Raw genomic sequence first — 72,089 nt, forward strand, 5'->3', positions numbered from 1 at the left:
TCGTTAAACAGTTTAACTGTTCGTTGGACGTCCCCCATTGTGGTGGTATGGTCACCTAGTATCACAGAGGGGGAGAGAGTTTCCACGGAATAAATTAGCAATCTGCGCTGAGACACTGCATAGGCAATTCCACTCATCTAATAATATTACTTGAACGCCGCTATATCGCGGAGCCGGCCAGTGTGGCCGAGCGGTTCTAGGCGCTTCAGTCTGGAACCGCGCTACCGCTACGCATTTATTGGCGCTCTTGTTTAACTTGTAACTGACCGTAAACAGCTCTATTTGCTATGACATGATTAGTCTTTGAAAGTTCTTGCGCTACAGGGTGGGCGATTTATCGATAGCCGTAAATACACTCCTGGAAATGGAAAAAAGAACACATTGACACCGGTGTGTCAGACCCACCATACTTGCTCCGGACACTGCGAGAGGGCTGTACAAGCAATGATCACACGCACGGCACAGCGGACACACCAGGAACCGCGGTGTTGGCCGTCGAATGGCGCTAGCTGCGCAGCATTTGTGCACCGCCGCCGTCAGTGTCAGCCAGTTTGCCGTGGCATACGGAGCTCCATCGCAGTCTTTAACACTGGTAGCATGCCGCGACAGCGTGGACGTGAACCGTATGTGCAGTTGACGGACTTTGAGCGAGGGCGTATAGTGGGCATGCGGGAGGCCGGGTGGACGTACCGCCGAATTGCTCAACACGTGGGGCGTGAGGTCTCCACAGTACATCGATGTTGTCGCCAGTGGTCGGCGGAAGGTGCACGTGCCCGTCGACCTGGGACCGGACCGCAGCGACGCACGGATGCACGCCAAGACCGTAGGATCCTACGCAGTGCCGTAGGGGACCGCACCGCCACTTCCCAGCAAATTAGGGACACTGTTGCTCCTGGGGTATCGGCGAGGACCATTCGCAACCGTCTCCATGAAGCTGGGCTACGGTCCCGCACACCGTTAGGCCGTCTTCCGCTCACGCCCCAACATCGTGCAGCCCGCCTCCAGTGGTGTCGCGACAGGCGTGAATGGAGGGACGAATGGAGACGTGTCGTCTTCAGCGACGAGAGTCGCTTCTGCCTTGGTGCCAAAGATGGTCGTATGCGTGTTTGGCGCCGTGCAGGTGAGCGCCACAATCAGGACTGCATACGACCGAGGCACACAGGGCCAACACCCGGCATCATGGTGTGGGGAGCGATTTCCTACACTGGCCGTACACCACTGGTGATCGTCGAGGGGACACTGAATAGTGCACGGTACATCCAAACCGTCATCGAACCCATCGTTCTACCATTCCTAGACCGGCAAGGGAACTTGCTGTTCCAACAGGACAATGCACGTCCGCATGTATCCCGTGCCACCCAACTTGCTCTAGAAGGTGAAAGTCAACTACCCTGGCCAGCAAGATCTCCGGATCTGTCCCCCATTGAGCATGTTTGGAACTGGACGAAGCGTCGTCTCACGCGGTCTGCACGTCCAGCACGAACGCTTGTCCAACTGAGGCGCCAGGTGGAAATGGCATGGCAAGCCGTTCCACAGGACTACATCCAGCATCTCTACGATCGTCTCCATGGGAGAATAGCAGCCTGCATTGCTGCGAAAGGTGGATATACACTGTACTGGTGCCGACATTGTGCATGCTCTGTTGCCTGTGTCTACGTGCCTGTGGTTCTGTCAGTGTGATCATGTGATGTATCTGACCCCAGGAATGTGTCAATAAAGTTTCCCCTTCCTGGGACAATGAATTCACGGTGTTCTTATTTCAATTTCCAGGAGTGTATATTATAGTGGGAAATTATGGCTTTACTATTATTATTATCTTCTTCTTCTTGTTATTAATGCAAAATAATTTTGTTTCTCGCCACTGAGGTGCTGTGATCTCAGCTTCGGCGAGCGCTAGCTGGTGCTCAACGCACGCGCACTCGTCTAATATATGAATGTATGTCTAAAGGTATATAGAGAGCGGAAAGTTGTCAGCATGAGATACAGCAATACAGGAACGTGTTTATTAATCAGTGATGAAGAGAATACAATAAAGAAACACAGATTTCGATTTACATAAGCGTAGTTTAATATTCAGAAGTAAAGACAGGCAGTTTAGTATGAAAAATAAGCAGTCACCCGTAATACTGAATTTAGAATGTTATGGTCAGTGCTTACTAGACTTCCTTTCCTTTTCAAAATTCCTTGCATTGCCACTGGTCATAGATTTCACCAGTGTGATGTCTGCATTGCAGTTTTACGTCACTCCTCTAAAAGCATTCCTTAGATAATTTGTATTGGCTATCTGATGATTCGTCATATTTTTCATCGAGTAAATTCCACAAATTCTCTATTGGCTTAATGTCTTGATATTGTAATGGTGTTAGCATCCAGCGGAGAGTGTTATACAGCAGCTACAGCCTTGGATCTAGAGCTCTATGTTTTGAATCATTATCTTAAGTGAAAATATAACGCTTAGAAATACCGATATTATTCAGATTTCCGGATGTCTGCTTTTTAGGATCTTTCTGTAAACTTTGCGGTTCATAATTTCATTAATAAAATAAAAAACCCACACCATTTGCAATTATGCAGTCCCAGACGAGTACTGAACTCCCTCCATGTTTGCCCGAGGGTGTTATATTTCTCTATTCAAGTTAAATTTATTTTTTTCCTTCATACTGTTACTCTCTCAAATTTACATTAGGTACAACCTTGTTACAGGAATCAGACACATTGGATTTATGTTCTCTTGCAAATGCAACCCACTTCCTTTTGCTGATTTTACTGATGTCTGTTTTTCTACGGGCTTCTTGACGTCTCTAAGTAGTCGTCGTTTTTTACCTCTCAGATAAAACTGCAGTAGCACTGCTTTGTGACTGGTTTTCGTATGGTTTGGTCTGATTAAACCTGTATGTAATTGTCTCACTTTACTGTTAGGTCTGCGATTTCGTGTAAAGATTCTCCTTTTCGAAACGTGATGCAAATTTTCTGTCTTTTGTTTCGTAGTTTCGGGACGTTTTCGGTCTATACTCCTTAAATATCGCGCAGCGGCTTTGAAAATCAGACAGAGAACTATCCAATGCATTGGATGAAACACAACTGCATGAGGAAGGGGAGAGGGGTGTGTGTCAATGGGAAAGTATACCTGGGGTCTTGTTTGACATCAACATATGAACTCAAGCAGCCTTTTATTTCTAAATGTGGATATTACAGGATGTACGGGAAATGATTATTAATCATTTATTAGTTATACTGTTATGACTGTGCTTGCTATATTTATGCATTAAGGCTGGATGAATAATTTCTGGAGTTACATCTCGTTTCGACCAGCGTTGTTTAGTATACAGATATGCATGTAATTATGTTGGAAATGTGTCTGAATATACACCATCTGTGGATGTTTTTACGTACTTCATAGACAATCTTTTAGTACAATACATCTCTGGACTAGTGGAACATATGAGGAGGTTCTAAGACGAATATTTACTTTATTGTATGGGTACCAAGCATTTACAGAAACCTCCTCCCAGACTTCTACATTCATCAGCAGAGAGCCAGGTCGAGTGGTTCTAGGCGCTTCAATCCGGATCCTCGCTGCTGCTCCGGTCGCAGATTCGAATCCTGTCTCGGGCGTGGATGTGTGTGATATCCTTAGGTTAGTTAGGTTTAAGTAGTTCTAAGTCTAGGGGACTGATGACCTCAGGTGTTACGTCCTATAGTGCTTAGAGCCATCTGAACCATCAGAGCCAGGTGGGAAGCGGTAATGAGGATCCAGCTGTACTCAAGAGGCCAAGAAAAAAAAATGGTTCAAAACGCTCTGAGCACTATGGGACTTAACATATGACGTCATCAGTCTTCTAGAACCTAGAACGACTTAAACGTAACCAACCTAAGGACATCACACACATCCATGCCCGAGGCAGGATTCGAACCTGCGACCGTAGCAGTCGCGCAGTTCCAGACTGAAGCGCCTAGAACCGCTCGGCCACTCCGGCCGGCAGCCCAAGAAAACATAATTGTCAATAACAAATTTGTTAAGCAACAATACAGGGTTGTCTTCCAAAGTGATGCACAACAGCTGGGCCAGCAAAGCGGCGGCCTCACGAGTAGAAGAAGGCCTGTGTACACCCGACATGTTGTTGTATCAGCCCAACGGAGCATCGGGTGGCACTGGTGACGTCATGGGGCAGCCGTCAACTTGTGAACGCCAGCAGCCTCCAGCTCTACGTGAGTATTGGGACACGGCCGGCACCATTCCAAAATACCGAATGTATCCGGTACGTGTTGCCTCTCTAGTCGTTATTACCGTAGCGGGTTGCGACATAGAGAGAGTCCCTTTCTAAGCATCGTTAGTAGACAGCAGCAAGGTCGCACGCAGTGTATCCGGCAAGTGTTGACTCTCTAGTCGTTATTACCGGCGCGGGGTTGTGACATAGAGAGAGAAACCCTTTCTGGAACCCGAACCCTGCTCCTCCTGGGTGGAAAGGCCAAGTGCTCCCACCTAACACAATTAAACCACCAGACACACATGGAATTGATGGGAAATTAAAAATGCCGGAGCCCTTTCTGGGACTCGAACCCTGGTGGTCCTGGACGGAATGCTCAAGTGCACCCCCAACACATGAAACCTGTCTAGATGCGGGAGAGGAAGGTTAGGTTAGTGTACTTTATTTATTTTGGTCGAGAAACTGACGCAAAGATCGATCCTAATTGCGTAATTAATCACAAAGATAGGTCCTAATTACACAACTATATGCAAAGCACTACAGAAGGACGGCATAAAATCGCAATACGCCGCGGAAACTGACGATACCATACAACTGGTGTTATCCTGCCAAGAAAAAAATTCGCAGAACCACTCGAAACCAGCGACAGAAACATCGAAACTCTACCCTACACCTACAAGCTGCCAGAGTCGATATTAGCTAACTTTGAGACGGGTGTATTTCCTGCTTTTCATGTATGCGTGTTTCTACTGCATTACAGAGAAGTTATTATCAGAGTTTTTTTTTTCTTTGTATACGTCTACGGCATTGCATGTTTCGAATTCTTTAAGTTCAATGGGCCCCATGTACAATTAATCTTAAATAGAGTGATGGTAGAACTGCTGTCTGGACGCTTCCATATGAGGTCTACTTTTTTCGTATTTGGTCTTCGTGGTCCTTATGCGCAATTAATGTTAGCTGCAGTAGAGTCGTTTGGTAGTTACCTTGAAATGAGGGTCTCTAAATTTAGTGTTTACAGTTCCTAGGAAAGAACACCGTCCTCCAAGGACTTCTGTTTGAGTTCTGAAAGCAGCTCCATGGCACTTACAGGTAACAAATCTAGAAGCCATTCGCCGAAATTCTTCAACATGACCTGGAACGGATCAATTCCACCAGTGAAGTAAGCAGGACGATAGTAATACTTCACCTGAAAGTTACTGGTTTATTATTCCTACTCATCAGCATTAACTTGCATTTTTTCCGCATTTAAGGCTAGCGACCATTCATCACACCAAATGGAAATTTTGTCTAAATCGTCTTGTGTCCTCCTACAGTCACTCAGCTTTGATGACTTATCGTAGACCGCTGCATCGTCGGCAGACTATTGACCCGCCAAATCATTTAAGTATAAAGAGAACAGCAGCTATCCAATATGCAGCCCAGTGCAATTGGATAGCTGCTGTTCTCTTTATACTTAAATGATTTGGCGGGTCAATAGTCTGCCGACGATGCAGCGGTCTACGATAAGTCATCAAAGCTGAGTGACTGTAGGAGGACACAAGACGATTTAGACAAAATTTCCATTTGGTGTGATGAATGGTCGCTAGCCTTAAATGCGGAAAAAATGCAAGTTAATGCTGATGAGTAGGAATAATAAACCAGTAACTTTCAGGTGAAGTATTACTATCGTCCTGCTTACTTCACTGGTGGAATTGATCCGTTCCAGGTCATGTTGAAGAATTTCGGCGAATGGCTTCTAGATTTGTTACCTGTAAGTGCCATGGAGCTGCTTTCAGAACTCAAACAGAAGTCCTTGGAGGACGGTGTTCTTTCCTAGGAACTGTAAACACTAAATTTAGAGACCCTCATTTCAAGGTAACTACCAAACGACTCTACTGCAGCTAACATTAATTGCGCATAAGGACCACGAAGACCAAATACGAAAAAAGTAGACCTCATATGGAAGCGTCCAGACAGCAGTTCTACCATCACTCTATTTAAGATTAATTGTACATGGGGCCCATTGAACTTAAAGAATTCGAAACATGCAATGCCGTAGACGTATACAAAGAAAAAAAAAACTCTGATAATAACTTCTCTGTAATGCAGTAGAAACACGCATACATGAAAAGCAGGAAATACACCCGTCTCAAAGTTAGCTAATATCGACTCTGGCAGCTTGTAGGTGTAGGGTAGAGTTTCGATGTTTCTGTCGCTGGTTTCGAGTGGTTCTGCGAATTTTTTTCTTGGCAGGATAACACCAGTTGTATGGTATCGTCAGTTTCCGCGGCGTATTGCGATTTTATGCCGTCCTTCTGTAGTGCTTTGCATATAGTTGTGTAATTAGGACCTATCTTTGTGATTAATTACGCAATTAGGATCGATCTTTGCGTCAGTTTCTCGACCAAAATAAATAAAGTACACTAACCTAACCTTCCTCTCCCGCATCTAGACAGGTTTCATGTGTTGGGGGTGCACTTGAGCATTCCGTCCAGGACCACCAGGGTTCGAGTCCCAGAAAGGGCTCCGGCATTTTTAATTTCCCATCAATTCCATGTGTGTCTGGTGGTTTAATTGTGTTAGGTGGGAGCACTTGGCCTTTCCACCCAGGAGGAGCAGGGTTCGAGTTCCAGAAAGGGTTTCTCTCTCTATGTCACAACCCCGCGCCGGTAATAACGACTAGAGAGTCAACACTTGCCGGATACACTGCGTGCGACCTTGCTGCTGTCTACTAACGATGCTTAGGAAGGGACTCTCTCTATGTCGCAACCCGCTACGGTAATAACGACTAGAGAGGCAACACGTACCGGATACATTCGGTATTTTGGAATGGTGCCGGCCGTGTCCCAATACTTACGTGTCGACCTCCAAAGTACTCTCTTGACGACGAAGATTTTCACTCAGATGTCACAGCCACAGGTCCACTCGGAGGTCTCGCTGACTCGCAGGAGTCGGCTCTCAGCCCCAGTTTTGGAGGCAGGTGCCAGCAGCATCAGGAACTGGGTAGCAGCAACAGCAGCTGCGACGGATGACGGACGGCGTCCAGATCATGCGGGTCAAGCCTCCAGTTTGCCTTCTGGGTGATGGCCATCCATGCCCCATCAGCGTTGCCAGGGAAACTGGCAGTGCAGCTGGCAGCAGCAGTGGCAGGAAGTCCGCTCACGATTCCATAGGTGATCGAAGACGTTAGGCATGTTGAAGGCCGACCTCCATAGCCTCTCCTACCACTGGATACCTGCAACTGACACAAGGGTTGACCTACACAATGGGTAGTCAGCAATCTGCACTCAGCAATCAGACATTTGTGAGCAAAGGTGGGGTAGTAAAAATTTCATTTATTTCACGCCTGTGGTTACAAACGTGTAAGTCCTCAGACTATCGGTTTCGGTCAGCAATGATCATCTTCAGATCTGTAGCAAAACATCGTGATAAAACGCAAATACGATTAGTAGAATGTCCACAGCTTAAAACAATAAAATAGGCCATGATGAAAAGTATTACTGACATGCATGTATGACGCGGCATACTTGGAATATTTATGTTGGCGCTTTCTATGCGTTCTACGGAGGTGGGGATGGTAATTACATCATGTGTCCTGGTTTTCTCTGGATGTCAGCTGTCCTATCGACTTTGGACTTCCACAACTTCACTTTTCGGAGGCTGTTTTTGCTGGTTTGGCACCTTAACACTTACTGTTGCGTTGTACATAGGCCTCCTTACGACAATCTGCTTTGTCACTGGAATGACATTATCTCTCGGCTTCCATGACGTCATTGTGCATCGCTTGCAGACTTGGGTGCTCAGTCGTTCTTCAGTGCTGTAATAGTATCAATGTCTGTCACAACTCGCAACTCGCTTAGCATTTCCTCTTAGCTGGCAGGCTACTGGTCATTGACAAAGGCAATTCCGATTCCTGGAGCAATTTTTAGTGTCCGCTGGGGCGCAATATTTTATAGGGATGATGTTTGGCGATATAATATGGAATCAAAACATGATTTGACGCAACATTTCGTGAATTCCAGGCAATATAGTAAAATACACGCAAATTTAGTGTGTAATTATACATCTCGATTATAAGATTAAGAGTTTCAATATTTGTCTCTCCGCTTACGACGGCTGTAAGACGGCACGAGCCAGCAGCGTCTTCAACGTACAAAGCCACTGATGCAGACGCCAAAGACATCGTTTCTATGTGTTTGCAAAAATCGCTCGACATCGGCAGTGCGATCGCAAAATCGCGCAATAATGGGGCGTAGAATAAATGCGACGTCGATATCCGAATAGCGAAACGTCCCTGCGATCGACTGAATACTTTTTAAATAATAATTTTTGTACAAAAATTGATCAAAGGGTCCTCTCGTGTCAGAGCACGGAACTCGGGTGATTCTTATTAGATGCGAGCAATATGGGGTGGGGGGAGTTCGATTATCAATGGACGACCTCCCCCTACTCCACTGTGAACACAGAAAAAAGATGGAACAGCCAGGATTCAGAAGACCTGATTTCCCCATGTCCAGGTCGCAGCAGTGTTATGAGTTGGGCTGAAGAAACCGGTATAGTAGTTTAACAAGCACAAGTCAGTCCTATATAAATATTGCTCATTTTTCAGTGGATATATCTTAGTCTGCAGCTGATGAACCTGGAGGAGGGTCTACTCATCCAGCGTCTAAAAGCCTCTATGGGACAGCAAGACCCTCGCTTGAGGCTTGGATGCTGTTACTCACCGCGTCACGAACTATGACCAATGCGATGGGAATGACTTAGGCCCCTTCGATCATGAGGCCACTTGGTCGCCTACCCTACGGGTCCAGTCGTGCAGGCGCTCTATGGTCATGGTGTGTATTACTCGCTGCGCACTTGCTGCTCTTGTGGGCAGACTCCACTGCTGCTGACTGCTCTGCTGTCTGGATTCCGTCGTGACGCTCAGCACTACTCCACGCAGTTTACGCAGGGCTTCCGGCTGCCGTTCACAGCAAAGCTGACCTCCAGACTCTTCTCGCCAACTCACTGCAGAGACCGCGCGGACCGTGCAGTGGCGTCGGTAGCTTCCTAGCGGGACATACGCCTCTTCCGTCCTACAGCTCCGAGCACCATGGAATGTCATCGCAACATCCGTGTACTGTGAAACGATAAATATTTGGTTCTTTAATACTGTTTTCCTAACGCCCAACAGGCGTACGACAGGGACCAGTCGCGAAGCCGCTATTCACCCACATCCTGGCTTGGCAGTCCTCTTTTGTGACAAGAATATTTTACTTATTATGACAAACAGAAAAAGAGGCTTCATAGTCAAGCCAGCCCACGTACATGACCAGACGGAAGATAACGCATTCACACTCAGCTGGCAACTAGTTGTCTCTTGGAGGTCTGTCAGTGCGCCATTATGGGATAACACTTGTCACCTCGAGAAAGAAGTCGAGGGTCGAGGTCAAATTCGTAATAGGAAAGAGCAAGAGATTCGTGACTGGAAAGATTCAGTGCTAGATTTCGAATGTTAAACGAAAATTAAGGCGATGACGTATAGATGGAATGTTCCAGAAAGTTGAACAATCTGTGGCAGTGTGGCATCTTGTGACTAACAAACTGGTCGCTTACGGAACGTCTTGAACACACAAGCTGACGGCAAAATATTGCGCGTCGTTCGGACCGTGGTAGTAGCAGATTCGCCCAGTATTGTTAATTCGCGAAGAAATCACTATCCACTGCATTGCAAAACACACTAACAGTTTTTTAAGGTCCGGGGATCCAACATCGAATAAAAGTTCGTAAGCGACATTTACCTTTTTCACAAATTCAATTTTTATTCTTGATCATCGCGATTACATGTTGACCTCTGCACTTCACATTACTTCTATACGCAAACTTATCTCCAACAAAAAAACACAACGTCCAATCGGCATTACTTATTTCCAACAATTACAAAAAAACATAGATGGTGCTCTTTCTTTATTCAGCAAAGAGTGTTGTCGTCAAAGCAAACCGCGTTGTCGTATCAAATTCGGAGCGCATCATCGCTGATACTCGCAGCCGTAATATTACAATCATATTAGATTACGTAGGGGCATTATAGCCATTGGTCGTAGTACTATCACCGTCAGAGGGTGGCGCCACACCTCCAAAGTGAATTGCAGTGACAAAGTCCATTAAAAAAAAAAAAAAAAAAAAAAAACGCCATTGGTCATATTAAACACCACGCCTTACCGGATGCACGATACGCAATTCCCGTGCAGGGGAAGACGCTTTAATTGTAACTTCCACGTATCGGCGTTAAATACGGTATTTCAGCCATTGGTCATATTAAACACCACGCCTTACCGGATGCACGATACGCAATTCCCGTGCAGGGGAAGACGCTTTAATTGTAACTTCCACGTATCGGCGTTAAATACGGTATTTCAGTGTCTGTGTAGCTAAAAAGAACGACGCGGTGGTCGTTGGAACATTCATTCCTGGCAGGAGAAACAGACACTATGGCGACCGATCATTAAGAACCACTTGAAATTCAACTTAACAAGAAAATCGTCGTATCCACCAATACCAGGCAACGGCTTTCAACAAGGGCATATGCAAGTTTGAGTGTGGTCATGAGTCTAGCAAGAATAGCCAAAGCGATTAGGGCGACTGCTCGCAAGCGTGAAAACCTAGTTCGAGTCCAGGTCCGGTACAAATTTTCAAAATCGTCGGCTTATACTGCTGATGGTTGTTCGCAATCGCAACTGAGAACACATCTCAGGCAACAGTAATAATAACACTGATGGCAATAATATTGACAATAATAACAGTAATGATAGTGGCAGATACAAAAAGAATTTATAAGAGTACAGAATAGATGTTTTCTGATACAGCGGTTTCCAAGGGAAGGAAATTTAAGGAGACAGCACTAGCTGAGAAACGAGGGGAGCTCTGGTTGGAAAAAAGGGCCTACTGCGATACGTGTAGGTACAGTGGTAGTTCTTGTTGTTGCTTCAGTAGACACATCATTAACAGTTTTCTGAATCTGGAGATGTTATTCAGTTCTCTTATATAATGGGGGAGGTTATTCTGGAGTCGGATTTCTGCTACTGAGAAGCACTTCGAGAAAGTGTCTGAATGATGGAGTGGAAGAGAGACAAATTTACTCTTATGCGAACGGGAGTTCCTACCATATTGTTCAGACAAGCAGGTTAAAGTCGAGGAGCGGAATGGAGGGGATGAACATCATAAGATAGTAGAGAAGACAAGGCACTGAAAGAACGATTTCTGGTAAGCTTGAGTCTCTCTAGTTTTACCTCCGTGGACTTTTCGCGAGATGTACGATGGAGGAAGCAATTCACCGGTTTTTGAATATTTCTTGGGTGCATCAGCAACGCTTGAAGATGGCAAGAAGGGAGCTTGTCGAAATATTGCGCCTTTAGGTCGACGCCACCCGGCTGAATACCCTTAAAATGTTCAACATTTTCCTACGCCGGGAAAATCTAAAATGTGTTTGTTGACTCTTCTAGAAACGCATGCTCTCCGAAATTTAGCCACAAACAAGACCGCGATGCAGAACGCCTCTCTTTCAGCGTCTGCCGCTGGATTTGGCGGAGAATCCCAGTGACGCTTTTGCGCTCACTAAATGAACGAGTAACGAAACGAGCTGCTCTTCTTTGGATGTTCTCCATTCCGCTGTCAATTCTATCTGGCACAGACCCCAAACTGACGAACATATTCAAAGAGGATTGTGTGAGCTACGTCCTTCGTGGAAGGACTGCATTTTCTTTTTCCAATTAATCACAGTCTTCCATCTACCGTACATACAAGTTTTAAGTTGTCGTTCCACTTCAAATCCCTCCGTACGCACACTCCTAGATCTATTATGGATATAACACTTCCAATGATTTTTCTACAATCGTGTAGATATATAATAATAGGTCTTTGCACATATGCGCAAAACGTTATATTTTTTTATGCTGAGGATCAGTTGCCACTCCCTGCATCACTCGTATGTCCTGTGCTGCTCTTCCTGCATTTCGCTACAATTTTTTAGCCTTGCCACTCTTTTGTGTACAGCAGCATCATCCGCGAGAAGCTTCATGGAACTTCCTACGTTATCTAATAGATCATTTATATAGGTTGTGAAAAGCAATGATCCCATAACACTCCCTTGGGAAATGCCCGAAGTTACGTTTAGGTCTGAACATTTCTCTCCGTTGAGAATGACATGTGTCTTGTGTTTAGCTAGAAAACCTGCGATTCAGTTACATAGCTGGCCAGATATTCCGTACGCTCGCATTTTGTATAGAACGCCTTCCTTAAATCAACGATCACGGCAACAAAATTGGTGACAGTACCTACTGCTTTCTGTGGGTCATAGACGAACAGAGCGAGCTAGGTTTCACACGACCGTTGTTTATTCGAAATCCATGTTGCTTCCTACAGAGGAAGTTTTCCGTCCATTGAAATGTCATAATACGCAAGCAAAAAAAGTTTCGAAATTTTACGACAGATTGACGTCAGAGATGTAGGCCTATAGTTTTGTGTGTCTGTTCGACGACCTTTAGTTGGAAAAGTTAATAACTTGCGCTTTTTTTCAATCATGAGGAACGCTTCGCTTCTACAGCGACCTGTAGTACACTGCTGCTGGAAGAGAAGTAAGTTTGTTCGTATACTCCATGTAGAATCGCACTGGTATCCCATGAGGTCCAATGGCGTTTCCTCTCTTGAGCGATTTCAGTTGCTTTTCCATCTCACTGTCAGCTGTAGCCGGCCCCTCACAGGGACACTACATCGACTAGCATTACTCGTACGACTTGCGGGTTGCCTTATGGCTGAACCGTAGGCGCTTCCTCACCAAAGCGTCGGTTTCCCCCTAAACTGCGCGCGGATCGCCTATAGCGGCGTCGTGATCGCCGAATTTCTTCCTTTGTCCGCTCATATGAACCCGCCTGCCTTTATAGGCTGTGAAAAGAACACCAGAAGGCTCTGCCTCATCGAAGTTTTATAAGTATCTCCAAATCCTCGAACACCATGCAGTCCGTCTCGCCTTCCATTACCCTTCCTCACATTACCATCTCTGCCAATTCCAAGACCTACTCACCCACTTCGAACACCTCTGCATCTCCTTCACTCTCCAAAAACTAGATTGCAATAATTACATTGTCTCTTCCCTGATAGACTCTCGCGCCTTTACAAACACGTCCCACCATCCCTGCACCTCCACACACTCCATATCTACTCCCTACATAACTTCAACCAACTCCCTCACCTAGACAGAGATCCGCCTGGATATTAATCCCTCCTGCCGAACATAACTCTACTCCACCATCCCCGTCCAAATCAGGGCTCCTCTCACCCTTTCCCTCTCCATCCAGCCCCATCCTTTTCCCCTTGTTACCACTACCATACCCATACCCATACGCCTCATCCTGCGTCTTTTCCTCTACGTTTTCTACCTATACCCATCAGGCCTATGGAACAGTTTTTCTCCTCCTGAAATAGTACCCTCCCAGTGCAGATCTTTCATTTTCTAAGTGAAAGTGCCGTGCTTCAGTGCTTTTTCTTTGAAGAAATTCGCCATGCTATGGTGTGTTCTTAAAATTCTTTTATGCGTCATAATCTCCTTCTCTGCACTCTCTCTGTCCATCTCCCTTTGTACATTCCTTTGTCAGTTTCCTCCTCCCTCCCCCAGTGCTTCCCAGTATCTAACCTCATACCTATCTTCATCTCCACAGTTTTGCTACCTAACAGACCTCTACGTTTTCTACCTATACCCATCAGGCCTATGGAACAGTTTTTCTCCTCCTGAAATAGTACCCTCCCAGTGCAGATCTTTCATTTTCTAAGTGAAAGTGCTGTGCTTCAGTGCTTTTTCTTTGAAGAAATTCACCATGCTATGGTGTGTTCTTAAAATGCTTTTATGCGTCATAATCTCCTTCTCTGCCCTGTCTATGTCCATCTCCCTTTGTCCATTACTTTGTCAGTTTCCTCCTCCCTCCCCCTCTCTTTGCCCATTGTCTCCTCCCCCATGTGCCTCTATTTCCTCCTGGCCCCTCTTTGCGTCCGTCTCCTTCCACCCTACCTCTCTCTGACCATGAGCCTTGTTTATTGTTACTGCGTCTGTAGTAGCATTCGAATCGTAAACCAATAAGCCATAACTACAACTTTCCTGTTTGATAAAAAATGTTTCACTATTTTATGCTTTATATACTGGGTGGTCAAAAAGTCAGTATAAATTTGAAAATTGAATAAACCACGGAATAATGTAGATATGGAGGTACAAATTGACACACATGCTTGGAATGACATGGGGTTTTATTAGAACCAAAAAAATACAAAAGCTCCAAAAAATGTCCGACAGATGGCGCTTCATCTGATCAGAATAGCAATAATTAGCATAACAAAGTAAGACAAAGCAAAGATGATGTTCTTTACAGGAAATGCTCAATACGTCCACCATCATTTCTCAACAATAGCTGTAGTCGAGGAATAGTGTTGTGAACAGCACAGTAAAGCATGTCCGGAGTCATGGTGAGCCATTGGCGTCGGATGTTGTCTTTCAGCATCGCTAGAGATGTCGGTCGATCACGGTACACTTGCGACTTCAGGTAACCCCAAAGCCAATAAACGCACGGACTGAGGTATGGGGACCTGGGAGGCCAAGCATGACGAAAGTGGCGGCTGAGCACACGATCATCACCAAACGACGCGCGCAAGAGATCTTTCACGCGTCTAGCAATATGGGGTGGAGCGCCATCCTGCAAAACATCGTACGTTCCAGCAGGTGTTTATCATCCAGGCTGGGGATGATGAGATTCTGTAACATATCGGCGTACCTCTCACCCGTCACGGTAGCAGTTACAAAACGTTTTGCGGTCCAGCGCCATCTGTCGGACATTTTGTGAACTTTGTGTTTTTTTTTTTCTTTGGTTATAATAAAACTCCAGGTCATTCCAAGCATGTGTGTCAATTTTTACCTCTCTATCTACATTATTCCGTGGTTTATTAAGTTTTCAAATTTATACCGACTTTTTGATCACCCGGTACTTGTAAAACTTAGAAGTACATTGGAAAGGTACATTTCATATAAAAGGACGTCCATATCAGAATTCAGCTTTGTGCCAATATTTCAAGTCATTCAGTCTAGAATATTTGAAGATTAACGGTTTTGAACAAACCAGCATTTACATTTTTACAACGTTTTCCCTTTTGTTACATGTATATAACATGTATACCAGATAGCGTTCCAGTAAGTATATGAAAACGGTTCAGTATTCGAATGTAACGTTGTGTCAAAATTTGAAAGTAAATCATGAAGAACATCAACGTTGGTGCTCACATCTGTAAAGTAGACGTTCCTAACCGCAAATCTCCGAACGTTTTGGACCGACAACTTTGAAATTTTAAGAGAAAGTTCCACTGGCATACCTGCGTGTTTTTATCTAACTATTTTTAAATATACGTAGTATCTAGATTCATATAAATTTAATAATGAGGAAACATTATTACAAAAAAGTCTTAAAGTTATATATATATATATATATATATATATATATATATATATATATATATATATATATATAGCAAGGAATTAGGTACCTAAAAACACACCCCTATTACAGTTCAACATTGTGTAAAAATTTCAAAGCAATCGGCCAAGAACTATCAGAGATACACGATTTTGAACAAACGACCAGTTGCATGTTTACTTATACAGATTTAAAAAAGAAAACCTTCCTAATGTGCTTGTTTTCTTATTTTTGTTATGTTTCTAAAACTGCTCTCGCCTGAAGAACGAAATATTGTGCCGCTGACAACCCACTAGGGGGAAGAGCGATGAAATAACAAGAAAGGGAAAAAAAGGACCAGCAGGGAGTTGGTTCTTAGCTGCGGCAATCAAACCGGCCGCTTGCGACCATCAGCCAGAGCATCGCCGGCCGCCGTTGGCCGAGTCCTCGCTTCCATCGGTCCCCGTACTTATGTCATCGACTCTGCACGAGTGCACTCCATCGGCATCGCTGTGTCCCGGGCGGCCTGGCTGGGCGAACGCCTTCGTCGCAGCTGCCTCCTGTAGGTATAGCGGTTATCACTGAAACAACCGGTTTTCGATTACACCGGTTTTTTACTCTCCAGTTTTAATCTGCCTCTTAAAACCGTCTGAAATAACCGATTTTCGGTTTCTTATTCCTGGTACTTCCTTTAGTAGACGCAGAAATCGAACGAACAGTGAACATTTTGACTCTATCAGTTTTAAGACACACAGAATCAAAATACTGTATTAAGAGGCAAATAAAAGAAAACTTAGTCCGTTCATCATTCGCTTCTATTCTCAAAAAGTGATGAGGGGTTGAATAGAAAAAAAATCATCGGTATTCTCGTATTGATTTTTGTTTTCTGAAACTGTGCTCAAAAATCATGTTGTAATCGGGGATGTTACATGTTTGATTTGCTGTTGCTGCGTCTTGATAGATGCCATGTGATAGCAATGGTCAGGAAATTGGGATTAGCTATTTCAGAATCAACTACACTTATTTTTAACCGTCCTGTTAAATATAGTCTATCCAGCCTGCGCGTTGACGTATTCGGTAGAGATGCATTTGTTGATTTCCACCCGTCAGAGAAGCCAAGGCTTTCAATGAACGTTTTTAGTTCTGCAAAAATGTTGAAGTGTAGATGTTGAACAATAGCATTTCATACGCAGTTGAAATAACCGCCTAATATAAAATTTTGTGGTTGTTTACGCAATGAGTGTACTACTTCAGCCTTAAAAAAATTCTCTCTCTTTTATATTACCTGACCCAGAAGGGGCATGTAAATTCGTTATTAGCGTGTCGAAAAGAAGTCCAGATATTCCACGTTCTGTATATGTTTGTGCTACTTCCGGAAAAGGTATTCCTTACCTCACTAGTATACCTGTCCCGCAACAACTAATCGTGGTGATATTCAAATAATAATCATAGTCTTTCGCCTGTATTTCCTCTGTACAAACTTCTTGTAAGAGAGCTACTTCCACTGCGTAGCAATAGATAAATTCAGCAAGTAATGCTACTTTCAATTTACTCATTAGTGTTGGCTCAAATGGCTCTGAGCACTATGGGACTTAACATCTGAGGTCATCAGTCCCCTAGACTTAGAACTACCGTAGCGGTCGCGCGGTTCCAGACTGAAGCGCCTAGAACCGCTCGGCCACCGCGGCCGGCTACTCATTAGTGTATTGACACTTATTGTGGCAATTGTGAGGGCCTGCTTCATTAAATCCCGTCGAGTTTGGGTATAGATTTAGAAAGAGGATTTATAAATCTCCCGGTAATTCTGGAGGTTCATCTGCCCAGGATCCGTATTTGTGAAAGCCATTTCCTTTTCATGCGTCCTCATACTGCGGTGCGCAGACAGGTTTGACTGACACCTCTACTTGACTTTGTTTTTGAAGCGTACGTTTCTTTTTGCTAACGCTATGGCGTCAGTATGCTTCCTCACAGTCCTTCCTTGTCCTGTGATGGCGCTATTTGTTGCCTATTTTCGAGTCTTCCCTGGTAGCGACTGTCGAGGCGGACTTTTTGGCTGTATCACGACGTTGTTTACTGTCACAATAGCCACAGGAAGCTGCATTTCATATCCTGAGACTGATTTGCAGAAGCACTTGCGTTTGCTCCAGTTTCTTCGCAACTTGTTCGTCCGTTAACCAGTTGCTCCACACTCGTAGAGTCCATAGTTTCCTCCTCCTTTTCCATAGCCGTTGACGATCTAACTGATGACGATCCACTCATTTCTTGATCAAGGTTACATGTCATGTCCACTTCATGGACTCCTTCCCGAGTTTCTTCAGTGTTTCCAAGCTACTTGCTTTCGTTTTTGTTTCTGTCTGCTGATTCGAATTTCCGTAACACTGTTGGACCACGTTAAGTTTGTCTCTTTCTTATAGAGCTGATGTGCTTGTTTTTCCCACTTTGCTTATTTTCACTGCATTATTCGTTTCTTCTACTCGCTACACTTCATTTTCTCGAATGGACTGCGAAGCAATAACTTCATTTCCGCTTGCCAAAATGATTCTGTACTTACTTATCCACTGATAACCCTTGTCACTGGGAAGTTGTACAGGACTTTTTGGATCACAAGAATCCTTCACATGCTCCGTTGAGTGCGGACTGAACAAGTACGAGGCTAATTTTCATATGTTACATATGGTCTGTGGTCGCAAATACACGGATTTAACGAGACATGCTATCGCAAAGCCACTCTAGCCATAATGATTCCATTTAGTTTACCATTTAGGCGTCTCTCTGACCATGTATCCTCGCTGATATGGAAGACCAGGAGCGGCCAAGAATTCGGCTCGCAAGCCGTGCCGTGGCCTCAGTGGCATAGCTGCACATTGCCCACATCACCAAGGCACGCTGTCTGAGCATGAGGAGGGGGAAGACGGTGAAACTGAGAATGTGCCACATTTAAATGGCAATGCAGTCGCACTGCATACGACTTACTTTAATGTTTCACATTTGTCAACAACAACGGTCACAAACAATACAAATTCTCAATGTTATTTAATTAGTTTTGGCGAGCAGAAGACATAATATAATTTTTATCTGGTACAAACTGTCAGTATACGGAGAGTCGGAGACCATTTTACATATTTTCATACTGATGCTGTCACACAATCGTATCTTTCACACGCAGATGTTGATCGAAGTATTCTCGCTCTTTTGCAGCCTCATTATGGAGGAGAGCAGTGTAGATGTCTTTTACAGTTTGGGCGTAAAACGATTGGTCTTTAAGGCGGGAATTATTTTGCAGATCAAAGAATTGCATCTACACATACACTGCGGAGCTTTCAGCTGAACTGTCAACGAAAATATTTTGAAAACGGATGTCAGATTGGCAGTATCCTCAGAACGTTCGGAAAAATATCATTTTATTTTTTTTAAGGCCACAAACCTCACGTTTTCTATAACGCCACTGAGCTTAGGGAACAGAACTGTTTATCAGAACTTGTCTCTTCTACAATGCGATCTTCTATTAAATCCACTCTCATCAAATCAGAAATAACTTGTTTTACACCTTGCAATGTGTTACTGTCGCTACGCCGGCCACATGCGTTAATTTTCAAGTGGTGCACATATATAGGACTGCAGCAGTCCATCGTTATTATTGTAAAAAAAAGTTAAGACGCAAAATGCAGTATTATCGTGTTAAAAGTTTTCTTTTTTCAATCTTTACAGAGAAATACTTATTTTCATCAATAATGTGCTTTGTTAGAAGAAAAAAAATACATATTTATTACATTAGTAAAACTTCAAAGTGTGGTATCTTTCGAAATAAAAATTCAAACACAAACATGTATTACATTTTATACAAATGTTTCTAGTATCACTTCGTTTGTCATGTTTCGCACATACAGTATACCTTCTCTGGATGGTCTTCTTTGATGTTACTAGGATTAGCGAGATAAAATGGCGCTCGGTTAGGCGTAAGGCATTATCACCATCAGCCGATCTCCTTCCAAACCAGTGGTGACTCTATAGGATCTCCGTGATGAGTTTCTGCTGAAAATCAGATATTGAAATATTTCTTCCCCGTTTGAGGTTTATTTCACGCAAGGGCGTTTTGCACAGGCAGATCAGCCAAATGAAAAAAAAAATTCTGCAGTTTCGTACACGTTCTACTGAAGTTAACATCATGTCGCTCCTGCCGACGAGCCCCATATTTTTAGTGTAGCTTACGACGCAAGCTGGTTTTCTTTTTGCTTCATTCGAGCTTCTGTCAGTTTTTTTCAGTCCCTGTAATTTTATTTTTATGAAGAGTTGAAAGCATCCTCACTTCCCGCTTGTCCTGCCGCTTAAGAGCAAGAAGTTTATCCGTTGATATAAACTCGATCTCATCTGTTTTAAATTTTCCCGATAAAGCAGGAATGCCTTTGTGGTTTTCCCTTATAGTTACACGAGCATTAGTTACTCCCTCATGCAGATAACAAAATAACGGCAGGCTAGTGCACCAGTTGTCAACATGTAGTCTTTGACCTTTACCAAGGAGTCCTAGTAAAGTAAGAGTAATGCTTTTACGTATTCCAACATTTACACGAAAATCAGTTTCTTTCTTTACGTCCTTTGCTGCATCCACATAAATAAAGTCAAATACATATCCCGTTTCACAATCACACGATCGAAAAAACTTTACGCAAAAATCTATGGCATTTGATTGGAATGTTTGAAAAAGACACGACCTATGTGGAGAACAGAAAGCATCTGCAAATACTTTTCTTAGATGATCCACAATTCGCCAAATTTTCCAGACTTTGACATCTCCAGGATCCTCATCGTTACTAACAAAGTGCAACATTCTTAGTAACAGAAGGTATCTGTCTATTGGAATGATTTGCTCAGACATTGGAATAGAGAGTAACGGATCGTCGATCCAATAACTGTTTATTTCCTTTTTTCTCATTTGAGCCATCAGAAATTTACGGAAAGGAAAAGTCCATTGGTGAATCTTCTAAACTGACTATGACTGTAATCGAAGTTATATAGTTTGGGGTCGAAATCAGAGTCTCTCTATCTAAAACCATCTGTTGTGGGTCTTTTACCAGATTTGTCGAGCATATGCTCAGGTTCTTCTTCGGAACCGGAGGAAGAAGCATGGTAACATCAAAATCTGGATCTGAATTTACTGGTTCAGCGTTTGCTGGTTCATTAATACTTTGAAACACTTCAAAAATTTATTTTTGTGGGGACCACAGCGTCAACGTGTTCCAGGAATGAAAATAATGGTCCAAGTGCGCTGTATTATTTTTATTTTCGTGCAACTGGCCAGTGTCAACCATGGGTCATTTTCAAGCACCTGTAATACGTACAAATACGGTGACATTGGTTTATATCTCAATTATTTACAAGCTCTCGCATATACATATACTTCATACCACAAGTTATGCCAGTCAAAAACTAGACAAATATTATAGATTTGATAGAGCTATGTAGTACTTGCATAAATTTTAGAAGCATTCGTCCTTTAAAAGAATTTCCTAAGAGTCATCCAGGTGGTTTCAGTCTACCTGTCTTTTCATTGTCAATGATTTAGCAACTAACCTCCCACATACAGGGTGTAAATTTTAAGTTGACCAACCAGAATAACTCGAAAAATAAGCTTCACACGAAAAAATGTGTAGACTCCGAAGTTGATTATTTTCGAGGGGGACATCTGCTGGTGCTAAAATTAGCCCGCCACCCCAGCCCCCTGGAGGTGGGGCGGGAGGCAACTTTAAAATTTCAAATGGGGACCCCCATTTTTTATTGCAGAATCAGATTCTACATAAAAAAACCACGTACATTTTGTCTTAAACATCTGTTTTGATTCTTAGTAGTTGGAACTGTAATTCAAGAAAATCCATGTTCGGGGACTGATGACCCCAAAGGTCAAGTCCCATGAACCATATGAATCCATGTTCTCATTTTTGCATGGAAAATGGTTACGGATAAATAAAAAATACTTATTTACTTCGTAAGTTTTGATTCACTAAAACTAAAACTCTCCCTCTTTCCCCATAGGGTGGGGCTTGAGAGAGAAATTAGAGTTTTAAAAATGTTGACCCAAATATTAATTTTTTCCGCAGATTCGGATAAGTTTTGTTTGTTTCGTGTTCATGAGGCCACACAACTTTTAATTATCAAACAAATCGTCTGACTAGCTAACTAACTACCCAAACATCCTTCTTACTAACGAGTGAGCTCATTAACTAAAAAAACTGACTCACAAACCTAATTTTTTATTAGATTCGGAGTAATAACTCTTGTTTGTCGAGAAGTCTCACAACAGGGGTGGTTGCTTAATTTGAGTCTTTTAGTTTCGGTTGGAAAAACGTAGAAAACGACATTCATAAATTTATTGATTTAAATCACATTGGCCGGCCGAAGTGGCCGTGCGGTTAAAGGCGCTGCAGTCTGGAACCGCAAGACCGCTACGGTCGCAGATTCGAATCCTGCCTCGGCATGGATGTTTGTGATGTCCTTAGGTTGGTTAGGTTTAACTAGTTCTAAGTTCTAGGGGACTAATGACCTCAGCAGTTGAGTCCCATAGTGCTCAGAGCCATTTGAACCATTAAATCACATTGTTCACACCTTTATTTTATTTCGGAATATCGCGGCTGTTACGTCGTTAACATTTTTAAAATTAGATACGATAGTCGATATCCCATAGCCCTGATCGATAATCGATGCTCTTATCCAGCCCTTGCTGATGAGCGGCGTAATGTTTCGGAGTGACACCGATTGGTAGGGCAGGGACGAGAAATTTGCCGTTTCTCGTAATAAGACTGGGCTTTAGAAATTATAAGTATTAATGTAATAAACGTACTATATCTTTTACCCGTCTGAGCATTCAGACAGCAATACATCGTTTATAACGATTGCATTTTGGGCGACATATGTTTGATTGCCTTGTGTGACTGCGTTCGCGGCTTTTGCTCGCTACCAGTCGCGTTTGACGCGGAGTTAGTATTGCTAGGCGGAATTACGCCGAGCGGGCCGCCTCTCGCTCATAGAAATTCTAACCCTGCCTTTCTCGACGCCCTTTATCTTTCCTCTCTTGAGATTAACAGGTGGCATATGTCATTATGAATTATCTTTCTATGGAAGAAAAAACTGAGATGGTGTTCGTTTATGGAGAAGATGGGAGAAACTTTGACGATGCAGTCGCGCTTTATGCGCAGCGTTTTCCTGGCCAAGTACAATCACTGTCCTATTTTGTTCGAGTTATTAAACAATTTATTGCGGAAAGTAGTGCGAACCGGAAAAAAAGAACTCTAGCAGCTACTGTTTGTGGAGAAAATAATCAAGTGGCAGTCCTAGCTGCTGTGGCACATAATCCACATGCGAGCACAAGAGAAATATCAAGGCAATCAGGATATATATATATATATATATATATATATATATATATATATATATATATCCTGATTGCCTGATATATATATATATATATATATATATATATATATATATATATATATATATATATATATATTTCCAACGGAAATGTCGTCTCTGAACGTCCCGTACAACAAACTCTTAGTGAAGTTGAGAACATTCTTCAAGTAGTGGAACGTAACTCTCCTACTAGCTCTAGAACAATTGCGGCCCAACTTGGTATTCCACAAACACGAGTGATAAGCAAGCACAGTACACGAGCTCTGTCTGTAACCCTTTCGTCGGCAGAGTGTACAACATATGCATGAAGGAGATGCTACCGCCCGGCAAGAATTCTGTCTGATGTGTCGACAGAAGTGCCGACACAGTGTGATTTGAGGGGACGGCAATGCACGCTATAAACACACGAAGGATGGCGTGAGGTCTGAAACAGGATACGTAATGAATGCTATAAAGAAAAGTACGTAGCTTTTGGAATACTTAACTTTAATCCATCCTTGTTGTATACATCGTTCTTGATGAGACATGCTTTATACGATAAGTATCAATTGCTATGTAAGGCTAATGGCGCCTTGCTAGGTCGTAGCCATGGACTTAGCTGAAGGCTATTCTAACTATCTGCTCGGCAAAGAAGCGAGGCTTCGTCAGTGTAGTCGCTAGCAAAGTCGTCCGTACAACTGGGGCGAGTGCTAGTCTCTCTCTCGAGACCTGCCGTGTGGTGGCGCTCGGTCTGCGATCACTAACAGTGGCGACACGCGGGTCCGACATGTACTAATGGACCGCGGCCGATTTAAAACTACCACCTAGCAAGTGTGGTGTCTGGCGGTGACATCACACTGTCAATGGATCTTTGCAAATGAGCGATTAATTCCACATATTCTGTTCACTGATGAGTCAACATTTACCCGCAACGGAATCAACAACACGCGCAACTCTCGTGTATGGGCAAATGACAAATGTGCCCACTACTGTGGAAACGAATTTTCAGCGACGTTACTCAGTCAACGTGTGGTGCGGTATTGTTGATGAACGGTTAATCGGTCCAGTTGCTTTATACCCGTCTTATCGGGACACGGTATCTTGAGTTTCTTCAAAATATGTTACCAGAATGCCGGCCCCTTTGTGACCGAGCGGTTCTAGGCACTTCAGTCCGGAACCACGCGGCTGCTACGGTCGTAGGTTCGAATCTTGCCTCGGGCATAGATGTGTGTGATGTCCTTAGGTCAGTTAGGTTGAAGTAGTTCTAAGCATAGGGGACTGATGACCTCTGATGTTAAGTCCTATAGTGCTTAGAGACATTTGAACCATTTGTTGCCAGAATACGTGGAGGGTATCCCTTTGGTAACACGGTCTCGTATGTACAGGGCTATTACAAATGATTGAAGCGATTTCATAAATTCACTGTAGCTCCATGCATTGACATATGGTCACGACACACTACAGATACGTAGAAAAACTCATAAAGTCTTGTTCGGCTGAAGCCGCACTTCAGGTTTCTGCTGCCAGAGCGCTCGAGAGCGCAGTGAGACAAAATGGCGACAGGAGCCGAGAAAGCGTATGTCGTGTTTGAAATGCACTCACATCAGTCAGTCATAACAGTGCAACGACACTTCAGGACGAAGTTAAACAAAGATCCATCAACTGCTAACTCCATTCGGCGATGGTATGTGCAATTTAAAGCTTCTGGATGCCTCTGTAAGGGGAAATCAACGGGTCGGCCTGCAGTGAGCGAAGAAACGGTTGAACGCGTGCGGGCAAGTTTCACGCGTAGCCCGCGGAAGTCGACGAGTAAAGCAAGCAGGGAGCTAAACGTACCACAGCCGACGGTTTGGAAAATCTTACGGAAAAGGCTAAAGCAGAAGCCTTACCGTTTACAATTGCTACAAGCCCCGACACCCGATGACAAAGTCAAACGCTTTGAATTTTCGGCGCGGTTGCAACAGCTCATGGAAGAGGATGCGTTCGGTGCGAAAGGTGTTTTCAGTGATGAAGCAACATTTTTTCTTAATGGTGAAGTGAACAGACACAATGTGCGAATCTGGGCGGTAGAGAATCCTCACGCATTCGTGCAGCAAATTCTTCTGCGAAAAAAACGTTACAGGACACGTGTATCTGGACATGATGGAAAATTGGCTCATGCCACAACTGGAGACCGACAGCGCCGACTTCATCTTTCAACAGGATGGTGCTCCACCGCACTTCCATCATGATGTTCGGCATTTCTTAAACAGGAGATTCGAAAACCGATGGATCGGTCGTGGTGGAGATCATGATCAGCAATTCATGTCATGGCCTCCACGCTCTCCCGACTTAACCCCATGCGATTTCTATCTGTAGGGTTATGTGAAAGATTCAGTGTTTAAACCTCCTCTACCAAGAAACGTGCCAGAACTGCGAGCTCGCATCAACGATGCTTTCGAACTCATTGATGGGTACATATTGGGCCGAGTGTGGGAGGAACTTGATTATCGGCTTGATGTCTGCCGAATCACTAAAGGGGCACATATCGAACATTTGTCAATGCCTAAAAAAACTTTTTGAGTTTTTGTACGTGTGTGCAAAGCATTGTGAAACTATCTCAAATAATAAAGTTATTGTAGAGCTGTGAAATCGCTTCAATCATTTGTAATAACCCTGTACTTTATGCATGACGTAGCTCCTACAGATTCCGTACGCCAGTGTCACAGTATCTCAACAGAACGTATCCTGGTTGTTGGAACGGTCGCCGTGGAGTCATTGCATGGCCACCGAGGTCACCCGATCTTATCTTCTTGGATTACTGTTTGCGGGGGTGGTTGAAGAGCGACGTCTACAAGCGCAGAGTGGACACAAGAGAGGAACGTCTCGCTCGTATTTTACATGCTTGTGCCCAGGTAAAGGAGTGCAGAACTGAGCTCCGATCGGAGAAACAATACCTGTCTACAAGAGGAGCGACATGCATTGAAATTGACTGTGGACTGTTTGAACATCTTCTGTGAGGAAACGTACACAATTAAACAAACCATAACATAATCAATGTAGACAAGTGTAATGTGCTGCGAATACATAGAAAGAAAGATCCTTTATCATTTAGCTACAATATAGCAGGTCAGCAACTGGAAGCAGTTAATTCCATAAATTATCTGGGAATAGACATTAGGAGTGATTTAAAATGGAATAATGACCGTATAAAATTAATCGTCAGTAAAGCAGATGCCAGAGTGAGATTCATTGGAAGAATCCTAAGTAAATGCAATCCAAGAACAAAAGGATGTAGTTTACAGTACACTTGTTCACCCACTGCTTGAATACTGCTCACCGGTGTGGGATCCGTACCAGATAGGGTTGATAGAAGAGATAGAGAAGATCCAATGGAGAGCAGCGCGCTTCGTTGCAGGATCATTTAGTAATCGCGAAAGCGTTGCGGAGATGACAGATAAACTCCAGTGGAAGACTATGCAAGAGAGACGCCCAGTAGCTCGGTACGGGCTTTTGTTGAAGTTTCGAGAACATACCTTCACCGAGGAGTCAAGCAGTATATTGCTCCCTCCTACGTTTATCTCGCAAAGAGACTATGAGGATAAAATCAGAGAGATTAGAGCCCACACAGAGGCATACCGACAATCTTTCTTTCCACGAACAATAGAAGTGAGAACCGATAGAGGTACTCAAAGTACCCTCCGCCACACGCTATCAGGTGGCTCGCGGAGTATGGATGTAGATGTAGAACAGTGTCTTAATTTACCGTCATCTGCTCCTTTCCCGATACTAGCTGTTTGTTTGCCCGGAGACGGTTAAGAAAAGGACATATGCTTTTTAGAAGTTTTTTTGTTCAGAATCTCCACTAGTATCACGCGTGAAAGCATGTACCTTTCCTCCGGTATAACCCGCCCTGTAAAATCCGTTACTGGTTCTAATGTACCACATGACGTGTTTGTTACTACATCAATCTTCTTTTATTCTATATTTATTTTATAGACTTACTGGCACTCTTCATTAATAGGTCCCACATAATATATTGTAGTTGGACTTTGTACTGTAATTCCTAATATTACATCTGGCATGACATATGATGTATGAGTTTCGGTCCTCTACTTTTAATACGATATCACATGTCAGAATATCGAATATAATATGCTAGTGGATATTGCATCAGTAGCTTACTTAATGTCATCGACCATCCTCAGGTAGCATTCTAAACATCTTTGGTCATACGATAACAGCGGTGCCTGTGCTATGATATGGCAGCTTTATGTTTGTGTAGACTAATTTACGCGATCATGTTGTTGTTGTTGTTGTGGTCTTCAGTCCTGAGACTGGTTTGATGCAGCTCTCCATGCTACTCTATCCTGTGCAAGCTTTTTCATCTCCCAGTACCTACTGCAACCTACATCCTTCTGAATCTGCTTAGTATATTCATCTCTTGGTCTCCCTCTACGATTTTTACCCTCCACGCTGCCCTCCAATACTAAATTGGTGATCCCTTGATGCCTCAGTACATGTCCTACCAACCGATCCCTTCTTCTGGTCAAGTTGCGCCACAAACTTCTCTTCTCCCCAATCCTATTCAATACTTCCTCATTAGTTATGTGATCTACCCATCTAATCTTCAGCATTCTTCTGTAGCAACACATTTCGAAAGCTTCTATTCTCTTCTTGTCCAAACTATTTATCGTCTATGTTTCACTTCCATACTTGGCTACACTCCATACAAATACTTTCAGAAATGACTTCCTGACACTTAAATCAATACTGGATGTTAACAAATTTCTCTTCTTCAGAAACGCTTTCCTTGCCATTGCCAGCCTACATTTTATATCCTCTCTACTTCGACCATCATCAGTTATTTTGCTCCCCAAATAGCAAAACTCCTTTACTACTTTAAGTGCCTCATTTCCTAATCTAATTCCCTCAGCATCACCCGACTTAATTAGACTACATTCCATTATCCTCGTTTTGCTTTTGTTGATGTTCATCTTATATCCTCCTTTCAAGACACTGTCCATTCCATTCAACTGCTCTTCCAAGTCCTTTGCTGTCTCTGACAGAATTACAATGTCATCAGCGAACCTCAAAGTTTTTATTTCTTCTCCATGAATTTTAATACCTACTCCGAATTTTTCTTTTGTTTCCTTTACTGCTTGCTCAATATACAGATTGAACAACATCGGGGAGAGGCTACAACCCTGTCTTACTCCCTTCCCAACCACTGCTTCTCTTTCATGTCCCTCGACTGTTATAACTGCCATCTGGTTTCTGTACAAATTGTAAATAGCCTTTCGCTCCCTGTATTTTACCCCTGCCACCTTTAGAATTTGAAAGAGAGTATTCCAGTCAACATTGTCAAAAGCTTTCTCTAAGTCTACAAATGCTAGAAACGTAGGTTTGCCTTTCCTTAATCTTTCTTCTAAGATAAGTCGTAAGGTCAGTATTGCCTCACGTGTTCCAGTGTTTCTACGGAATCCAAACTGATCTTCCCCGAGGTTGGCTTCTACTAGTTTTTCCATTCGTCTGTAAAGAATTCGTGTTAGTATTTTGCAGCTGTGACTTATTAAGCTGATAGTTCGATAATTTTCACATCTGTCAACACCTGCTTTCTTTGGGATTGGAATTATTAAATTCTTCTTGAAGTCTGAGGGTATTTCGCCTGTCTCATACATCTTCCTCACCAGATGGTAGAGTTTTGTCAGGACTGGCTCTCCCACGGCCGTCAGTAGTTCCCATGGAATATTGTCTACTCCGGGGGCTTTGTTTCGACTCAGGTCTTTCAGTGCTCTGTCAAACTCTTCACGCAGTATCTTATCTCCCATTTCATCTTCATCTACATCCTCTTCCATTTCCATAATATTGTCCTCAAGTACATCGCCCTTGTATAGACTCTCTATATACTCCTTCCACCTTTCTGCTTTCCCTTCTTTACTTAGAACTGGGTTTCCATCTGAGCTCTTGATATTCATACAAGTCGTTCTCTTATCTCCAAAGGTCTCTTTAATTTTCCTGTAGGCGGTATCTATCTTACCCCTAGTGAGATAGGCCTCTACATCCTTACATTTGTCCTCTAGCCATCCCTGCTTAGCCATTTTGCACTTCCTGTCGATCTCATTTTTGAGACGTTTGTATTCCTTTTTGCCTGTTTCACTTACTGCATTTTTATATTTTCTCCTTTCATCAATTAAATTCAATATTTCTTCTGTTACCCAAGGATTTCTACTAGCCCTCGTCTTTTTACCTACTTGATCCTCTGCTGCCTTCACTACGTCATCCCTCAAAGCTACCCATTCTTCTTCTACTGTATTTATTTCCCCCATTCCTGTCAATTGCTCCCTTATGCTCTCCCTGAATCTCTGTACAACCTCTGGTTCTTTTAGTTTATCCAGGTCCCATCTCCCTAAATTCCCACCTTTTTGCAGTTTCTTCAGTTTTAATCTACAGGTCATAACCAATAGATTGTGGTCAGAGTCCACATCTGTCCCTGGAAATGTCTTAAAATTTAAAACCTGGTTCCTAAATCTCTGTCTTACCATTATATAATCTATCTTTTAGTATCTCCAGGGTTCTTCCATGTATACAACCTTCTTTCATGATTCTTAAACCAAGTGTTAGTTATGATTATGTTGTGCTCTGTGCAAAATTCTACCAGGCGGCTTCCTCTTTCATTTCTGTCCCCCAATCCATATTCACCTACTATGTTTCCTTCTCTCCCTTTTCCTACACTCGAATTCCAGTCACCCATGACTACTAAATTTTCGTCTCCCTTCACAATCTGAATAATTTCTTTTATTTCATCATACATTTCTTCAATTTCTTCGTCATCTGCAGAGCTAGTTGGCATATAAACTTGTACTACTGTAGTAGGTGTGGGCTTCGTATCTATCTTGGCCACAATAATGCGTTCACTATGCTGTTTGTAGTAGCTTACCCGCATTCCTGTTTTCCTATTCATTATTAAATCTACTCCTGCATTACCCCTATTTGATTTTGTGTTTATAACCCTGTAGTCATCTGACCAGAAGTCTTGTTCCTCCTGCCACCGAACTTCACTAATTCCCACTATATCTAACTTCAACCTATCCATTTCCCTTTTTAAATTTTCTAACCTACCTGCCCGATTAAGGGATCTGACATTCCACGCTCCGATCCGTAGAACGCCAGTTTTCTTTCTCCTGATAACGACATCCTCTTGAGTAGCCCCGCCCGGAGATCCGAATGGGGGACTATTTTACCTCCGGAATATTTTACCCAAGAGGACGCCATCATCATGTAATCATACAGTAAAGCTGCATGCCCTCGGGAAAAATTACGGCTGTAGTTTCCCCTTGCTTTCAGCCGTTCGCAGTACCGGCACGGCAATGCCGTTTTGGTTATTGTTACAAGGCCAGATCAGTCAATCATCCAGACTGTTGCCCTTGCAACTACTGAAAAGGCTGCTGCCCCTCTTCAGGAACCACACGTTTGTCTGGCCTCTCAACAGATACCCCTCCGTTGTGGTTGCACCTACGGTACGGCTATCTGTATCGCTGAGGCACGCAAGCCTCCCCACCAACGGCAAGGTCCATGGTTCATGGGGGGACGCGATCATGTATAACGTTGTATTGTTTTTGTGCCACATATGCATAGAAATTCTATGCACATCTGTCCACATGTACCAGCGACGTATTAGAATGTGAAATGAAGCTGGAAGCTTAAGATATGTAAGTAACTTGGGTTATAAAGTATATTTATATGCGACAGATGGTAGGCAATTTACATATAAATCAATGTCACCATTGTTTATCATATTACAGGTGCTTGAAAATGACCCACGGTGGAAACTGGATAATTGAACGGATACAAAAAGGAATACAGCCTCTTCAGTCTCAAAATTTTGAATGTTTGTGGCGACGATTTCACCTAGAGACTTATCGGCAACATTACCTGACCAACCACAATCAGCTGGATGGTCAATTTGATTTAGAAGACTCAGCACCTCGTATTCTGTTTACGGACGGTAACGTCGTGTCATTTCATTAAATAACACGGAATGCGCAGCACACAAACTAGGAAATGTTACGATATCTATGGCAAAAGAGAATTCAGCATTCAATTAACTCGTTCGGGTAATTCCTAATATTCCAACAATCAGACCACATACTTGTGGAACAATCATCTTCGACTCACTGGCCAGGAAGCAGACGCTATACTTACGTGTACGGTTGTAGCAGGGAATCGCTGTAAATATTTTTAATAGCAAGTAGTATATATACGCCTGGAGCATTGAAACGGTTAGGTATAAAGGGTGTTCGGGAATTCCCGTTACAAACTTCCAGGACTTGGAAGTGAGTACGTAATATTTTGGTTAAGAGCCATTGTCTTGAAAACATGTTTGCTAGGTGGGTTTGCAACAGCGTAGTCATTGTAGAATGTGCTTACGTCGGATTGGCTTATGCCATTTCACGTCTATCCTGCCTCTCTGACCTGGTTCGAGCTTCATTAACGTGTCTGTGAGCGTTAGAGGTGGTATAGTGTGTTGGAGGTAGTATGGATGTAGCTGTTGGTCATCCTCAACATACCAGATAGTGCTGGGAACTACATTCACTGCCGGCCGCGGTGGCCGTGCGGTTCTAAGCGCTCCAGTCCGGAGCCGCGCTGCTGCTACGGTCGCAGGTTAGAATCCTGCCTCGGGCATGGGTGTGTGTGATGTCCTTAGGTTAGTTAGGTTTAAGTAGTTCTAAGTTCTAGGGGACTAATGACCACAGCAGTTGAGTCCCATAGTGCTCAGAGCCATTTGAACCATTTGAACAACATTCACTGCACGCGCAATTGATCGTGTATTCGCTGACGGGTTCTTTTCACCGTGATGCAGTTCGGTGTCTCCTTGGAGGATCACAGTCACGCCTGCTGAAGGTGAAGGTACTCCTTTCTTGAAGCAGTTGCGTAATTGTGGCGAAAAGGATATGTGATGGACGTTGTGCATAAAGATCTTGATAAAGGCGACGAACAGCTCTTCCATTACCGTGAGCTTCGCCATACAGAAAGATCATGTCGATATATTCTGCAAACGTGTATTCAGTCGTTATAACACTCACAGAAACGTGAACGAGGCTCAAATCATCGAACACCCCCGTATGTACGTCTGGGGCAGTGGAAGGGTTAAAATACGAGGTCTGCAATCCATTTCGAATGTTCTAATTTTCATTTCTGCACTCCTTTTTTCCTCATAAATTCAACAATAGTGCGTCTTAAATCGAAAAAATTTTTCAGGCATGGCCCTCGTCAACACCAATGTACTTTGAAACAATGCGAGTATATAAAGTCTCCGTAGTCTTTGTTCAGTTCCATTGAAAACTGTTACAGCTGACAGTGGAATAACGCGTGAGACTTCATAAATTTTACTATTTGTACCACCAAGCTGCATGCCTGCAAATTTAGCACTAAGTGCTTCTTGATGTTCAGAACAATGAATACCGTCTGTCGATAGTTGAAACTTTTTGCTCTTTCATTGTCAACTAAATCTTCACACTTTATCTGCATGGTTTTGTAATGCTGTTTCATTGAAAATTTACACTGCCTGTCGATAAAGCAACTGAATAATAGATATTGAGAACTCTCATCCCAGTCTTCTGTCATTCCCATTCAGTTTTAAAGGCTTGTGGCAGTAGGTCACTAGCTCACTCTTTTTGTGCAAACAGTCGCTAGACTTGTGAAGGTTCTTCATACCATGAACAAAAATAGTGAAGGGTAAACAGCGCTGAAACGACGGTTCTGACGAAATGAAGAGAGTTGTGCTGATCGAAAAGTGCCACACCGCAGTACTGAATGAAATTCGCAGTGTAGGCCTACCAGTTACTTTCGAGAAGGACCGAGCAAAACCGAGAGAGGCCGAGCCCCGCCCCTCACGTAACCCACAGACCCGGCTTGTGTATGGTTTGGCACGCCGTGACAAGCCCTATCAAAGGCAGCGTCATACTATCTCGTATTTTATCATACTGAACTTGAAAGGCCAAATTATAAATTCTGACTTATCGTAAACCGAAACTAACATAAGAAATTGCAACTGTGCTTACTAAAACATCGTTGTGCTTAAACTTAACGATTTTTTATTTATTTATACGTGCCCAGAACATAAGATATTAAATATGAATTATCGTACATAGCATATCATACATATATATCTCTACTGATATTCCGTCTATATTTATGGAGATTATTGTAACAGCTGGCTGTGAAAAAAGCCTTTCTGATTTGTAATCTGGTGCAATGTTCTGGTGGTGGAAGGATCTGCCACTGGAATTACTCCTAGCGTTGCCCAGGGTACGCCGAATGGAGTTAGCAGTTGATGGATCTTTGTTTAACTTCGTCCTGAAGTGTCGTTGATGATGATGATGACATGTCGTGTCGTATTTATCCCTTTGTTGCGATACCACTATTTTGTACTATCCTCTCACAAACTTCAGCATTAAAATAGTTCATGATTTTTGTAATGTTATCCCTTTCAACAACAAAAATTCCTCTTCTTCCAATTTTACTTCAAATACCAGCCAGTTCCAAAAGGAGAACGGAGACAGACGTACGTTATTCCTCTCAAAGCTAAATCGAGTCGGACTGCTGAGCTACCCGAGCACGACTCACAATCCTCCCCCACAATGACGTACCGAAAGAGGGGGTCCAGGGCGGGGGGGGGGGGGGGGAGCGGTTCTAGGAGCTTCAGTCTGGAACCGCGCGACTGCTACGATCGCAGGTTCGAATCCTGCCTCGGGTATGGATGTATGTGATGTCCTTAGGTTAGTTAGATTTAAGTAGTTCTAAGTTCTAGGGGACTCATGACCTCACATGTTAAGTCCCATAGTGCCATTCGAACCTCCCCCATCACCTAAATGAAATTACACATGACCTAGCTGCAGTATAGTGAAATTGGAAGATATCTGATTTTCAGTCAAATGACGAAAAAGGAATACGCACTGTCGATAGTCAACAAAGCCATCGATAGATATAGCCTATCGATACATCGATAGTACGGTAAGCTATCGCCCATCCATAATTTATTCAATACCAATTGCCGCATGTTGTTTTCCTTATCTGATTTCAGTCATTTTGTTTTGTTAATCAGAGTTCAGTTCTTACTTGCAATTGAGTCTAATGTAAGTGTTGCAGTTTACTGCTTTTGTTATGGGCGCTGTTGTGATAGTTTCAAATTACAGGTAAAATGTAAAAAGAGAGAAGAGGAAAACCAATTTCTATTCGCCCACTAGTACTATTGTTAAATTAAAAATATGTACGTGCTATTATAATAGCCCAGTTATCTATCTGTAACTGTTTAACGTTAGCACTGTGTCGTTATTTGGAAACTGGAGGAACTTCGGCATTGCAATGTTTCAGGCAGCGGAGTGATAAAAATAACCAAAAATAACATTAAATTAAAACCACTGCATACAAATCCGCCTGTATTGCTCACAAATCGCGTTGATCAACAAAAATATCGGCCAAACGGCAATGGTGTGATATTTTTAAAAAAATTACTGAAGATTCACTCATCAGTATCCCAAACGGCCTGATCTGGTCATCCCGGTGGTGTTCAATTATGAAAACCAGCCCCGATAGGAAAGACGGGGAGGGGTTTGTGGAGAGCGGAATGGGTATGTGATAGCGGCACTCTTCAGTAGTTCATTTGTGTCTGAACAATTTTTTCACTGGGCTGCTTCATTTCGTCCAAGTTGACTGTGCCCTTTATCACCGCCCTCGCCAACACTCCCCTTTCGTCCATATTCTATTTACGCTTTTGTAACACTGTAATAACTGAAGCGATTTCAGGTGTTCTGGGATTGTCTGTGTTTTAAGTTGTAGAAACACATAAAAATATTTTTTTCTTTACTTTGGTATTAGCGCTTACCTTTATTTGTGGAAGAGTTATTTATTTCTCGGGCAGACAGTTATTTCAGATTAATGTTGGTTTGCGTAAGACTTCGACAATATGCGTAGTTACACTGGAAGGTAGCTAGCGAACGTAATTTTTTATTTCATAATTGCGAATAAAGGTGACACAATAGTGGAAAGGTGACTTGAAAGTCTGCAAGTTTTACTGCATGAAAGACGTTCTGCTATGAAATGTCTTATTCGTTATATCCTTGGAACAGGTAGTCCAAGTATCACAGCTTTAACGTATTTGCAAATAAACATCATACAAGCGATAACGTACACTATGTGATCAAAAGTATCCGGACACCCCCAAAAACATACATTTTTCATATTAGGTGCATTGTGCTGCCACCTACTGCCAGGTACTCCAAATCAGCAACCTCAGTAGTCATTATAAATAGTGAGAGAGCAGAATGGATCCCTCCGCGGAACTCACGGACTTCGAACGTGCTCAGGCAATTGGGTGTCACTTGTGTCATACGCCTGTACGCGAGATTTACACTCCTAAACATCCCTGGATTCACTGTTTCCGACGTGATAGTGAAGTGGAAACGTGAAGGAACTCGTACAGCACAAAGACGTACACACCAACGTCGTCTTTTGATTGACAGAGGCCGTAGACACAGTTGAAGAGGGTCGTAATGTGTAATAGGCAGACATCTATCCAATCTATCACACAGGAATTCCAAACTGCATCAGGATCCACTGCAAGTACTATGACAGTTAGGCGGGAGGTGAGAAAAGTTAGATTTCATGGTCGAACGGCTGCTCATAAGCCGCACATCATGCCGGTAAATGCCAACGACGCCTCGCTTGGTGTGAGGAGCGTAAACATTGGACGACAGAACAGTGGAAAAACGTTGTGTGGTGTGGCGAATAACGGTACACAATGTGGCGATCCAATGGCAAGGTGTGGGTATGGCGAATGCCTGGTGAACGTTATCTGCCAGCGTGTGTAGTGTCAACAGAAAATTCGGAAATCATGCGGGGTAGCCATGCGGTCTTGGGCGCATTGCCACGGTTCCCCCCATCGGAGGTTCGAGTCCTCCCTCGGGCATGGGTGTGTGTGTTGTCCTTAGCGTAAGTTAGTTAAAGTTGGTTTAATTAGGGTGTAAACCTAGGGACCGATGACCTCAGCAGTTTGGTCAAATAGAACCTTACCACAAATTAAAAAAAAATCGGAGGCGGTGGTGTTTGGTATAGCCGTGTTTTTCATCGAGGGGGCTTGCAACACTTGTTGTTTTGTGTGGAACTATCACAGCACAGGCCTACATTGATGATTGAACCACCATCTTGCTTCCCATTGTTGAAAAGCTGTTCGGGGATGGATATTGCGTCTTTCAACATGATCGAGCACCTGTACATAATGGATGACCTGTGGCGTAGTGGTTACCCGACAATAACATCCCTGTAATGGACTGGCCTGCATAGAGTCCTCACCTGAATCCTATAGAACACCTTTAGGATGTTTTGGAATGCCGACTTCGTGCCAGACCTCACTGACCGACATCGATACCTCTCCTCAGTGTAGCACTCCATGAAGAACGGGCTACCATTCTCCAAGAAACCTTCCAGCAGCTGATTGAAGGTATGCCTGCGAGAGTGGAAGCTGTCATCAAGGCTAAGTGTGGGCCAACACCATACTGAATTCCAGCATTACCGATGGAGGGCGTCACGAACTTGTAAGTCATTTTCAGCCAGGTGTCCTGATACTTTTGATCACATAGTGTATGTTATACACCCAATTGGAGTTTGTTAACATCAAAGACTGTACAACCATATCACCATGGATGAACGGATATTCATTTGTGACGGGACATACATTACAAATCTAGTTGAAATCATTGCGTGAATCAACGATAAAATCCCAAAACTATAGCTTATAATATTTGTGTATTCCCTTTTGTCTTATAAATAAATTTGGTTGCTATAAGTTTCAAGTTGACTGTTGAAGCAATAATTAAAATTTAAGTTCTTGATCGCTAATAGAAACTGAAGAATTTTAATGAAATGAAAGATACTTAATTTGGGACTGAGTTGAGGAATTTAGGATGCTTTGATCTGTTTAAGGAATTATGACTTGGTTTCAGGTACGTCGGAAATTTAAATACAAGACAGCTATTGTGAAAATAGGTTTTAACTCCATAACAATATAAGTTTTCAGCGCAACCTTAAGATTCATCAGCTCTGCGATAGCGAACCTTATATTTGAAGACAGAGCTATGTTTTGTTAGCAAAGATGCAATATATTCAACACATTATGTCACAGTTTTGATTCGTTTGACAATAGGCTAAAGTGATCACATTTCCAAATAAATACACGCAATACAGGGTGTTACAAAATGGTACGGCCAAACTTTCAGGAAACATTCCTCACACACAAAGAAAGAAAATATGTTATGTGGACATGTGGCCGGAAACGCTTACTTTCCATGTTAGAGCTCATTTTATTACTTCTCTTCAAATCACATTAATCATGGAATGGAAGCAGACAGCAACAGAACGTACCAGCGTGACTTCAAACACTTTGTTACAGGAAATGTTCAAAATGTACTCCGTTAGCGAGGATACATGCATCCACTCTCCGTCGCATGGAATCTCTGATGCGCTGATGCAGCCCTGATGAATGGCGTATTGTATCACAGCCGTCCACAATACGAGCACGAAGAGTCTCTACATTTGGTACCGGAGTTACGTAGACAAGAGCTTCAAAATGCCCCTATAAATGAAAGTCAAGAGGGTTGAGGTCAGGAGAGCGTGGAGGCCATGGAATTGGTCCGCCTCTACCAATCCATCGTTCACCGAATCTGTTGTTGAGAAGCGTACGAACACTTCGACAGAAATGTGCAGGAGCTCCATCGAGCATGAAACACATGTTGTGCCGTAATCGTGAAGGCACTTGTTCTAGCAGCACAGGTAGAGTATCCTGTATGAAATCATGGCGGTGAATCGAGGAAGTACAGTACATACTGACGAAACTAAAATGAGCTCTAACATGGAAATTAAGCGTTTCCGGGCACATGTCCACATAACATCTTTTTTTATTTGTGTGTGAGGAATGTTTCCTGAAACTTTGGCCGTACCTTTTTGTAACACCCTGTATATTTTATACTTATTTAGGAAGAGTCCGTATTGCTAAACTTTTAGCCAACTACTGCTTATAAGAAGCCCTCCCGAAAGCAAATTATATATAAAGTTAAGAAATAAACAAATTTTTTTTCTGAATAAAAGCAAATGACAGACTTTTTAAGTCCTCTTTAGTAAATCGGACCGTCTCCTTCACCGTATGAAAGCTGTGCCCTTGATCCCCCCCCCCCCCCCCCCCCTCGCCTTCCCCCCCCCCCCCCCCCTCCCCCCTTAACCAGGAAATTCACGATATAAGTTGTGTTACTGGTCACCACCTTCTCGAACACACCTGTGGGAAAGTTTGACAATGTGATTGTTAGAATGGAAGAAAAATCAATTCTTTCACTTGCCGCGCATCGTTGCTTAATTGAAAGGGAGGGTGGCCCGTGTGCAGTATTTTACTCAACGTGCTTTCAAGAGTAAACAAATAGTTCAAATTATAGTGATATCACACATTTTAGAAATCAGTTAACTTTTTAGTCGTTTCACTTCCAGTTCCTCATAAAGCAATTACTTATTGCCGCATCCATTCTTCTCAGTTTCTTGCAACCTCTGCCACGGTTTTTACAGTTCATTTCATTGATTACTCTGGACCCGATACTTCCTCTCTATTCATGAATTTTCTTCCAGTGATGTTATTTAAGAACCTTTTTCAGAATCAGGTACAAAGTTAACGTGTTTTTTTTGTATCATGTTTATCAGTGTCTTCCTTTATTGTCATTTAACGCTATTTCCTTGCTTTCTCTTCCTTTCGAAGAGGTTTTTGTTACTTTCCACTATGCCGACATCTCTGCTACTTCCAGTGTTTTCCTTTCCCGTTCCCCGAGAGGTCACGTGGTATACAAAATTTCATTGCCCTACTAATCTGAGTTAGCGAATTTACAGTGCAGATATTGTTAACCAATGAACGTGACGCGATGTGTAGTGACACATTTGCGTTTTTACATTCGTACAATAGACAACATAATATATGAAGGCCGCCAATATAAGATAAAATAACGCAGCTGACTTTAGAAGCAGTTTCAGAAAATAAACTTAAATCGTAATTTGACGTAAGGTATGAGTATTTGATGTAAAAAAAAAAAAAAAAAAAAAGAAACGCCTTTCTCGATCATTTCACAAACGTTGCGATGCAGTAGTATGCCAGTGAGTATAAAAATGTGTGCTCTATGTATGTAATATTGAAACAAGGAATGTAGGAATCGGAACAAAAATGAAGCTAACTGTAAATTAGATATGAATATACAATTTAGAAAATCAGGATAGTTGCAAAAATTATTATTTTACACAGGACGGCTGCAGCATTCAAAACATAGCTAGCATAAACATATTAAATATAATGAACTGTATTACGGCAGTTTAAGTAGAAACCTCGAAGTTTTCTTGTTATAAATAAAATTAAAAATAAGTGGCCAGCTGATGCACTTTTTCAAGTAACTTCAAATAAATGAGTTTACAATTTTATTCCATGTTTCTATATTAAGATGGCTGTTCGTAATACTGTAGACTATTTTCATCACTAAGAGGACGATCAGTCATTGCGGTTTTTATTTTGCTATCCGTTAGGATCCAGGTGTTATAAATCACTATATTACCCAAATAACTGAACTGTATAAGTTATTAAAATATTTGTAAGCACGAAAACAGTAGCGCGTTACCGCGGAGGCCGTAATATTATAGTAGCACAATTTCATCGTCATAAACAGATGTCGTTCACGTAAAATTCTCGGGGTGAATGTGTACAGCGATATACGAGGCTCCTAATACGTTGTGCGATACTATCATCCGCAGCCTTTCTTTTCCCATGATGCAGTAAAACTACTGTTCTCAGCCCGAAAGTTAGAGCCGCAGCATTTGTTATCGAACAGCTATTAAGAATCGAAGGGTAACGTAAACTTTTTATGCGCACGGCGGATCGCTCATCTTGTTTTGATGTCATAAAACGTGAACTTTGTCGAATTGTAAATCTGCAGCATGCCGTGATCGGGGACTTACCAGACGTTGTGGCAGAACACGGTACCTAATGCATCCAAAGTGGCTATTGTCTAGATTGTAACAGAAGTAGATGAAAAAGGGCGGCTTTCGGGTCTCACGCGACGATATCCCATTCATTATCAAATTTATTGGGAAGAAAATAACCGAAGGAAAAATTACCTCAGCCTACACTTCAAATTAGGCTACACATGTTACTTAACGTCTAACATAAGTGAATGGCATAAATACACTGGATTCCACCAGCAGGATAGTATTTTCAGTTTGTTCAATAGCATCGATTACCAACTATTTCACAGTTGAGTTGGATACAACCTTAGCTTCACTTTCACATTCTTCTTGTGTTAAGTTACGAAAGGCACACTCAAATTTTTTAACCTTTGCAAATACCTCTTGTTTATTAAGAGGCTGCTGACCCATTGCTACAAAGTTAACAAATTGTGTGTGCTTTTTGCTGTGAAGCATTTCTGCAAATGTTTCACCTTTGTAGTACAAGTTGCAACGAGAGGAACCAGTATTTTGCCATCGTTACAAAACGCATGTTTTAGAAATTTTGTCTTTAATTATAAATGAAGGAGCGCAGTGTAGCAATACGTTACGAAGGCTGCTCAATAAAGAATGATCATAATTTTTATGGTCATAAATTTTCGCGCTAAAATTTAATCTTACGATATTCTGTTAGCTCAATGTGCAACAAATACGCCGTAGTAGTTTCATTGTTGGGACTCCTGGTTCCCGCCTGTGAGAGGCAGGCAAGGTCAGACATGTTCAGTATTGCCTACCGCTGCGATGGAGGTAACACGCGAGAAACAATATGCGGCTTTGAAATTCTTTCGTCTCAATGAATTTTCAGCTGAGGCCTATACAACGTCACAGGAGGCCTATGGAAAGTCTGTTTTTCTCCTATAGCACAGCTCGTAGGTGGTTTAAAATGTTTAAAGACGGGAGACAATCAATTTTAAAGGAACGTGGACCTGGTGCTCCAGTTACTGCTTTTACGGAAGAAAACATCAACACTGCTGCTCTCTTTGTGAGAGAGTAGCGACGAATTACCTTAAAATCACTTTCTGAAAAACTGAACATTTCATTAGGTGCCACCCACACTTTGATGACAGAAAAATTACACATGACACGTGTTTCTGTGGTATGGGTTCCAAGACTGTTGATTCCCGAACAAAAGGACATTCGCGTGCAGGTCTAAAGTTGATTTTAGAGGAAGATCCGGAGATTCTTTCAAATGTAATCACTGATGATTGAAATTGGTTACATTATTTTGATACTGAGAGCAAACAGTAAAGCTCAGTGTGGAAATCTCCTTCATCACCAACCCCTCAAAAAGCAAAAGTGGTTGCTTCTGCTGGGAAAGTTTTGGTCATCTCATTCTTTGATATTCATTGCCGGCCGTTGTAGCCGAGCGGTTCTAGGCGCTTCAGTCCAGAACCGCGTTGCTGCTACGGTCGCAGGTTCGAGTCCTGCCTCGGACATGGATGTGTATGATGCCCTTAGGTTAGTTAGGTTTAAGTAGTTCTAAGTAGGGGACTGATGACCTAAGATGTTAAGTTCCATGGTGCTTAGCGCCATTTGAACCATTTTGATATTCATGGAATGGTTTATCAGCATGTTGTACCTGCACACACATCAGTAACTAGACAATACTACAGGGATGTCCTGAAAACATTGCTAGTTTATATCAGGCGCAAAAGACCTCATTTCCGTGAAGCAGGCTGGATGCCGCACCACGATAATGCGCGGCCGAATTCTGCCAATGTTGTTGCTGAATATCTTGCAAAAATCAGCGTGAAGTGCATCCCTCACCCTCCCTATAAACCAGATTTAGCTCCACGCGACTTTTTTCGATTCCCTAACATGAAGAAACGCCTTCGTGGGAGGCATTATCAATCATCAGAAGCAGTGGTGAAGGCTGCGGAGGCGGACCTCTCAAAAATGGTTTCCGGCATGTATTTGAAGACTGGCAGAAACGCTGGGACAAGTGCATCGCATTCATGGGAGACTACTTTGAGAAGGTTCATCAAAATTAGGAGGATGAGTAAAGGCATGTTGTCAAAAATAAAAGATTATTCTTTATTGAACAGCTGTCGTACAACGTCCTGACGGGCTTGTTTTTCACACATTTCACTTTAGAACATATTTCTGTCACACACACACACACACATACACACACACACACACACACACACACACACACACACACACACATATATATATATATATATATATATATATATATATATATGTATATATATATATACACTCCTGGAAATTGAAATAAGAACACCGTGACGGCATAACGGTGTGCGGGACCGTAGCCCAGCTTCATGGAGACGGTTGCGAATGGTCCTCGCCGATACCCCAGGAGCAACAGTGTCCCAGGAAGGGGAAACTTTATTGACACATTCCTGGGGTCAGATACATCACATGATCACACTGACAGAACCACAGGCACATAGACACAGGCAACAGAGCATGCACAATGTCGGCACTAGTACAGTGTATATCCACCTTTCGCAGCAATGCAGGCTGCTATTCTCCCATGGAGACGATCGTAGAGATGCTGGATGTAGTCCTGTGGAACGGCTTGCCATGCCATTTCCACCTGGCGCCTCAGTTGGACCAGCGTTCGTGCTGGACGTGCAGACCGCGTGAGACGACGCTTCATCCAGTCCCAAACATGCTCAATGGGGGACAGATCCGGAGATCTTGCTGGCCAGGGTAGTTGACTTACACCTTCTAGAGCACGTTGGGTGGCATGGGATACATGCGGACGTGCATTGTCCTGTTGGAACAGCAAGTTCCCTTGCCGGTTTAGGAATGGTAGAACGATGGGTTAGATGACGGTTTGGATGTACCGTGCACTATTCAGTGTCCCCTCGACGATCACCAGTGGTGTACGGCCAGTGTAGGAGATCGCTCCCCACACCATGATGCCGGGTGTTGGCCCTGTGTGCCTCGGTCGTATGCAGTCCTGATTGTGGCGCTCACCTGCACGGCGCCAAACACGCATACGACCATCATTGGCACCAAAGCAGAAGCGACTCTCATCGCTGAAGACGACACGTCTCCATTCGTCCCTCCATTCACGCCTGTCGCGACACCACTGGAGACGGGCTGCACGATGTTGGGGCGTGAGAGGAAGACGGCATAACGGTGTGCGGGACCGTAGCCCAGCTTCATGGAGACGGTTGCGAATGGTCCTCGCCGATACCCCAGGAGCAACAGTGTTCCTAATTTGCTGGGAAGTGGCGTTGCGGTCCCCTACGGCACTGCGTAGGATCCTACGGTCTTGGCGTGCATCCGTGCGTCGCTGCGGTCCGGTCCCAGGTCGACGGGCACGTGCACCTTCCGCCGACCACTGGCGACAACATCGATGTACTGTGGAGACCTCACGCCCCACGTGTTGAGCAATTCGGCGGTACGTCCACCCGGCCTCCCGCATGCCCACTATACGCCCTCGCTCAAAGTCCGTCAACTGCACATACGGTTCACGTCCACGCTGTCGCGGCATGCTACCAGTGTTAAAGACTGCGTTGGAGCTCCGTATGCCACGGCAAACTGGCTGACACTGACGGCGGCGGTGCACAAATGCTGCGCAGCTAGCGCCATTCGACGGCCAACACCGCGGTTCCTGGTGTGTCCGCTGTGCCGTGCGTGTGATCATTGCTTGTACAGCCCTCTCGCAGTGTCCGGAGCAAGTATGGTGGGTCTGACACACCGGTGTCAATGTGTTCTTTTTTCCATTTCCAGGAGTGTGTATATATATATATATATATATATATATATATAAAACGAGATACCGCACATGCCGTTCATTCACGGTATACATGTAGCATTCTAATACTACATAAGTGTAGTAAACATATTTACGCAGGTTACTTTGAATTTAACTGGATAAGTTAACTGTTTGAGAATAGTTTCTCTCAAACACTTACCGGACACTTCCTCTCTCAGTATTTCATCAGCTTCAAAAACATGCTTATTGCTTTCTTTATAGTGGGAAACCAGAAACACGACCAGTCTCATTTCACATTCTGGAAACTACATAAAGTAGGCTTATGCTATCGGATGCCATACCCGAGATATGTACTGGAATACAGCTGACCTCCCGGTGTCTCATTGATAACATTTTCCGCTTGTGCTGCTGGAGGCGCTCGCAGTCACAAATGCTGAAATCGAACGCTCCCTATAATAAAGCAAAAGCAACATCAGAACTTAGTCTGTGATTCTGCACCATATAAAATTAATTTTATTGTCACCTTACAACAGCACGAAAACAATTTTAAAGATGGCCCTTAATATTTGTGCCATTACACTGTCACGTAAATTCACGTTAACTGTGATAAGTAACACAGCATTGTTTACTTGCTTAAATAATTATTCACATTTACCTCCTTAGCAACAACTGTTGAAGTGCGTTTGCATTCAGTAACATATTCAGAATGTTTATCTGAGTCGCAGCTATTCACATCATCGTCGTATTTGTACAAATTGTCCCTGAAAAGCAGTTTCTGGCACCAAAACCGGACACGTTACTACAATTGACAGCCACGTCTTCGCCCCTTTCCACTGTTTATATGCACACATCCTGTCAAAGGTGAAGTAAAGAGGGCATGGATGTGTGTGATGTCCTTAGGTTAGTTAGGTTTAAGTAGTTCTAAGTTCTAGGCGACTGATGACCTCAGAAGTTAAGTCGCATAGTGCTCAGAGCCATTTGAACCATTTTTGAAGTAAAGAGTCAGATCTACCATTTCACGGTTTATCATGCAATTATCAACTAATACGAATAAAGTACTTCATAATGTTTCACGTGCAATCATTGTTTCCTCCATAATTTTTTGGGCATTCACCCGTGTAATTATTAACATTTTCGCAAACAAAGTTGACACCCGGCGCGGTGGCTGATGGGAGCGACAGCACATTGGAAATACCTTCACGGTCGCTCCCATCAGCCACCGCGCCGGGTGTCAACTTTGTTTGCGCATATAGTACTTGTTCCGTCATTCTGGCAAAATTTCAGCCATTCTCAAAGCGAGTCGCTAGCAAGCTTTTCAAATCACTTAGTAAAAGCGCGTACAACAATGATAACATTTTTTAAAATTATTATTGGGTTCTAGCATACATATAAGGACGAAAAAAAATGCATTCCAAGAAGGAGTTGTGCGACATAAACGTAAGTTGTAGGCGTGTTTCTACATCTGAAAGATGACGTCTCATCAAATTTCTCGCTAGTCCCATACTAGTGGCCTAGTAGACCCACTACGAGAATGCAAATCAGGTTTGCTTTAAATACGCACTGTAACAGTCATGAACGTTAGTTACTTCTGAGATCGGAAGTGGTGAGTTGATCTTACTCAAGAATGTCTTCAAGGTGACAAAGGTGCCTTTATCAGCACCTCATGGTGCTTGAACGAAGTCGTGTAACAGAGTTACGAGAAGCCCGACGTTCCCTATGCGAGACTGCAGAAAGACTTGACAGAAATGTAGCCACTGTACATGATTGCTCAAAAACTGGTTCAAAATGGCTCTGCTATGGGACTTGACATCTGAGGTCATCAGTCCCCTAGAACTTAAAACTACTTAAACCTAACTAACCTAAGGACATCACACACATCCATGCCCGACGCAGGATTCGAACCTGCAACCATAGCGGTCGTACGGTTCCGGACTGAAGCGCCTAGAACCGCTCGACCACAGCAGCCGGCCATGATTGCTGGCAGCGGTGGTCACAAGAATGTACGATCGCAAGAAGACCAGGCTTCAGACGGTCACGCAGCGATATCGGGTGGGAAGACCATCGCGTTCGGTATGTGGCTCTGGCGAATCATAGTGCACCTGCAGCAGCAATTCAAGCATCAGTTGGCACCCCAGTTACACAACGAACTGCTACAAAGCTCCGTGCCAGACGTCCTGTTGCGCGTACGCCATGGATCCCAAAACCACCGCCATTTACGACTTCAGTAGCGTCAAGCAAGAACTAAATGTTCAGATGTGTGTGAATTCCTAAGGGGCCAAACTGCCGAGTCTTCCGTCCCTAGACTTACTCACTACTTAAACTAACTTATGCCAAGAACAACACACACATACATGCTAGAGGGAGGACTCCAATCTCCGGCGCGAGGGCCTCGCAATCCGTGACGTGGCGTCTCTAACCGCGCGGTCACACCGCGCGGCAAGCGAGAACTGACTGGAGGGTAGGATGGAGCCTGTTGTGTTTTGTGAATGAAAGCTGGATCTGTCTCAGTACCAGTGTGGCCGTGTGTTGGTTAAAAGGAGGCCAGTTCAGGACCTGCAACCAACCTGTCTGCGTCCCAGACACACTGCACCTACGCCTGGAGTCCGCTCTAGGGGGTGATTTCCTAAGATGGCAGGAGCACTCTCGTGGTTATCCCATGCACCCTGGCTACAAATTTATACGTCAGTCTGGTGATTCGACATATTGTGCTGCCATTCATCAACAGCATTCCTGAGGGCGTTCTCCAACTGGATAACGCTCACCCACATACCGTTGGTGTAAACCAACACGCTCATCACGATCTATGAAGTATCGATGACATGCTGCCTTGGCCTGCAAAATCACCAGATCTGTCTCCAATCGAGCTCGTATGGGACATCATTGGTTGACAATCGAGCGTCATTCACAAACAGCATTAACCGTCCCAGTATTGATCCGCCAAGTGCAATAGGCATGCCATCCGGCACCCGTACAAAACCACGCATGCAGTATACAAATTTGCATTCAACTTTCTGGCCGTTAAACCAGTTATTAATGTAGTTAAAAAAATGTTCAAATGTATGTGAAATCTTATGGGACTTAACTGCTACGGTCATCAGTCCCTAAGCTTACACACTACTTAACCTAAATTATCCTAAGGACAAACACACACACCCATGCCCGAGGGAGGATTCGAACCTCCGCCGGGATCAGCCGCACAGTCCATGACAGCAGCGCCCTAGACCGCTCGGCTAATCCAGCGCGGCTATTAATGTAGTAGCATTTCACATTTGCAATGGCTCATCTCGTGCTTACATTAACTTGTGATCACTTAAATATGTTATCTAGACAAATGTATTCCCAAAATTTCACTACTCTACATTAATTATTTTTTGGTATTGCGATGTTTTTCGTCAGTGTACTTTTTAGTTAGAAAAAATTAAAAGGATAGACAAATAAAGAGCAATAATTTAAAAAATGAAGAAACTGCAGGCCAGTTGCTTCATTCACAATCTTTTACTGGGCACACGACCGGTTTCGGAACAGTTACATTTCCATCAGATGTTGAAAAAATTAAAATCATTTAATCACCTGAGGTCATCTACATCTACGTGGTTACTCTGCAATTCACATTTAAGTGCCTGGCAGGGGGTTCATCGAACCGTTTTCATACTACTTCTCTACCATTCCACTCTCGAATGGCGCATGGGTAAAATGAACATCTAGATCTTTCCGTTCGAGCTCTGATTTCTCTTATTTTATTATGATGATCATTTCTCCCTACGCAGGTGGGTGTCAACAAAATTTGGAAAAGAAAGTTGGTGACTGAAATTTCGTAAATAGATCTCACCGCAAAGAGGACCACCTTTGTTTCAGTGACTGCCACCCAAACTCGTGTATCATATCAGTGACACTCTCACCCCTATTGCGCGGTAACACGAAACGAGATCCCTTCTTTGCACTTTTTCGATGTCCTCCGTCAATCCTACCTGGTAAGGATCCCACACGGCGCAGCAATATTCCAGGAGCGGACGGACAAGTGTAATGTAGGCTGTCTCTTTAGTGGGTTTGTCGCATCTTTTAAGTGTTCTGCCAACAAAGCGCAGTCTTTGTTTCGCCTTCGCCACAATATTATCTATGTGGCCTTCTCAATTTAAGTTGCTCGTAATTTTAATTCCTAGGCATTTAGTCCAGTTGACAGCCCTTAGATTTGTGCGATTTATCATATACCCAAAATTTATCTGATTTCCTTTAGTACCCATGTGGATGCCCTCGCACTTTTCTTTGTTTAGTGCCATTCTCTCTCCAATGTTGTCATGGAACCAACGTTTCGTAACTTCACCTTCAGATTGGAAATGCTGTATGTACTCATTTAAGCTATTAGAGGGCCTGCTGAAAAGTAATGTCTCCGAATTTTTATCTGAAAACTGGTAAAGATTTTTAAATAAAATAAAGTTTATTAACATTCAAGATCTTTTTCTTCATATCTACATAATTATTTCTCAACACAGTCACCCTGGCGACGAACACATTGTCATGCTTAAGGGAAGGGTGCTACATGGGTGGATGAACTCTTCTGCGGTTAGAAACTCGATTACAACACACTGTTTCTCTCGCAATGACGTAGTTACGTTACAAACCGCCGTGTTACCCGTTACAATTCCGAACCGTCTAGCGAGAGAGGGCTGCAACTTGCGTCAGCGAAGCAGAAAAGTCGACTGAGTAGTAGAGTATCATCTGATATTGAGAACAGAATAAAAAATTCGGAGGCATCACTCGTCAGCACGTCCTCGTAGATACAGTTGACAGCTGATCACTCGTTTGTATTAACGCAATGAATTCAGTTCGTGGATTAAGTGCAGTGGCCACAATTCCTTTTAGATAGTGATGTCTTCTTGTGCTATAAACTTAGCTCTGGTTTCATATGCACTCCTGGTTGTATCTCCAAGAACTGAATTGTGGAAAGTTGCTGTCAGTGTCCGAGGATGGAGAGCGCCTTTAAATTTGTCTCTGCCTTTCTCATGGAGGTTGCACTGGAATAGGTTGTCATTTACACCAGGAATTGTTGCTTCATCACATTGACAGCAGGGTGTCTGTCAATTCCATGCAAGTGGACGGGGCGAGGTCCTTGATTGAAATGCATTCTCACAATGGACGCTGTCATTTTTCTTGAATGTCTGGAATTTATAAAGCATACCTGGTACGAACTGTTGTGTATTTGCATGGCTATTACTTCTTGTTTTCTGACCTTCGTTCCATTCTTGGTGCTACGGAAGAATCGCTTAAAGTTTTACTTTCAGGAGGAAATTTGTGAACCGGAGTTGCATCTCCCTATGTCTTCCACTGCTAACTGCATCTCTCACTAGTCCAGCAGCTTGTCATTGTATTTAATGTGGGAATGAGATTTAATCCATACAAATTAAACGATTTCACCAGTTTTGATTCCTTAACAAAATGGTTCAAATGGCTATAAGCACTATGGGATTTAACATCTGAGGTCATCGGTCCCCTAGACTTAGAACTGCTTAAACCTAACTAAGCTAAGGACATCATACACATCCATGCCCGAGGCAGGATTCGAACCTGCGACTGTAGCAGCAGCGCGGTTCCGGACTGAAGCGCCTAGAACCACTCGGCCACAGCGACCGGCGTTTCTTAACAGTAGAGGTCTACTTGATCGAGTGTACTTACTTGTTCTTTTGTTCCACTTCCTATAACTAATTAATTTCAGAACGATTTGCGAGGTGGTAAATTTCCAGGGATTTTGAGGAATCTTACGTAGCCGGCCGCGGTGGCCGTGCGGTTCTAGGCGCTGCAGTCCGGAACCGCGGGACTGCTACGATCGCAGGTTCGAATCCTGCCTCGGGCATGGATGTGTGTGATGTCCTTACGTTAGTTAGGTTTAAGTAGTTCTAAGTTCTAGGGGACTGATGACCTAAGATGTTAAGTCCCGTAGTGCTCAGAACCATTTGAACCAATCTTGCGTATTTTATTGCCTGCATAATAGCAAATGTTTGAGCTATAAACATGGAGGCATAGCATGGTAATTGAAACTTCCTTTCTTCCGCAGTTTGTGGACAGGAAAGAGTGAATCCTGTATGATTTCCCGGATCCATTTTTGAGCCATAACCATATATATGAGTATATCCCGATCACTTTGCTGACAGGGGCAATGTAGGTGAAAACTGCCAATATCCATTTCCTTTGCTGGAACGATCGCCATACGAATATGTTACAAAATGTTGTAATTAAGAGCAGTAATAATCATATAGGAACATTACAACGAATTCCGTTCGGTTTATTTCATTTTGCAGATATTTCCAGAGTTCGTACCGGTTTACAGTCATTTCCACAAGAAAGTGTTCGCCGTTATCAGTATGAAATAGAAGACACTATTATAAATATGTGTTTACATGAAAATACGTGTTATTACTAACTGCACAGTTACCTTTTAGATAATCCAATCGTTGCCATTATCGTTCATAGTTTGGCACCTCAGCCCTCTCTCCGGTAAGTATCGAGTGATCCATTTTGCAACGATGTCTTTGACTTTCTAAGAATTTTGAAAGGAAAAGTTACCGACTTTTCTGTTGAAACCTTTATTCCACGTTTGTGTAATACCTGATCCAGTACATCCATTACCTTTAACATTTTACACACAGCGTGGTCCAGATCGTTGGTCGACACATAAATACAAATATCCCCTGCATACTGGGTAATTTCCACAAGGGAGGAATAATTCTCTCCGTTTCGTCTGTATGGAGTGCAAAGAATAAATGTCCTCTTTCCACTAAAATACAAGCAGTCCATTTTTTCTTATTTTATATGCCATATCAGTATAGTTTTTACGTTCGACTGCAGGATACAATTCGCATCTCAGTATTTTGCACTATCGTCGATAACAAATGGTCAGACAGCAGACGCCTATACATGTCCACCCTGCGTAAAATTGGAAAAGAAAACTTCCAATATTTTGCCACGAAAACTACCGATCAGCACAGAATCTACTCATTATTTCAAAACCATCATGGGAATAAAGAAAAAAGTGGGAATTTAACTCCGAAGAAAAAACATCTATGTTAACGCAGTTACTTTCAGCTTGATGGACAATTGGCAGAACCTGAGAGCGTTTCTCATGTCCAAATCACTGTCTGTAAATGAACTGTCACGTACGTGTGCATTACAGACATTTCATACATGCGAAATAACGTTAGATAATACAGTCTTTCATGCCATTAACTCACATATCGGAAGAAACCCAATCATTTTATGTTCGACAACAACATACTATAATTCCAGAGGACATTGCTGTTTTGTACGCTATGGAAAGTCCTCTTTTACTAATGACATTGTGTATCGCACTGGCGTTTACAAAACAAATCGTGAGAGCCTTTCATGTCACAGAACCTCCTATAAGATTTTACCATGTGTATCTCTTCTGTTACATTTGATATTCTTGATGCTTAATGCAACTCTACCGACATGTCTGTAAATTTCCTATCATACAACAGATTCTTGCATTTTAGTTTTGTAAGCGATTTGATCATCACAATTTGTTTCACGCAATCTACTCACATGTCGGGAAAATTACTATCATTTCTAGGTTCCACAACAAACTATATTTCAAGTGGTCTCTACTTTAAAATTAGAGGTTGTGAAGTGTGAAATAACACACACTTGCAGTAACATGAATTTTTTTAAACACACAATTGTGATGACAATAATAAAAACAGTCATGATTTCACAAGAATAAATACAGCCGATTTCTATTAATTTCATGAGCAAAATTAGTATAGTTTTAAGAGCACTATCTGCATCAAAATGTTAACCAGTTTTACAAGTTCTTGTAATAGAACCTCCTAAAAGAATTTAAGCTTCTCTCTCTTCCGATATATCGAAAAAACAAATACCATCTGCATCTTGACATGGAGCAGATTACATAAACACATATCGCTCTACTGGTGCGTAAGGCCAGTGCACGAAGTCACTTGCACAGATTTGCATAAAGTTTTGTCGACTTGGGAGACCATATCCAACAGGCCACCAATCAGAAGAGAGGGTTCCTGCATTGGTCCTTCATAAGCAGTTTAATACATTGTTTTATCAGCTGTAACACATCCAGGCAGTGTGTGACTACAGCTTTGTACACTGCCACAAACTTTGTTTTTTTACCATGACTTTGAGATCTGTGTCTGCTGCTAAACCAACATTAACATGTTTCAATCCTATGGCTCCTACAGAAGGCTGAACAGTGCTTGGAGTAAACTGTGCAGCTCCCAACACACCCATTGGTAGAAATAAATCACAGAGGCTATGTTACCCATTGACAAAAATGTGGATGACATCACAACGTATGGAAACAGGAAGAGTTTGCGACATTGTAAACCGTTTACAATAGCTATCTAAAGTTTATGACCTATACAATTAGTCTCATCTTCCACAGAAACAGGGTAGTGAATGTCTCGGTGTTCCATTTCAAAGAGCATTGTTTCTTCAGTTCGCAACCATGTATATGATTTCTGTTCCAGTGCTGACCATCCTCTGAAGGAGTTGTTCACAACATGCACAAGTTAGTAGAAATAAAAGAGGTATTGTTGTCTCATTAGAGAAAAAGAATTAAAAAAAAAAACAGAAAAGTGTACATCGCAGCATATGGAAATAGGATGAGTCTGCAGCTTGGAGAATGATTCCAAACAACTGACCTCTAAATTTAATCCCATATTCCAGAGTGACAAGTAGCAGACATCCAGTGTTCCGCCAAGGCTCCTTCCATCTCAACCTAGTGGTGTCAGTCAATCATTATGTGGTAACCAACAGCCTTGACCTACCCGACTGTTGGGATGGGAAAGATGCTGTTTATATGGGGCAATGCATGGTAATACACATCGCAGTTGATAGCACAGTCAATTTCAGCAATATTATCAGTTGTTCCGTAATTTCAATGCTAGCTAATGACACAGTAGATTGCTTCCCATTTTCTATATCATCGCTAAATCACCCTTCCACTTCTTTGCAGATACTATATACTAGATTGAAAATGCAAATAGAGGACTGTGCAGCACGTCTATTCAGTCATGTATATCAAAGTATACCAGTTGTTCCAAAATTTCAATTCCAGCGATTGACACTGCACAATCACCGCTAAATCATCCCCCCACTACTCTGCAAGTACCATACACTAGATTGCAAATGCAGATTGATGGCAGTGCAGTACGTCCATTCTGCCATATACATCACGTGTAAAGTAGACATGAGAGATTCGCACTTGTAGATCAGACAGTTAAGCAGTAAAGTGTGGATTATAAATGATGAAACTCCAGACAGATGGAATTTGAAACATTTCTCGTAAATCGACTGTGCTATCAATTCTGAAGCCTTATTCCACTGTCTAAAGACAGTACCAGTAGGTACCGACATGAGAGAAATAATTGTAGAGCATAAACCCACACTCAAATGATTACGGGTTTCTGCACTTAAAAATGCTATTTTGTTTAAGCCATATGGATTCCGAAGTATTAATCATGCAGAATGCAATGCTCTTTAATGCAGGATATATTTGTTCAGAAACATATACACAAATACCACACAAGTTCCCTACCTCAATCCCTATGGTCACGAACTTTAAAATAATAAAAGTATTTCCTTCTACATTATTCTGGTGTCCTAGGAAGGCATAGCCAGTATATATCCATCACCCGAGCTACTCATAAACCAACTAAAACTCAGTCGGGAGACTGCTGTTCTGTCTCTCAGGAAGTTAACGGATTTTATACATCCTTATAAGTCGGAAGTCTGCAGCTCGTGGTCTCGCGGTAGCGTTCTCGCTTCCCGAGCACGGGGTCCCGGGTTCGATTCTCGGCGGGGTCAGGGATTTTTCCTGCCTCGAGATGACTGGGTGTTGTTGTGTCGTATTCATCATCATCATTCATCCCTATTACGGTCGGAGGAAGGTCTCTACTAGGACCTTGCCTAATAAGGCGGCGCGGGTCTCCCGCGTCGCTCCCCTACGTTCTGTAAAGGAGTATGGGACTCATCATCATAAATCGGAAACGTACGTACCCTCAATCACACTTCCTGCATCAGTCTCTTATCAATAATAGTAGGAGTATTGGGTTTGACAGATGCGACTATGTCTCACTAGGAAATAGAGGGAATAACAATGGACATAAATATCTTCGATAGCTGATAGAGTGTGGTACCGCCCACATCCTGCTGCATGAAAATGCACAAGCAGAGCCAGCAACTTCTTGCAAGGGAGTAAGATCCATGATCAGTGGCCAATGAAGAAGTAACAGTCTTATTGCTCTTTACAGTAGCATCAGCACATCTCTGGTAGCATTCCTATTGCACAAAGAAATCCTGCTCTGATGTTAGGTGATTTGCTAATGTGTAGGGTAATATAGCAATTTCGTACTGAAACCACATCTCTGGTGTACATACCCCTCTCACACTTTTAAAGGTGATATATTTCACATTGGTCCATTCTCCTACAGAAACTCTAGGGAATAACTTAAGTCTGATAAACACACTGATTCTTCTCCTTAATACTTAAGGAATAACATTGTTTGTGAGAACCACCCATAATTAGGTAATAACTATATTCAACTGCATGTGTGAGAACACAATTACGGACTGAAATACACGTATTTTGGCTGCTTTAATATGGTGCCACTGTGTAATACTTATGTCTGTTTTGCTGGAGTATGTCTTACGAAAACCGACACAGTTTACAGGGGCAGGAGGAGGGTTAAAAGTGAATGCAACCAGAGCATTATTTTTAAGCTTTTCTCGGTCTTGAGTGTACGGTGTGGCGTGCGGTTAGGATTACGGTATTTTACAAATCGTGGCCAGGACTACAACAAAACCAAATAATTATTATTAGCGTAACATCAGGTTTCATTTAATCATTTAATCGCTGCCTCTCCCAGCTAAAGATAGTCTGCTAAAAAAATCTCCATCTGGGAAAGTGTAACAATGGTGTCAGTCAAGCAGTGTAAATGGCACTAAATTTTTTCTCACTATTGATCTCACACAGTTTAGTGAACTATTGTTCAAGGTGGCAACACTTTCGGTTAAACAAAATGAACTATTTTTAGACACAATACCAAACACGCATAATACTAATGTATTCTTTTCTGTGAAAAGACATTTCCTAAAAGTTCTTACGAAATAATCAGGATTCATACATTAACAGAGAACAATTTCACCACGTAAGATGCTGTTTGCACCATATTTAAAGATTATTCATAATTTAAGTCGAATTTATGATTTGTGAGTGGGTTCTGGCCCACGAATACATAATTATTATCGTAAAAATTGACCATCAAGATTCATATGAGCTTTGTAATTTGATTTAAAACTGCCGCGGCAATATTTCACTAAGATGGCGGCTAACATAAGACAATCATTTGTCGAATCTGGTTCAGGCGTTGTTTTAGTCTCAACAAATAATACATATTAAATCTTTTCTTTGCCTTAACTATATGCATTAACATTTAAAAGTATTTTTTCCATGTTATTGATTTCAATTACACAGGAACTCTATTCTTCAGATATTACTTAACAACATAATACAGTTTTTTACCGACCTCAGTGCCCCAAGACATGAATCGTGTCCGATCATTACAACAGTTCCAAGACCACCTACAATAAATCAGACCTTAAGGCAGATATCGATAGTTGACAATATGACGGCAATCGTGGGGGAAACAAGCCAGCGTGCTTGTGTTTCCATAACGCGTGTGTGTAACATTGTACACGTGACGTTCAAGAGAAGCGAAAGCATTTATTACTAGCTGCTATTTATGGTAAATGCTGTGAATGTCGTCGCAAATGCTACGCTAGTATTTATTTTCTAGATTCTGTAGTAAGTTCGGCATAATTTAAAGTGTAAACTGTTCTTGCGATGGGTTGTAGCTGTTGTGTACCAGGATGTAAATCCAACTACGGCAAAACATACGATACCTCAACATTTAAGTTTCCCAAGGAAACAGCATTGAGGAACAAATGGATTAAAGTAATTCATAGAGATAATTTTGAAGTGAACGATAAAGCTGTGGTATGTATTAAGCATTTTGAACCTAAGTTTGTGGTTAGGGAAGATATTTTTCCTGTGGAAAATAGTGAACCAATACGTGTGCCACGAAAAATAGCAAAACTAACAAATGATACAGTTCCAACCATCTTTCCTAATCAACCTTCTTATCACACAGTACCAGTTCCTAAGGAAAGGAAGAATCCTGAAGATCGTGTTCAACAGCTACTGGAATGTGATGAATGCAGTTTCAGTAAGTGGCGCGAAAATGACAATATACCTGACTTTCAGCATTTTAAAAGCGAAGTGCAGAAAAGGAATGTTTGTCCATTTACACTTTTATTAAAGGATGACTATGTATCTTTCATTAAATTATAGTATGATTCTTCAGTGGTGTGCTTCAAGATATCAAGTTCCTTGGAAGTAAAAGTTTTTCACAAAAATGTGTGTTTGCCTACAGAAACCTTGAAATGGATACTATAGTCTGGAGAGGAAGAGAACTTGAAATGTGACAAGTGGACGAAATTTGACAATCTGGTGAGTCACCTAAATGGTTTCACAGATAACTCTACTGGCACCATTGACAAGATTATAATTTTAGTCAATGTTCTCACACTAGCACTGAAAGCTGGTAGCGATTTTGACGCTGAAATAGCACCTAAAATAGAATTTGTTTTGGAGCAATTACAACTTGCAATAACAAAGCAAAATAGATATTCTCCTGAGCTTTTGATATGGGCAGCAACCATTTGCTTTTCATTTGAGAAAAACAAATGTGTTAACATTATCTCATTCTGTCTATTTAAGGCAGTTTCTAAGCAAAATGGGTCCAAATAAACCTTGTATTGGTCCATCACAGGTAGCCTTTTTGAGGGAAAAAAATAAATTTCTTCAGCGAAGAGACAAGGTAATTTCGGCGATGCTAGATGAAGTTTATGTTAATTCAAAATTCTCTTATAAGGCAGGAAAGATACTTGGTATTGCTGAGAATACTTCATATCCTACAACAGCAGGTACAATTCAGGTTTTCATGGCATCATCTTTACGTTCTGATTATAAAGAAGTAATAGCTCTCTTTCCTGTAAAAAATGTTAGTTCTGATACACTACTGATAATGAGAATTGATGTATTAAAGTTAATGCATGAGCTTCAGTATGATGTTATATGCCTGGTAACAGATAACCATAGCACTATAAGAAAAATGTATCAGCTTATGTGTGGTGGCACTTTACAGGCGTGTATTACAAATCCAGTCGCTCCATTCAAATTTCTCTTTGTTCTGTTTGACAGCGTGTACTTGCTTAAGTGTATCAGAAATAACTGGTTGAATGGAAAAAATGAATCCTTCATAATGCCTAATATTGAGGATACATTTGCCTTCATCAACATCTTTCTACACAGTGATGAAGGGAATGCTGCGTGCGAATATACTGTCAGTGACACGAAGTTTTCAGATTTGAGGAACCTGTTTCATTCTGAGAAAAATAAACTGTTGAAACTTGCTCCAAAGCTAGTGAGAAAGGCAGTATATCCAACTTATCTTGAGAGACAGAATTTTACCCTTGCTCTCAGTGTTTTTGATTCTAAAAATGTGACAGCACTAGAAATTTTGAAAAGTCAGGGGATTGAGATTTCTGATGGCACTATTCAGTTTTTGAAATTAATCATTAAATGGTGGACAGTTTCTAATGTACAGCATCCCATGAAAGGCAAATACACATCAGATGATAATTCTAGCCCAATCACTGGACCTACTGACTCCAAACTTGTGTTTCCTGAAAATTTGAAAACATTTCTTGATATCTGGCATGCATTGCCTACTCATGGAAAATTAACCAATGAAACATATACTGCTTTCTCTCACACACTTGCAACAACAGTTCAGTAATGCAGATACATTTTTAACACTTACAACTGGTCCTCCATTCTTACAGCAAAATTACACACAGATGCTTTGGAAGCAAGATTTGGAGTTTATAGAAGGCTAAGTGGCTGCACATATAATGTTTCAGTTGAGCAAATCTTGGAATCTGAGAGGAAACGGAAAGTAATAAGTCTACTAAAGCTCAGATCTACTAAACATGGTGAATTTACATCAAATGATTTTGCAGCAAAAGTACATTACAGCATAAAACACCAACTGTATGATAATTTAGATAAATTAGAACCTGCTCTAGAGGAACTAGCAAACATTCCCATGATGGATGAAGATTTGAAAGTCTTGGTTTGTATTGCTAGCTACACCAGCAAAACAGTGCTTGAAAAGCTGCAAAAAAGGTGGAAAATGTTGAGGCTGTGAAGAAATGTTACAGATAGAGGATGAAATATTGTTGCAGTGTGAAACCAAAGAACTCCTTTCCTATTTCAACCAACTGAATCGTGGGGGATTGAAGTATCCTTCTTCTATTATGATTTTCTTGTGTTGTAATGTATATAAACTCTTTCAAGTTCTGATTAGCAGCACATATGAACCAGAATTTCTCAAACTTGAAAATCAGAGAGATGCAATACTTGCCTTAGGAACTGAATTGTGTGAAAATGCCATTAGTAACCTCAGTGATGTGTGCAAATGTGGCATTCCTTTAAAGACAACAATCAAGAAAAGTATTAAAGTGCTTTCAAATATTTTTATTAATAATTACACAAAACTGTTGAATGAAAAGTGTGTTTCAAAGGAAATTGCTCGAACACTAGTCAAACAAAAAAGATGAAATCATGAAAACATTGCAGCAAAAATAACAAAACGCTAAGTGGCCAAGCTGAGCAGCAAATGAATCCAACAGGTACTCAAAATCAAACCACTTCTAACATACTACGTAATGACAGTGACTATAATTAACTGCATATTGTTTAATACAATTTTGAGCTTTAGTTACACGCTTCATTTATTATTGCTATGTAGCTTCTATTTTGCAAATTATTATTAGTGTCCAATTATGCCATTTACATGTGTTGTGTAGTAGTTTTTTGGATTTGATTTTGAGTTGTATCTCATAATTTTACTTCGTCATAGTAGTTATTACGTAATTTGTGGCTTTAGTGACAACTTTTTATTTAAGTTTGAAGATAGAAAAATACATAACAATTCTTACGCAATTTAGAATCTACTTTCCATTTATGAAGTTTGTAAATTATTCACTTCGTATTTCAGCGCTACCCTAGGTAGCGCTGAAATACTTGGCCTAAGACGGCCGCCATCTTGGTTTCTGTGTTGAGGTCGATGTATTGTAGGTGGTCTTGACAGTTCGAACAAGAAGAAGGTTTATTCTAGAAGAATCATAGATAACAAAAAATGAAGATTTCTAACTTTTTCACAGAAAATGAAATTATGTCACTGACAATCATTATTTATTATTATTTTAATATCGATGAAATCCTTTTTTATTAGTATCACGAGAATGTTCGCTCAAATTGCACACACAATCCTGTCGTGAATATTGTTCTGAATAAAATATAGTCGTGGATATTACACCAGGTACCCTCAACCGACATCAGTTCCCTGCGTTTTGTGGTACTACTTCTTTAATTTTATGCATTCTCTGTCAATATAAGTAATTTTGCAAGTTTTTTTCGTGATTTTACATATTTCGTTTGATTTTCCTCAGTTTTACATATTTGCCATGAATTCGTCGTAATTATACCAGAAACTCTATTCTTCAAATATTACTTAACAACATAATACCGTTTTTTACCGACCTCAGGTTTTCCTAGATTTTATGTCACTTTTTCGCATTTTTCAAATATTTCCCGTATTTGTATGGTCATATTGCCAGCATACACATATGTTGTTTAATTTTATATGAGGATATTTGCGTCTCGTATACACCAACCTACAAAAAAATCCCTAGAATTCCCCTCTTCCTGATGATTTATGTGCATGCATTTTGGATAGGAAGATTCCATTATACCCAGCTGAATCTCAACAAATGATGCAGACTGGAAACTCGCAGTATGGAAACAAATCCGTGTAGTGCTACGGCACATCAGAGAGCTTGTCTGCAGACTCGTGCAGTGGTACACTTAATGGAAACTAATACTTCATCAGATTCAGAAGGTACCCAGTAGGGATCTGCAACAGGCAGCTGACATGTGTACAGAGTTGATTTCTGCTGCTGCTCTAATATTTTACCCCCATATGTATATGCTCTTACTGCTTACCAGATTAGCTACGAATTTCTGAGACTGATACGTCACCACAACAATACCAGGACATCTAAAAACTATAGATTTTTTTAAAACCTAGTAATAAGTTATTCGTTAGTTACAAGGGTGTCAACTGTGCTTAGCATGCTAGACCATGAGAGTTTCCCTTCCCTGTACCTATAGAGTTTGGAGCAACGTCGTTTGTAGACTAACACTTAGCAAGTTGCGCACGCAAACCGCAACCATCTGCTGCGAATGCATGCATATTACCAATCGTGAAGTCTCGATTTCAACCGTTTGTATGTCATTTTGAACAGTGCTACAGCCCTACAAAGAGCGAAAAAGTCTTCGAAAAACGACTCTGTGGGGGATGTAAGCACATTTAAATTCATCCTGCAAAAGAACACAACAGCTTCGATGCAAGCTACATTACCAATACTTCGTAACAATATTGCATACATTATCGTGTAATAACAACAAATCATGGCTTCCTGCTGCACCTATCATGCTTCCTTTTATATTTTTAAAAGATCCACAGTGACAGCACACAATCATCCCAGTTTAGCTACACTCCTGGAAATTGAAATAAGAACACCGTGAATTCATTGTCCCAGGAAGGGGAAACTTTATTGACATATTCCTGGGGTCAGATACATCACATGATCACACTGACAGAACCACAGGCACATAGACACAGGCAACAGAGCATGCACAATGTCGGCACTAGTACAGTGTATATCCACCTTTCGCAGCAATGCAGGCTGCTATTCTCCCATGGAGACGATCGTAGAGATGCTGGATGTAGTCCTGTGGAACGGCTTGCCATGGCATTTCCACCTGGCGCCTCAGTTGGACCAGCGTTCGTGCTGGGCGTGCAGACCGCGTGAGACGACGCTTCATCCAGTCCCAAACATACTCAATGGGGGACAGATCCGGAGATCTTGCTGGCCAGGGTAGTTGACTTACACCTTCTAGAGCACGTTGGGTGGCACGGGATACATGCGGACGTGCATTGTCCTGTTGGAACAGCAAGTTCCCTTGCCGGTCTAGGAATGGTAGAACGATGGGTTCGATGACGGTTTGGATGTACCGTGCACTATTCAGTGTCCCCTCGACGATCACCAGTGGTGTACGGCCAGTGTAGGAGATCGCTCCCCACACCATGATGCCGGGTGTTGGCCCTGTGTGCCTCGGTCGTATGCAGTCCTGATTGTGGCGCTCACCTGCACGGCGCCAAACACGCATACGACCATAATTGGCACCAAGGCAGAAGCGACTCTCATCGCTGAAGACAACACGTCTCCATTCGTCCCTCCATTCACGCCTGTCGCGACACCACTGGAGGCGGGCTGCACGATGTTCGGGCGTGAGCGGAAGACGGCCTAACGGTGTGCGGGACCGTAGCCCAGCTTCATGGAGACGGTTGCGAATGGTCCTCGCCGATACCCCAGGAGCAACAGTGTCCCTAATTTGCTGGGAAGTGGCGGTGCGGTCCCCTATGGCACTGGGTAGGATCCTACGGTCTTGGCGTGCATCCGTGCGTCGCTGCGGTCCGGTCCCAGGTCGACGGGCACGTGCACCTTCCGCCGACCACTGGCGACAGCATCGATGTACTGTGGAGACCTCACGCCCCACGTGTTGAGCAATTCGGCGGTACGTCCACCCGGCCTCCCGCATGCCCACTATACGCCCTCGCTCAAAGTCCGTCAACTGCACATACGGTTCACGTCCACGCTGTCACGGCATGCTACCAGTGTTAAAGACTGCGATGGAGCTCCGTATGCCACGGCAAACTGGCTGACACTGACGGCGGCGGTGCACAAATGCTGCGCAGCTAGCGCCATTCGACGGCCAACACCGCGGTTCCTGGTGTGTCCGCTGTGCCGTGCGTGTGATCATTGCTTGTACAGGCCTCTCGCAGTGTCCGGAGCAAGTATGGTGGGTCTGACACACCGGTGTCAATGTGTTCTTTTTTCCATTTCCAGGAGTGTATTTTGTTTGCTAGATGTCCGTTGGATGGAAGGAGACAATCCTTCATGCAAGTTAGTCTTATGTGTGTTACAGAACAGCGCATTAATTGTTTGAGGGATAGATTGCAACTGTGGAGGAGAAAAAGAAATTTTGAGGCAGACATCCTTTGTTTGCTGGCAAGTGGCTGGAAAACTGGATGCATCTGCTATTTTTATAAAAACACTATTCATTCTGAGACAGCTAGAATGCCTTTTATGCCCAGTGCCAGCTGCAGCCCTCGAAATATATGTTATTTTCGCTAGGACACAGCTCTGGGAGGAAGTTATTAACCTTCGAAAATAATTCTATTGTTTGTGACAGATGCCCAAAAAAGTGCGCCTCGAGAATGGCATTGAACATTACAGCCGTATGTCGATTTCCAACCGCACGCTGGCGTCCCCCTATGGCGTGAAAGTGAAGGGCTGGTGGACTGCTACCGTGGGCCTGAGAGTCAGGCGAGTGGTCACCGTGCAGACCGCCGAACACCGAGCAATGCGGCGCACAAGGCGTGGAGCCCTTTCATCAAGCCCCCAGAGCAGAGCAGGAGATGATAGGCGGGTCCTTTAGTGTCCTGCGGTCGGCAGGAAGGAACTGACATTCAATTTTAATGCACTTCATTACATTTAAAGAAAAAACTCCTTCTTGGCTCTGAGCACTATGGGACTTAACATCTATGGTCATCAGTCCCCTAGAACTTAGAACTACTTAAACCTAACTAACCTAAGGACATCACACAACACCCAGCCATCACGAGGCAGAGAAAATCCCTGACCCCGCCGGGAATCGAACCCGGGAACCCGGGCGTGGGAAGCGAGAACGCTACCGCACTACCACGAGATGCGGGCAACTCCTTCTTGGCATGCAACTAAATTTTAAATGCAAGAACGACAAGAAAACCCCACAACTCTTGTGGTGGCAAAGCAAATAAGGAGACAAGACCATGGAAGGAAATACTGACAAAAATCTACTCTACTAATTGCGCAATACTATGTGCTACTACAATGCTACGGCGAGTGTATAGAATGCTAGGGCCGGCGTAAGTACTGGCTGGAGCTGTTCCTAGCTGTAGGTAAACACTGCCGGTCTGACTGACCGAACAAGCCTATAAAGCTAGGTCGATGGAGTGCTACATGTGTCATATGAGTTCTGTTTGATGGAACACTGTCACATGTTGTCTGGCGAAGTAGTTCCGTGTTTATTTGCAGAGTCTGTTTGTTTATATTGGCTGCGCTCCTGCAAGGACGTCGGCAACCCGTCTTGTGTGTCGGTTGTGTGGGCCCTCCAAATAAGGGGCCGCTGCGACATTTCTCCTTCTGGGAAAAAAAGTGCACAGCACCACAAACGTCCATAAGAGTAGAGGCACCCTGGTTGATCTCCATGGGTTGGTGCCCAGTAGGTGTGGGATGCAGCAATGCAGCACGGGCAGCTGGCAGTGGAGACAGCAGCTGAGGCGGAGACAGAAGCGGTGGTTCCGACACAGGGTGGCCGGTGACAGTCACTGGCAGTCCTCCAGGGGCATCGTGGTCCACCAGATGGGAGCAGAGCTGGCTGAGGTGCCGGTGGGCGGCGGAACCGTCGGCCCACCTGGAGATACGCCATCACCCAGTTGCAGCGCTTGGTAATGACCACAGCACCCAGTGCGCCCATGAATGAGAGAAGATCCGCGCCCAGACCCCCTGCCCAAGGCGAAAGGAGTGCGTCAGTGCGCGGGTGGGATGGTTAGAAGCCTCAGGAAGTAGAACAGATAAGGGAGAGCAGAATGACCGACCGTGAAGTATCTTTGCTGAACTTTTACCATCATGGGGAGTGGGGCTGGTGTGGGGGTGGTGGCATGGCAGGTAGGCAAAGAAAGAAGCACGGCTTCCTCCAGTCGATGATTGCTGAGCAGCTAACCGAGCTGGGTCTTGAACGTCTGCACAAAACGTTTGCCCAGCCATTTGCCACAGGGTGAAAACCGGCAGTCTGGACGAGGGAAATTCCATTGGCAGTACAGAATTGCTTAAACTCGGCCGAAAGAAACTGTGGACCATTATCCGTAACAATCGTTTTGGGGAGTCCCTCAACGGCAAAAAGGCGCCGGAGAATTTTGATAGTCTCAGCAGAAGTGGTGTTCATCATTTGGGAGACAGAAGGGTATCCCGACCCAGAGTCGATCAGTATGAGCCACTGGGAACCATGAAACAGGCCTGCGAAATCCAAATGGAGATGTTCCCATGGAGCAGCTGCATCTGGCCACAAAAAATTCTGGCACGGGGATGCTGCTTGATGTGTTTGGCATGTGGTGCAGGTTGACACGAGGGGGGTAATGTCTTTATCCAAACCACGCCAATAAAGGTGTCGGCGGGCCAGCTGTTTGGTGAGGATGATGCCCCAACGGCCAGCATTGAGGAGGTCGAGGACATGGCGGTGCAATGCATGCAGTATGACCACTGCGGGAACTTCGGAAACACTACGCAAAAGGATGATGCCACTGCGGAAAAAGAGACTGCGCCGATGATCCGAAAAATGTTGGACCTCTGCATCGTGGATGCTGTGACAACTGGTCGGCAAACCTTCTGCGATTTGACGGCTGAGAGCTTGCAGTGTCTGATCCTGAGTGGTGGCCTGCTGAACCGCATAGACATCCAATGGAAGCACGTTCAGAGCTGCGTCCACGTCTGGTTCCACATGGAAACAAACCAAAGGGGAAGCATCAAACTCACAGTCCGTCCTGGCAGACAACCAGGACAGGAAATCAGATTTTTCGTGCCCTTGAGAGGTGAGATAGACAATATCGAAGTCGAACGTGTCCAGGAAGAGCGCCCAACACTGGAGGCGGCGCGCCATCCAGGTGGGCACAGCAGCCCAGTTGAAACAGAAGACCCAAAGGTTTGTGGTCGGTGTGCTGAGAGAAATGACGACCATACACGAAATCGTAGAATTTCATCAGGGCGAAAACCAGCACAAATGCTTCCTTTTCAAATCGACTATATTTGGTTTGAGCTGGGTATGAGCGTCGGTCAATTCTTTGAATGTGGAAACCACCAGCCTCTCAACGCTGTCGAGCACATGCGAGAGGACGGGACCCAGGTCATAGTCCGAGGCACTGGCGGCGACGATGAGGGGCAGGGAAGGGTCGTAAATGGCCAGACAAGGAGGGCGGGAGAGAGCTGACATGAGACATGTGAAAGCCTGCTTACACGCCATGTCCCCAACTCAACATGCACCCTTGCGCGATAACCTGGTCAGGGGGACCGAAATCTCGGCCGCGTGGGGTATAAAACGCCCATAATCGTTCATTTGACCGAGGACAGATTGCTGTTGCTTACGTTGGTGGGAGGAGGCACATTTTGAATCACCTCGAAATTGGCCGCAATGGGCACCTGGTTTATGAGTCGTTCCAAATAACGTTGGAAAATGGCTGGGACGCTGGCAATGCCAGACGGGAGGCTGTCGTACCGGAACAGGCCACACGGGGTGTTGATGGCTAGGATCTGCAGCGATTCCTCGTCCAAAGGTAGCTGCAAATAAACATCGCCCAAATCAATTTTGGTGAAAACGGTCGAGCACGCAAGACTGCCACCGATGGGGCAGGATATGCATCGATGACAGACTGAGAATTGATCGTGACCTTAAAATCGCCACATATGCATAAAACACCTTTCGGCTTCTCGACTATCACGATAGGCGTCGCACAGCGTCTGTGTACGACGGGAGAAAGGATGCCTTCGTCTTGTAAGCGGCGAAGTTGGCATAAAACAGACGAGGAACAGCAGCGGAAAGAAGCTGAACATCTGCTTCATCCCTGGTATGGCGAATTAGCACAACGTTTCGTATTTGCTGAGCAATGGGTCGAGGAGGGTATAGGGTATCCGATGAGGCAATAGACGCCGCCTGTACCTTGTCTTGCAGACGATCAAAAATGTCCACACCCAGAAGCTTAGTAGCGCCGGAGGATCCGACCACTAAGAACTGAGCGGTGAAGAAACGGCCAGTGTAAGAGATTTGTGTGGAAAAAACGCCGTCGATTGATATAGAGTGATTACTGAAAGCGCGCAAGGCGCGAGTGTACGGGGATAAAGCCAGCGAGCCCAAGTGTTGGTATGTGGCACCATCCACAATAGAACCGGAATATGCGCAACCTCCAAGGTAAGGAGAAAACGCGCACCCGACTGAGGAATGATGGAGAATACTTGGCCGTCAATGGAATGCGAGGCTTCCAGGTCCTGAGGTGATGAGTCTGTGTGTCTGCAAGAGGTGTGACATTTACGCGATATTCCTGGGAAGCATGACAAACCACGGCGATATGGCCTGCTCGACTGCAAGCCGTACATCTTTCTCGCCGACGGGGCACTCCGACAGCTGGTGATTCCGGAAACAGTCCGGACAGGATAGAAGCCGTGTGAAAGTCTTCCTCTCACGGGCTCGACCAACGTATCTTAGAGATTCCCGCTCGGCGCTAGGCAAAAGGCGAGCCGTGAAAACAGCTGGATAAAGACGCGATGGTTGTAGCCAGTGAAACCGCTCAAACGCACGAGTGATCGGCAGACATGTGTCGAGGGACGGGTCCTGTAACTCCAAAATATCAGCCCGAAGACCCGCGTTAAGTGTGTAAAACACCACCATATCGCGAATCAACGAAGAAGCATAAGACTGCTTGCAGGCAACGTTGGCGCATCGGAATTTACAATGCCGGGACAGATCACTCACCTGAAGCCTTTCGACAAGAAAAGAAAGTCTGACGGGCGGAGGTGACGTGTATTTGTGCGTCAAAATACTCAAAAAGGCAGCCTAACTCCTCAGGGTTCAGTTGTTGAATTAAACAGTACACCTGTGAACCGACTGTAGCTAAAAGAAGCCCGACTTCGATTTTCGCCATGGACCCCATGTGCCAGTAAATGTTGTGCCAACCGTTCTACGTAATTTGACCATAGTTCGACAGATCTATCGAGAGCCGGAGATTCGGTGAAGGCACGTGCAATGTGTTCAATTTATCTGCGATGGAATCAACTCTATGAGCTACCTCTTGTAACGCTGGCGAGCGAGAGCGAAGTTCTGAGCGCGTGAGCACTGCCTGAATCCACCAAGGACGTAAGAAGTTCCTCGGAGGAGGCCATTTCGTTCGAAAATGGAAATACCATTCTTTTCACCAGTAACTGTAGGGTCCTGCGGTCTGCGGGAAAGAACTAACAGTCAATTTGAACACACTTTATTATAATTAAAGGAAAAACGCCTTCTTGGCATATAAGTAAGTTCTAAATGCGAGAACAACAAGAAAACCAGACAACTCTTGTGGTGGCAAAGCAGATGAGGAAACAAGACCATGGAAGAAAATACTGAACAAAACCTACTCTACTAACTACACAATACAACGTGCTACTACAATGTTACGGTGAGTGGATACAATGCTAGAGACGGCGTAGGTACTGGCCGGAGCTATTCCTAGCGGAAGGTAAACACTGCCGTTCTGACTGTCCGGACGTGCTTATAAAGTCGGGTCAGCGGAGTGTTACATGAGCCATATGAGTTCCGATTGGTGGAACGCTGTCACATGTTGTCTGGCGAAGTAGTTCGTGGTTACTTGTAAAGTCTGGCGATGTTTCTCTCTGCGCTCCGGGGAGGAGGTAGGTAACCCATCTTGTGCGTCGGTTGTGCGGGCCCTCTAAATAAGGGGCCGCTACGACAGGGTCCGGTGATCCAATAAACCTGACTCGTGGTCAGTCCTTCCGCTGGTGGATCCATCGCGTACTATATCCGGAACAGTGTCTAGAGGCTGCTTCCTCCCTCTACCAGGTTGCACATCAAAAGAACCCGTCTTTTCGAATTTCCGATCATTTTCTCCAGATTGACGGCAGTGATCGGACCAACGCCTTTTTTCAAACCCTTCAGTGTCCGGAACTTTTGCAGAGCGACGTGTGCACACTCATCATTCTTGTAATACAGCTTTACAAGCAGACCGCGATCCTGCATTGAGATAGTCATGGTGAGCGTCCCAGACGCTTAAGGAGGAAAAGTCGTGTACACGGCATGTTTATACCAACTTCAATGCGTCGTGCGCATGATAGGTGTTTTCATTTACATACATCGCCATCTATTGATCAATTTTCACACTATTTTTTTCTTCTGCCATACGTTTTCCCTCTTCTCCGAGACGCTTTCCGTGGCAATTTGACGTTATTCTGACCAGTGGTGTTATTTCTACAGCGTTTTGAAAGTTCAACTTTAATTATAATCACCCTGTATATATATATATCTTACAATTTATAGCGGTTATTGTACATTGATTTTAGTATGATTTATAATGATTATCAGATTTAATTTGCTTCTTGTAAATTAATAATAGTGTACAAATTAATCATTATAAATAAAAGAAAAATAATGAACTAGTATAGCTGTGTATATACACGACTAACAACTCTCGTGATATTATCAACAGCAATAGATTAATCTTTAGGTCTTTTTTATTCACACATCAGATCGAGTAACAAAATTGCTAGCTGGGGCAATAGTGGAATTACATCTCTCTTCCAAACTTTTTGCTTGCTTTCTCCATCGTCGCTTCTCGCTCCCGCCATCAATCAGCATAAATCGGAAAAGTTCGGTCAAGTAGTACCTGCTCGCGGATCACAGGGAAGTAGCAGCAAGAACTGTGTTGTTCAGAGTGAGTCAGTTACGTGGGTGGAAGCTGTGTGAACCGAGCACACTGCTGTCCCATTAACCTTGTTAGTGACAGACGTCTGTTCCGTAGTAATGATGCTAGTTGGGCGAAATAAAAATCTAGATATGACACGGTGACAATAGCCTGCTTTTAAGTTTCGGACGGAGGGAGAAGACTCATCTAGTAGGTAAAAGGGGTCTTCCATTCAATTCTTGACTCGTCTTTCTTTGTGATTTTTTCGGTGATGTATGCACCCCTCTACGCCTGCGCTATTGGCATGGGCCTATCTCGCCATCCCATGATACGGCCCTGCGAGTGACATACTATTTGGCTGCGATATGAGGACCCTTCGCGTGGTGGCTGTCGGGAGGGGCAAGAGGTGTGCATGGCACAGTTACCCGTGTTCTTTGCTTATATAGCCCTAGGCCACAGTTATAAAATTATGCAGGCTGATTTCTTAATTACTTATAAGTAATAAAAGCTAATCTTCGAGGACAGAGGGTAAGATTTTGTAAGATCAAGGAGAAACTAAATCGTAGAGACATACTACAAACTACATCATAACATGACGAGAATATTTTTCACATTTGATATGTAAGTGGCGGAACAATGTAGACTCATTCAGTAGCATTCGCATCCTCGTTCGTATTCGCATCGAATTGATTTGCTGATTCGAATGCTGTTCATTGCTGATTTAATGTTAAGTGTTTGTTGAAAATATAATTTGAAAGCAAACTTTTATTCAAATTCGTATTTGTTATTTATGTAATTCCAGTCACAATTTGCTTTTGAAAATATTGTGAGGCAAGTGGCGTTTGTTAAAGACGAGGTTTTTGTGGGAGAGTTTTTGAGTTCCCTTCACGGACATTTAACTGTACTGTACACCTGAAAAAGCTATCTGCAGCTTTCGACATTACGTTAAAGAAATTCGATGATTTCGTGATAGGCGGCACGCTAAAATATTTTCTGTGATCTTACTCAAATCCCACAAGCCGAAATCAAAGAGAACTTTGACTTGGAGTGGATCTGTTTTATGGAAGACATTTGTTAACATGCATTAAAATATTACAATGTTTTGTCTCGTTATTATTTCGTACGATTTTTCTTGATAACAATCGTTGAATCAAAGATATTGCACGATCTCATTGCAGTTTCGTGTAGGATTTCATTGTTATAATTAAAAAACGTAATCAGAATCTCCCACCAAGTGCAAAATTTAAGAGTGAGTCCTAAAATCTTAAAAAATGATTTTTTAAACCTTTTTATTTAGTTACATCATTTATCGCTAAATTCATGCATTAATTGTGACAGTATAACTACGCGCGGCTCTACAGTTAACATAACTTCTCCGAATTTCCCAATATTAATACATTTGTTATCATGTTTACATTTAAGCAGCTGAAACTGTAAGAAACAGTTTGAAAGATTGTATTAGCGGTTCTTTCTTTTCACAAACTTCGCAGTTACAGTTGTTCAGCGAATTCAAGTTTATGTTACAATGTGGGTCATTTTGTTCACATCTGTCACAGGAGTAGAAGACGAAATGACAGCTTGACTTGAAGCGCTTAGTTTTCTGATGATTCTTCAGCAATACCTGCTACAAGCTATATTGCGCTTTTATAAGAAATGACGTCCATTTTTATCCATAATGTCCGGTTTTTACACAAAATAAAAACTTATTTTTTGACAATTGAGTAATCCATTACAGATACTAGATATCAAGAAACGAAGAATAATACGATGGGGAGTCGATTGAAATCTTTAAATATTTTTTAAAATTTTTTATTGAAATATGTGGAACACAAGTATATCATTTTTGGACATAGTCCCTTTGTCGTTCAACATACTTTCTCCAGTATGCAGGAAGTGCACGGATTTCGCTGAAGAAAAATTATTTTGGTCGTGTACGCAGCTAGCAACTGTGCATCGCCTGTTGCACTTCATCATCGGAAGGAAATTTCTTTCACCCCGTTGCCTCTTTGAGCGGTGCAGACAAGTGTTAAACACTCTGTGCGAGGTCTAGTGAGTATGTCGGAAGTTGGAGAGTATCAAAATGGTCGTCATCGATGATTGTAAGTGCTGCACAGGCAGTATGAGGCCGAGCATTGTAGTGTTGCAAAATGACACCTGCGGTCAGACGTCCACACAGCTTTGGTCTTGTTACAGGCCGAAGCTGATTTTTTAACATATTGGAATACACGCACCTAGTCGTGTAGTGTCACAAGAGAGATGGCTGCGTCAGGAATTCTTTCGTTTTGGTGGGGAAGAATAGCACCACACCTTGCATGCTGTCTTTGTTTGGGATTGGTGGTAGTGCACCCAGGATTCGCCTCCTGTAACGATGCTCGCGAAGAAGGTATCACGTCCTGCTTGGAAGCACCGCAAGAGTTCTTCACAGACGCCGACTCGTAAAGCTTTCCGATCTGGAGTGAGCTAACGTGGCTCGAATCTTGCACTTTACGAAACTTAAGCACTTGATGAATGATGTGGTGCCCTGCACTACGACTACTATGATTTGCAGCTGTTTCATCCACCGTCACAGCGATTTTCCATGACGTTATCTGCTGCAGCGGACTGGTGCCACAATGCGTTGTAGCTTACCAGGTCGCTGAGCGTCTGTCGTAGAAGTCACGCAATTTCCGAATTTTCTGCACCACGGCAGACATGCATCACCGTACTGGATCTTCATTCGCTGATAGATTTTAAGTTTAGTACCTTCACTGCCCTGAAAATGTGCGACTCAACGCTGTTCTTTCTTACTGCATGTCGCAAGGAGGTCAGTTATTTTGAAATGATATTGTGGCAACGTTTCACTTTTCTGTAGTATGCTGGTGTCTATGGGGCATTTCTTACATCAATGAAACAATACTGCCAACTTACAGACCATTGACGCGAAATGTGACGTTTTAATTAGACTCTTAAGGCTTTATTTGGCTTCCCCTCACATATTAGAAATGTTGGTTAGAGAGAGAACTCTTGTAGTGAAATTGGTATTGAAATTAAGCTGGCGCAAAATATTCGTCACGCATTGAGTTTTCGATCTGAGAACTAATATACATCCTAACTTTCAAGACATGTGTACGCAAAGCTTTTTTGCATTCCTAAAACAAGTTTTCCAGTGGAACGCAAGATTACTCGCTTTCACAAATTTTTCTGTACAACCAATCGTTGCAATAGTTTTGCCGTTGTAATAAAGAAACCTTTACTGAAGAAACTACAATTAATATGAACTGAAATGTATTCTAGATGTCATCTGCAAATGGATGTTGCCACTAGTTAATTGATCTAGGTGTTGGTTTGATATAATGATGGCATGCGCGAGTTACAGGGTGGTTATACGAGGGCTATCCACAAAGTACATTACGTTTTGGAATTAAAAATAAAGTACTGGAATTTTTTTTATTATATGCAGATGATAGCCACACTTAAATACTACTTTTCTACATAGTTGCCATTTAAATTAAGGCACTTATCGTAGCGATGGACGAGCTTG

This window comes from Schistocerca serialis, chromosome 1 (genome assembly GCF_023864345.2).
Source record: "Schistocerca serialis cubense isolate TAMUIC-IGC-003099 chromosome 1, iqSchSeri2.2, whole genome shotgun sequence".
In the NCBI taxonomy this organism is placed as follows: domain Eukaryota; kingdom Metazoa; phylum Arthropoda; class Insecta; order Orthoptera; family Acrididae; genus Schistocerca; species Schistocerca serialis.